Source organism: Nyctibius grandis, chromosome 1 (assembly GCF_013368605.1).
Source record: "Nyctibius grandis isolate bNycGra1 chromosome 1, bNycGra1.pri, whole genome shotgun sequence".
NCBI classification, from domain to species: Eukaryota; Metazoa; Chordata; class Aves; order Nyctibiiformes; family Nyctibiidae; genus Nyctibius; species Nyctibius grandis.
The window spans coordinates 128632635-128704723 of NC_090658.1; the positions used below are offsets into that span (position 1 = coordinate 128632635).

The following is a 72089-nucleotide window of genomic DNA, read 5'->3' on the forward strand; positions in this document are numbered from 1 at the left end:
GGAACTTTGCTGAATGCTGTTCATGCTGCTGCAACATGGACCCCTTTTATTTCTTTTGTCAGCCAAGCATCTTCCTGATGTTCACGCCTCTAGGACATGATCAGGTTCCTTTTAATTAGTCGTGTGATAAGGACTGATGATTAAAAGGGAGCAAGGTAAACCAGAATGGAGCTTCAGTAAAGAAGCAGGTCTGAACCAAGGTCATGCAGACGGGAGCAATACAAGTAGGGCTGAGAGAGGGAACCGTTCTCCTGAATTCCAGACCCGTCTCCACTACACTGATTAAGGGTCCTTCTTTTATATCCTACATGTTTTTAAGGATATTTCTGGTTTATGTTTTCACTGAAGTCTAATAGATTCATCATAAATTTAGAAACAACCCTAGTAATCAGAGATTAAAAAAAAAAAGATAGAAATGAGGTTGGTCATTCAGGGAACTGTGAAACTGCTCTTGTGATTTTAACATGTGATAAAACCCAGTTTAAGGCCCCTGAAACAAAAGTGGGCTGAAACTTTTAATTATCTAGACAGAGAAAAAAATGACCATGTTGAGCTTCAGTAATGAAGACCAATGTTGGCAAAACAGAGTAGTGATTCTGTGAGCCTTTTTTAAGGAGTACCGTCATTACCGTTTTAGGAAGGTATTCTGAAACTCCATACACAGATCTGATTATCAAAGTGCAGGTGCTTGAAAATTTTTGCAACATAGATTCTCTTCTGCTAGCCAAATCAAATCATTAGATTTCAAATCATTTCAAAACTGGGGTGGGAGAAAGATCAAAATTTGAATTTTCAACTTTCTCATTTTGATACTGGAGAACAAAATATTTAATTTCAGAGCTGTTAAAATGATTCATTTACACTTGCTCATTCCTATGCCTTTTAGGCAGGAAACATTGATTTTTATTGTGCTTGTGCCTTTATAATAATGAAAGCAATGATATACAATTACCTTAGGATTACAACTCTAAATTGTATGTTTGTATTAATATTAATACTATATTCTATCACTAGAATGAATATTGCATGGAAGGCAGTGAGGATGCAGTTAACCTAATCCAAACAAGAATTTTGCGCCTAATTTTTTAGATGTATCTGAACTATGTGCCATGAGTCCAACTGGCACAGAATAGTTTGTATCCATTATTATTAAAATCAATCTCTAAACCAGGAAAGTTGAGTATCCAGAAATGTTCCTTGGCACTGTTTTATTTATTAACCTAGAGGGAAGGGAAGGGAAGGGAAGGGAAGGGAAGGGAAGGGAAGGGAAGGGAAGGGAAGGGAAGGGAAGGGAAGGGAAGGGAAGGGAAGGGAAGGGAAGGGAAGGGAAGGGAAGGGAAGGGAAGGGAAGGGAAGGGAAGGGAAGGGAAGGGAAGGGAAGGGAAGGGAAGGGAAGGGAAGGGAAGGGAAGGGAAGGGAAGGGAAGGGAAGGGAAGGGAAGGGAGAGACTTTTAACTCCCTCCCATTGTTAATGATAATTTTAATTTAGGAGCCTGCTATTACTTGGGCTGAAGTCCCTGACGGCCACAGTGTAGTATAAGAACAAACTGAAGAGAGCATACAGGGAATGGTTTGACTCTGGATATATTATAAGCAATTTTGGGAGCTTGAAATATGTTTCCCCTATAGATATAGTTTCCTGACTTTGCTACATCTCCTTTCATGTACCCAGAATTTTTTTAACTCCCTAAAGCGGTGCCTGTGGTCATATTATCTGAGTGCCTACTTCCAGAAAGTAAGCTAAGAGAGTCAAGGAAGAAAAAAGAAAGGGAGGGAGTGTGGTACTGGGGAAAAATAATATGCTGAAATCAGATAACAGGTCAGGTCTTAATTTTTCTTCTCTTTCCTTAAAACTGATTAACTCTCGCCTGCCATGAAATTTAAATGCTCTACCTTGAGCACAGATAATTCACTCTACAGGTTATGTCCTGAAATGTGAAGCGTGTATTTCCTTGTATAAATATAACTTAAACCTTGTTTTTCAGCCAAAACATATACAAACAGTTTGTATCCACATAAACATAGCTGAATTAAACAAATATAAATGGAATCTCCTAACTTTCTGTCGTATTAAACATCCAATAAAATGGAAACCTCCCTTTAATGGCTGCAGTTTGCCTGTCCTTGATTACGTGACTATTTAAGTACAGTGCCTTTTGATTGGGAATGGGAATAATAAAGAAATAAAACCAATATGCTTTATTCAGGTGAATGAGCCAGTTCCAAATTTGTGTCAATATCCCAATGCAGAAAACTGAAAGATATTCTTATATGTTTAGTTTAAAATTTTTAAGGACACAAGTTCAACAACTTCTCTGTTTGTTTTTTTGTGGCTTCTAGGAGGAAACGGTTTTAGAAAGGATTAATTCATTTTCAAAAGGTGCATGTGGAGAGGAAGGATAACCATGCAGCTGTGAGAGCAGATCTTGGGACTCCCCAGAAGCCCCTTTCAGTTACAAAGGATAAGTCATCCAGTGGTAGATCATGCATAAAGTCTTCAGTTTAACTTTGCATCACCTAATTCCTCCTTTTCCTGTCAATCATGGAAAGCCATGGAGCTAGCACTCAGGATGCCTGTTCAAATAACAAACACAGTTTTGGATCCTAAAACAAGGAGATTCAAGCCAGCAACATAGAGCAATCCAAGCTCATATGAAGGGACAATAAGACATGAGCAAGGCTTTGCGCTCTCTGCCTTAAGGAGCCAAGAACTTATTTGAAGTTCACTACCCTTGTCTTAAGCTGAGCACCTACATCAGATCAAAATAAAGATTGAGAGAGTGGCACGAGAAAAAAGGCCTGAAACACTCTTAATTCTTAACCTGGGAGATCTGATTGTCATTCCTGCTCCAGAGTTTGGAGTGTGTAGAACAGCTCTGAAGAAGGGATGCCAAAGTTTCACCTAGGTGTTTGGTGAGGCATCCCATCACGTTGCCTCAAGGTCCAGGTTCTTGTTGACATCATGTACCCAGGTTTCTTGTGAAAAAATAGGTAGTAGAGAGGGATAAAACACCAAGACATGAGTAGGGTACATAATTAAACTTAAGTACCAGAGTTCTCCTCAGTATAATAATACAGACACCACTTGGAGGGGCTCCCTTTTCCAAATAGCCCACAGGCTGTGCGAAGCTTGGCCTGGGAGAACTAGATTAGGAAAAAATGGACATGAGCATGCAAGGTGCACTCACAGCCCAGAAAGCCAACCGTACCCTGGGCTGCATAAGTTGGGATTCCTGCTATCAAAGACTGGTGGCCAGGTGAGTACCACAGATAGATGAGTGACATCTGAGCTAATTTTTTATCATGATTAGACAAATCAGTGTGTTCAGTTCTGGGCCCCTCAGTACAAGAAAGGCATTGAGGTGCTGGAGCATGTCCAAAGAGCAACAAAACTGATGGTCTAGAAAACAAGTCTTATGAGGAACGGCTGAGGGAACTGGGGTTGTTTAGTCTGGAGAAAAGGAGGCTGAAGGGAGACCTTATTGCTCTCTACAACTACCTGAAAGGAGGTTGTACTGAGGTGGATGTCAGTCTCTTCTCCCGGTTAACAAGCAATAGGACAAGAGGAAACAGCCTCAAGTTGTGCCAGGGAAGGTTTAGACTGGATATCAGGGAAAGTTTCTTCACTGAAAGGGTCGTCGAGTATTGGAACAGGCTAATAGGTAGTTGGATCTATTTGGAGATGAGTCTTGGTATTATTCACAAAGAAAAGGTATAAAATGCCCAGCAAAACAGCGATTTTTGTAAATCCATGAATAAGCAGGTAGTAAATTTTAAGCTACATTTTGAGATACCTGCAATATTTCATGATTTTTTTTCCTCTGTGAATTAAATTACAAAGAAACTTTTTAATAAAAGATACTGGATTCTGAAATACACTTGAGAACATATGGAAGAAAAATGTCGGGGAAAAAAAAAAAAAAAAGCTATTTTGCAAGAAAAGGTAACAAACATGTCCAAAAAACACCCTGCATTTTTAGTTAGAAGTGTCACCATCCTGCCTTTACCTGAGAGCCTGCAGCGAGCAGCAGAGGGCGCTGGGATAAATGGATTCATTTTTAAATCGACGCAAAAATACGGATTTGCTGGGAGCTGGCTATGGAGGGGTATATACTTTATTATAGAGACCCACGCTGGATTTAAAAGGCAGAGCAGGATTGAAAGTCCATTTCTGTAAGAGGACCTTGACTAGGTGCAGGCAAAGTTAAAAAAAAAAAAAAAATCCCAGAAACGTCACATGAAACGAGAGGAGCAGAACTTGAATTAAGATTGATTTTTGTTTTGTGACTTCTCACCGAAGTGGCCATCACCGTGTTGCAGATCCCCTCCCTCCCAGGGCTATTAACAGACATCTCGCTGGGATGATTTGGATACTTGACCCAAGCTACACACTGCATTAAAAGTGGGCTGTAAAAGATTTATTCTGATTATAAGGTAGAGCTTCAAACACTGAGCGGTCTGTTAAGGGAAAAATCAGCGTAAATACGAACCTGCAGCTTTATCCTAACGGAGGAAACACTGATATCAGCATCATTTCTAGCCGAGGAGATGTTTGGCTGGCTGTGACTCCCAGCTATGGGTATAACCGGGGGGGGAAGGCAGGAGGTTTGGGCAGGGAGCTGCTGCGGGAAGGGACCCCCATGAGAGGGCGCCGCTGCCCCGCTCAACGCCGCTCCGCCGCGCCCGGCTCCGCGGGGCCGCTGCCCGGCCTTGCTCCGGCTGGAAGAAGCGGGGAGGGCTTCCTCCGGCATCACCAAGGCTAGGTGTAAAAGTAGCCTTTTTAGTTTTTTAAAAAAATAATTTAAAATATAAAATATTCCTTTGCATTTGCAGCTGCCAGGCTGAGGCTGCGGTGCCCCTGCGCACCTCACTGCCGGGGCTTTCGTTCGAAGAGATTGTGAAAGCGTGCTGCAAAACTGCCAAAAAACGGCTGGTTTCTCCCCTTTTTTTTTTAAGGTTTCAAAGTATAGCTTGTAATGGTCAGTTCTAAGTACGTGTCTCACATTTTGGACCCAGGGTTTATTGTATATTTCGGGTATAAATTGGTGCAAGTCTTCCTATACTTAAAGAAGCTGCGGGGGTGGGGGGGTGCAAAACAAGCGCAAAACCCGCGGAGAATCTTTGTTCCATTTAATTTTTAAAATGATCACCTGAGACAAGTTTGTCATGTTTTGCAAGTGCAAGCAAAATATAATAATAGTGGGACCTGAAAGTAAGCATTTACTATCTATACCATTCTGACAGCAGAGAGCCAGTGGTCGCCAAATCTATTTTAGCTTCTTTTTTTCCTCCCTTCCTCTCCCCCAGCACGTACAGCATATTTAATTCAGGGTGCTACGAAATTGTAAAGCATTAGCTGTCATGAAGCACATTCACTCTGCCCTGTGCCAGATTTCCAGGACATGACTCAAAAGACTTTAGCAAAAGTGATGGCAAACTGTCCCTTTATGAGCCTGGTATTTTTCTAAGAGGGCCATTCAGATGTGTAGGTGCATGAGGGCGTGTGTGGGGTGGCGGCATGGATATCTCCGCACATCTACATGCAAACAGCATATATCTTTTCTCCTTTTTCAGCATATATTTTACACTATTGCTTCCCTCGAAGTGGTCTGTCCAACCCACTCAAAGATGTGCCCTTTTCTGCTCCTCCTCTGTGCAGTGGTGGCTGTGCTGAGAGAATAAAAACAAACTCCTCTCTCCTTTAACAACTTCCAGCAAGACCGTTGTCCAGCTCCTGTTATAATAGCTGGCTGCTGTTTGTCTCTTGCCTTTTGAGGGTTGAGTTTTCAGAAGGAGACGTACACTTCGAAACGGGGAGGGAGGGGCTGCAGAAGCTGAGGGGAAAAGGGATGAATTCGTACTTTCTGCTTTAATTTGAGGCCAAAGCGAACAAAAAAAAAAAAAGAAAAGCCCACCCTCCTCATCAGCCAACCAAACACCACCAGAAGTGTCTCCTGATGAAGTTCTCTTCTTTTTCGACATTACATATATATAAAAGCGTCTTTACCTGTAGGACCTTTGAAAGTACAAAGGACACTATGCACTTTCCCATAGGATCCCATGTAGAATAACAAAGATTTGCAGGAACCCGATAGACAGAGCTTGAAATTTCCGGGGACAGGACCTTGAATTTAGAAACACCTTATTTCTCTCTCTCTCTCTGCCTGTGTGTGTGTCTCTTTTTTCCCTTCCCACACCCCCCACACCCCCCTACACCCCCCGCCCCGGTGCACCAGCCCACTGCAAAGCTCAATTGTTTCCTTTCAAAGGCAGAGATGGGCTCTGCTCGCCTGCGGAATAGGTCGCCTCTTTGCCGTACAACGTGTTAAAAAAAAAAAAAAAAAAAAAAAAAAAAAAAAAAAAAAAAAAAAAAGACGGACAATGCGAAGGAAGGTTTGCCTGGGGAAAAAAAAAATAAATAAAGGTTAAAAATGATCCAACTCCTCCTCTCCCCTTCCAAACCGAGAGCTACACCCTGGAAACGCACAAATCCAACTCTGTATTTTGTCGTTTTCAGAAAGTAGCTAATCGCTATTCAAATGTGTGCAGAGAAGGATTTGCTAACTCCTTTTTTTTTTTCTTTTATAACTTGTTTCCAAGTTATAAAATATACAGTCCAAGTCTGAAGTGTAAGGCTTTCAAATGGAAAACATTGATCTAAATTGACTCCTCTTAGATTTGCGTGAATGTGCTAGATGAGACGCTGGTTTGGTGTTTTACTGCATGCGAGAGTATAATTTCTGGCCATGTAAATAAAAGCATATTAAGTGTGGGGAAAAGCATAATATCTCGTTGTAAATGATGAATCGCCTAGTGCAGAGGCAAACTATTCTTTATATTAATATAAATAAGATCGAAAAAATATTCATTAATTTCTCCATTCTATCTATCTGTGCATCTATCCATCTACTAAAATAACGGATATATGCACTACATAATACATATATTTGAGCACTGCATATCCACATATATATGTGTAGATATATAGATATATACACAAATATGCATTTATATACACTCCTATATAAATTGATCAGGTTTGTGTGTATACATGCATATGTAACGTGTAGTATACACGTGCCTACATACACAGGAATATATATAATTTACATATATAATTGTGTCAATTTATATATGTCTGTACATGGAAAAAGTTATATGGTCAGAGATATATGTGTGTATATGTGCATGTATATGTACATCTGTGTGTGTGCAACTGCATATGCTTATATATCTTTATATGCCTGCTCATAAGTCTAAGTCTATGTGTGTGTGTATATGTATATATCTAGTCACATATATGTCTGTAGATATATGTAACTATGTAACAGATAATGTTCTTTACTATCCGATTGAGGTAGACTTCTGCAGCCTATTGTTTCAGACAACAGATATAAGTTGCGATGGAAGAGGAACGTCGGATTTGGTGTCTGTCCCCCATTTCCAATTATAGATGGATCATTACAGACAGAGAAGTACTGAGAATCCAGACATCTGCTCTTCACATGAATGCACTCACCTCCTAGAGAACAGCCTGCCATCATGCTCTGGAAACTGGTTGAAAATGTCAAGTATGAAGATATCTATGAGGTGAGTATATAATATGCATATGAGTAAGAGAGTATATGTATATTTAAATATACATCTAGTATATAGATATAGGCAGGACTATATAATACATATATAGCTCTACATATACATACAGGCAGATATAGAGACACATACACCAACACACACAAGTATAGAGGCAGGAAACCAAGAGTAAATGCTTAAATGCTTATTTATTTGCATATTTATATTCAGCATGCCAAGTCCTAAACTTTTTTTTTTTTCATGGAAAAGCTGTTTGATGCGATTTAAAACATCAAAGAAATTATCTGGGGGTTGAAATGAGGCAACTTAAAGGCAAGAGTTTGATTATTTAGACCTCGAATTAAATATAATTCGATTAAATACGGACAAATGTCGAGAGAAAAAAAGCTGAAAATAGAAGAGAAACACAATCTGGTATTCAGGGACTGGATACACATCTTTCTTTCTTTGATTTTTTATTTTGCAATTCCAAGCTAAGCTCAACCTGAGTTTGGATTTTTTTTTCTTTTTCTTGTTTTCACAATCAGATACGTTTTTTACGACTTTTTATACCAATAGGTAAGATGTGAATGCATACATATACTCGCATTAATTAAGCGGCACATACATTCTTGCATGTATGCGAGTACACACACCGGAATAGATACATTCAAAGGCAGCTCCGCATACTCCGCGGACACGAAAAGTTGGGTGCTTTATTCGGATCTCCTCGTTATTTTCGAGGTCAAAAAGCAGACCAAGACAAAAAAAAAAATCACAGCGTAAACACTGCGAAATCTTGCTGAATTTTGCACGGTTTCCCGAGCCGGATCTTTCCCAAACGGGCTCCGCGAATTCGTTTCTTGTAAGTTAACCGGCGTGCTGGATTTGCTCCGAAACGGGGAAATGATGTGTAAGGAAAGGCGCTCTGCAGCATTATATTTTAATTTTTTTTTTAATTCGAGGGAGGTATTTGCTCAGCGATCGCAAGGTTAAGGGGGGGGAGATTTTCAGAAGGGCGCAATCCGCCAGCTCCAGCGCGGGGGCTGCTCCGTGGGGAGACGGTCGGGCAGGGGCTGGGTACCGGGCTGGGGCTGGACACCGGGCAGGGGCTGGGTACCGGGCTGGGCACCGGGACGGGTCTGGGTACCGGGCAGGGGCTGGGTACCGGGCTGGGCACCGGGAAGGGGCTGAGTAGCGGGCTGGGCACCAGGATGGGGCTGAGTACCGGGCTGGGCACCGGGAAGGGGCTGGGTATCGGGCAGGGGCTGAGGACTGGGCTGGGCACCAGGCTGGGGCTGGGTACCGGGCAGGGGCCGGGCAAGGGCCGAGCAGGGGCTGGGTGTCGGGATGGACACCGGGCAGGGGCTGCGTACCGGGCAGGGACAGGGTACCAGGCTGGGTACCGGGCTGGTCACCGGGCAGAGGTTGGGCACCGGGCAGGGCCTGGGCAGGGACTGGGCACCGGGCCGGGTACCGGGCAGGGGCTGAGTAGCGGGCTGGTTACCAGCCAGGGACTGGCCACCGGGCTGGGTACCGGGCAGGGGCCGGGCAGGGGCTGGGTATCTGGCTGGGTACCGGGCCGGGTACCGTGCAGGGGCCGGGCAGGGGCAGGGGCCGGGTACTGGGCAGGGGCCGGGGCGGCCGGGAGCGCAGCCCGGGGAAGCGCCGTCGGGGCCGCGCCGGTCCCAGCCCCGTCGCGCCGCCCGCAGCCCTCCCCTCCGGGAGCGCGTTCGCACTTACAGTGGGAAAACTCCCGAGAAAAGCGGAGGAGAAAGAGGCAGAGGGAGGGCACAGCTCCAGCTTTTCGCTGCCGGAGAAAGGACGGGATGGAGGGAAGAGGGGAGGGAGTCCGGCGGCAGAACGGGAGAAATCTCTCCGCTCCCAAAAACTGCCGTCAGGCTAATTATCAACTGGCAAACCCCAGCATATGCAGAATGAGCACAGTCCGGCGTGTGTGTGTGTGTGCGTGTGTGTCCCCAGCGATCCCCAGCCCGCTGAGCCCTCGCTGCTTGTCCCTCCCCGTCCCCAGGCACAGCCCGGCCATTGTCTCTGCCCGCAGCAGCAGGCGACAAAACATCTCCCCTCCCTGGCCAGCGAGGTGGGGAACGTCAGGGATTTTGGTTTTGTTTTGTTTTTTCCACCTCCCTTCTGAAGGGGATTTTAAAGCCGCTGTGCATTTTACGGCCACTCGTGTTTCTAGATTGCCGTGGGAGGGGAGCAGAGCTGGGGAGCGGTTGGGTGGGATTTGGCTGCGGGCAGGGTATCCCCTAACTTGGGGGTGCGCTCCAAGTAATTTTGTAACGTGTAGCCTTAAAAAAAAAAAAAAAAGGAAAAAGAAAAAAATATTGTTGCTGATTTTTTTTAAGAGCTGAAACCCTCTAGATTGATCTTAAAAAAAAAAAAGTATTTCTCTCTCTTCTTTCCGATTTATAATTAACAACAAGGTGGTAGGGGCGTCTCAGCCACTTAAACCGAATCTGTTCTTAAAACAAAAGTGTGTGTGTGTGTGCCGGGGGTGGTGGGGGGGGAGCTGCTCTGGGAAGTGTGAGTCTATTTAGGAAGGAACGTAAGTTGAACTTTAACAGAAATGGCAGACAGTCCAGTTGAACGGGTTCCTGCAACATCAAAAAGGTTTTATATCGCCCCTGGCTTTGCCTCGAAACTATAAATTTACTATCCTTTAAAATTCACTGCATACGTTTCACATTTGGGTGAAAATCGGGAGTTATATGTAAATATATATTTTTTTTTTTCATATCAGGCGGGAGAACAGGATTCAGAAAAAAAAAAAGTGGAGCCCAACTTAACGCAGATTCAAGTATTTCTTTGCTTACTGTGAATAAATACGATCTGTTACATACACCAGAAGGGCTTAATCTCCCCTGTAAATAGATTCATATTATAGTGAATGCAGATTTCTTCTTCCATTTCCTTTTTTTTTTAAAAAGGAAAGGATTAGAAAAGCCTCTTTTTCCTCATTATTTGTCAAAAAAAAAAAGAAATCCAACAACCAAAAACTACAAGAACAAAAGCACCAAAGGCAATCGATTCCTCGTATTAAGAATGTATAATTAAATGTTAAAAAAAAAAAAAGGAAATATCTTTTTTTCTTCTTCTTCGCCTCTAGCATTTCTTCATCTCACTTCCTTGCTCCAGCTCAGCAGTGTCGACTTTCCTCATCTTCCTCCGCTCGAGTTCATTGAAGTTATGCCTCTTCCTTGCTAAACTTTTTTCCCCCCCTCTCCCTCTCCCCAAACTCTGCCTCTGCCAGCCCCCCTCGTCTGATTACATCTAGTAATTCTCCACTGAATGAACGTCATTTACAATAGTAGGGGAGCTCTCGAGCTGGCTGCCAGCTTCACGCTCCATTTGGTCCTGCATTCTCCCTTTAAAGTAGTCGTGTAATATTAATAGTCATGAATATCAATTATTATGAGGCGGTGTAGAGAAGGAAAGGGAGGAAGGGGTAGCGGAGCAGTCTGAGCCTAGCCTTGGGTTGAAGAGGATTGTATTTGGGAGCTCAAAGGGGGAAAAAAAAAAAAAAAGAAAAAAAAAAACAGCGAGGGAGGGGTAAATCATATATGTAGATAGAGGTTTCCAGGCTCGGTTTTGAGGGCATTGGTCTTTTTTTTTTTTTTTTGGTGTTTTTTTTGTTTTTTTGTTTTTTTTTTTGATGGATAGACTTCGAAATATCTCAAGCTGTTCTCCTGTGTCCAACACGTCCCTTTGCAGATCTCCTTGATATTTTTCCCTCCAATTATTAGCATTATCACCATTATTTTATTTTTAGCTATTACAAGACTTTTTTTATTTCCAGATGTTAGTCCACACCTATTCCGCCATGGTGAGTTTGGATCCATGTTGTACTAGAATTGCATGTTCTCTCTCTCTCTCGATCTGTTGTGTCTCTCTCTCCCTCTCTCTCTTTTTTTAAACGCCTTTGGCTTGGTAATTTAGCACAATAATTGGAGGAGGCTTGCAGCTGCTTCTCCCTTTTTGCATTGTGTGTTCTCGATTTGAGCTAGGGGAGTTTGGGGGGGAGAGGAGGGGAAAAAAATAAACTTTTTTTCCTTTCTTTTTTTTTTTTAAACCATGTGTGCCATTGCTTCTGGGGGTTTGAGCTCCACTTTGTGGAACAGATATTTTTCTTGTTTACTTTAGCCTCGCAGCTTCAGCGCGATGGAGTTGGACAAAACTCCTCTACCACCTTTTCTCTGAAGCCTCCCCACACTCCCCCACACACACACTTCCCCCCTACACACCCCAAAGACTTTTCATTACAATTAACCCCCACCCCATTCTCCGGAATATAATATCGGAAAAGGAGACAAAAGACACTGGAAGTTGCTGCAGAAAACATAGCGACTGGTTTTATTCAATACCGATGTTTCATTTTTACTTTATTTGTGGGTTTTTTTTAATATTTTTTAAGGGGTGGACTCTATGCGAAGAGTCCCCGTGATTTTTGTTTTTGGTTTGGTTTTTTTTTTTTCAACTCCTTTCTTGGACACCTTCTTACCTCGGAGTCCTCCGAGCAGGGCAACTTTCTTTTTGGTCTTTTCCACGTGAAGATGGGTTGGTGACTTTGAGTTTCAGGACTTCAGCAGAGGGAATAAACAGATGTTTGGAAACTTTAGGCAGGACAAGGGGTGGGTTGTTTGGAAGGATGGGTGGTTTAAGGGTTCTTATTTTTTGTTTGGGTTTTTTTTTACCTTTGGTTTTATTTTGGGGGGCTGCTGGAGGGGGAATCGCATTACTGGTCTGAAGTCACAGATCATCCACACATATGGAGCACCAGCCCTACATTTTTAATTATGACATTTAACATTTCTCGCTCACACGCTCCCCTTCCCCCTTCTTGATAGTTACTGGGAATAGAGACGATCTGTGTGTGAATTTCTAGTCCGCGGCGGGGGAGGGGGGCACATGTGAACCCTAGTTTACGACTGTTTACATTCTTATTTTATTTTATTTTGGGGTGGGCTTGTGCTCCTTTTACTTTTTTTTTCCTAAAAGGTTCTCTTTTTTTTTTTTTTTCCATGTTTTTATTTCATTCCTCTTGTAGGACCGGCATGATGGAGTGCCCAGCCACAGTTCCAGGCTGTCCCAGCTGGGATCCGTCTCCCAGGGACCCTACTCCAGCGCTCCTCCGCTCTCTCACACCCCATCCTCGGATTTCCAGCCGCCTTATTTCCCACCCCCCTACCAGCCTCTTCCTTACCACCAAAGCCAGGACCCTTACTCCCATGTCAATGACCCCTACTCCCTAAACCCCTTGCATCAACCCCAGCAGCACCCCTGGGGACAGAGGCAGAGGCAAGAGGTGGGATCAGAAACCGGGTCGCTGCTGCCACAGCCTCGGGCCGCCCTGCCCCAGCTCTCGGGACTGGACCCCAGGCGGGACTACCACTCAGTAAGGAGGCCAGATGTCCTTCTACACTCAGCTCACCATGGCCTTGACTCCGGCATGGGGGACAGCCTTTCTCTGCATGGCATCGGACACCCAGGGATGGAGGAGGTCCAGGTAAGGCACCGACTTTCTTTCTCCTGGGCAACGCAGATGCCTTCCAGGCTGGAGTCCCCATCCCTCGGCTAGAAATGAGCAGCGAGGGGTTTACAGCAATATCGATGTAGGTTACCATCCTTTTGTCGTACTGGGATTATAATTGTGACACTTCCCCTGCCTCGCCTTTTCCTTTTTTTTTTTTTAAAAAAAAGATAATTTATTTCATCGCTGCCACGCACAGGCTCTGCTTTGTAAACCCTCCCCTGCATGGCAAGCCAGCAGAGTAGGGGGGAAGGCAGACATGTTGCTCTAAATATTCCACGTGTTTCAAAAACTGGCAGAGTTTAAGCCTGGCTTTTCAAATTCCAGTTATTTCCCATGCAATCTCAGCTCCCCCCAACCAATTTCCTGCAGTTCAGGGATTTTGATGAAACTGTCAAATTACTACATTTTTCATCCGGGAGAGAGGAAAAATATAAACAAAACCCGAACCAAAAGCAATAACCGGTGATGAGGAACAAGCCCCCCCCCCCCCTTTTTTTTTAAGTATAGCTGGTAGGGCAGCGCTGCTTTTAAATAGTTTTATTCCCTCTTTCGTGTAACAAAGGAGTTTCACCGGGCTCAAAGCACACTATTTCCCAGCCTTCTTCCATCCCACGCGAAACTCATCATCACGTGTTATTACCTAAAACCAGAAAGGCCCTTAACAGCTTTGGTGCTGGGGTGCTTTGAACCTTGCTGGAGCAGGACGTGACCAACTGGTGGGGACCCCCCGGGACAGAGGCTGGAGCCTCCAGGGGCCAGGTCTTGAATTAGGCTTTAATAGTCGGGATTTGGGGGTTACCCTCCATTCTTTTTTTTTTTTTTCCTAAATTTATGTAACATATATATAATATAGATATATTTAGACTTGGGATAAATAAAGATGTGGACCACTGGATGAGATGCGGACTTCAAAGTTACAGAAAGGGAAAAAAGAAAGGAAAAAAGAGGTGGCTGAGAAGGAAAAGAATAGCCATGAAAAAGGATCCTGCTGAACATTACAAGAATCAGCGGCAGAGAAGCGGGGGGGCTGTATTGCATTGGCTGGAGGCTTGTCTTAGGGCTTCACGGGCAAACCTCCGAGCTTTACTGAGGCGAGTTGCTTCAGAAACACAAAGGGTTTTTTCTGGTTGGATTTGCTCCTGCCTCCGAGCTCAGTGGCCGTCGGGTCGCTGATTTCTGCTGGGTTTCAAGCTGGTTGTGAGACCTGGGGGCAGCCCCTGACCCCCACGGGCGCGATGCGCAGGTCTCGTCTCGCATTCCTGGCTCAGACAAACTGGCTGGCAGGTCAAGGCGAGTTTTACCTCTGTGAACGCAGAAAGGGGATCGCTCTCCCTCTTTCTCTCTGCAACCGATAGACGTTAACTACTGTTTGTGTTTTGATATTTACACTTTCCTCAAAGAAAACCCGGTAATTGTGAGAAAGAGAGGGAGAGAAGAGGGAAGGAAAGGGAGGGAAAGGAAAAGAGGTAAAAAAGAGAGACTAAAAATATAAAAGGGAGAAAGAGCGAAAGAGGAAAAAAAATAAGAAAGAGAGAAAAAGAGAAGGAAGAGGGGGAGAGGAGAAAAAAGAGAAAGGAAGAAAGAAAAGGAATACAAAAAGAGAGAGAGAAAGAAAGAGAGAATGAGAGAGAAAGAGAGAAAGAAAGAGAGAGAAAGAAAGAAAGAAAGAGAGAGAAAGAAAGAGAGAGAAAGAAAGAGAGAGAAAGAAGGTAAAAAAAAAAGAAAAATCCTGCTCAGCTCAAATAAAGCAGCTCTCCCTCCCTATTCCAGTAAAATATCCCTTCTGCGGGCAGATCACAGCACTCGCGGAAAGTGCCTCCCCCCGACGGCTCCCAGCGCAGCGCTGAGCCCTGCGGCCACCGGCCACCCGCTCGCCCGGGTGGGCCGGGGCCGGAGCCGGGGCCGGGATCGGTCTGGTTCGGGGCCGCCGCCGGGATGGGGATGGTCCAGGAGAGACGACGCTGTAGGGTTCTTGTTTTGGGGTGCTGAGGCCGCGGAAAATGAACCAGGCCCCTTATTTGTAAAAGTTTGGTCTCAGGCTGGGGGAGGAGGGGAAGAGGGAGATGAGGGTATGCCAAGGAGAAACACGTGAAGGGAGAAGTGTCCAACTACAAGTTAGCACAGGCAGGAGGGAAAGCAGCCCAGTACTCACTCCTACCGTTCAGCACTTTCTATTCTTGTCCCCCTGTTAGTGACAGATGAAGCCGGGCGGTTTTCCACCCTGATTTTTAGAATGGATTTATTCTAGATACAAGTAATCCATTCTAGCTGCAAGGATTCCTATTTAGGCGACATATACTTATTATCCACAAACGCTACAGAGAATTTCCAGGAAGGGTCCCAAATAGTGTTTTTTTTTTTTCTTTTTTTTTTAGTAGTTCAAAAAGTTGAACCATATCTAGGTATATAGTTGGATAAAGATGTGTCTCTTTGCTTTGGCTTATGCATGTGTGATGAAATATATGCCTTGAGAATGGGCCGGGCTGACAAGGGAGAATGAAACAGAGAAAAAGAGTGCGTGGCAGAAAGAAACAGTGGTGATTTTATAAACGGCAAATCCAGGCCATGTGTGAGCCGTTGTCCAGGGGTAGAATTAAGTGATTGTAACACGATAGCGCTCTGTTATTGTAAACAGGACATATTGTATTGCTATTGCTGCCCCTTTCGTAAAGGAATTCTCAATCTGCGATTTACAGCCCTCAGACGGGGAACAGAGAAGCCAAGACCTACTTATTGGAAACAAATTTGCATCATCTAATAGGGACTCTGAAAAACATCATTGCAACGCCACGGGGTTTTTTTGCCCCCACCGGCTAGGCAAAAGTAGAGTTTTACTAGTAAAAGGTAGAATAAAGAAAATATACGGGGGGAAATCCGGATTCTTTACAGGGAAACAAAAAGATCTTCAGTTTTTTTTCTCAGATATATCCATAGGCGTTGAATAAGGTATATATATATGGCATACAGGAAGCTCCGTGTTATCAGATTATTGGAGAAGGGGAGGGAGGGCAATCTTCCTCTCTAGATTTTCTAAGTATATCTGGAAACTCATCACCTTTCCCCTCCCTGCACACACACCTCCACTCCTCCTCCTCCTCCCTCACACCGCCGTCCCTGCTCCTACGTGCTAGCTAGAGACACGGAAAGTTAAGTTGCACCAAAACACCCAAGTCTCTTATAAAGTAACCCCTGGTATCACTTTTAACTAAAGAAGTCTAGTAATTAAAAGTCTGAGTTGTTTTTCCACGTTTCCGCATGCAGTCCTAATTAAATCTTTACGATCCTCTCTGTGACTATTAACTGCCAGCATGCTGAGCGAATATCCTGTACAAAAACCCAGCAGGAGGGCGTAATTAGATAGAAAATCAGACAGGAGTCTTCTCATTAACTACAACAACTAACCCACGTTGCTGATGGAGCGAGCGGAGTGCACGCACACACATAAAGCGGGTGCACAATCATAGACTCCAGAGATAAGGTGGGATAAGGAAGGGGGAAAAAAAAAAGAGGAAAGGGAAGATGGCGTTTCATATTTACCTCCAATTCTGCACCGCGATGCACTCCAGCAGGCTGCAGGATTTGCTCATCATCCCTCTTTGGGAGCTGCTGAGGGAAAGGAGGGAAGACTTTGTAATTTTATTTTGTGCCCTTTAGGTATGTAGCCTATTGATTATGAGAGAGAGACACAGCCATGCACAAACACCCAACAGAAGGAACCACTCTGGGTGGGTGTGCGCACTCGTTTGAGTGGGCATTCAAGGAAAATGAAAGGAAAGAACTCATAGAAAATATTGTTCCGTCACGTTTTGGGGAGATGTAATTTTCTCCTAAATCATATTCCATCTTGAACGTCTCCGCTGAGCAGAGAGAGAGCCGGAGATAAGGGCTGGATTCGGATAAACTCAGCCTCTCGGTGTAGCAAAGATAAAGTTAAAATAATAGGGAAGAAAATCATTGCTTTGCTGTAAAGGTGTTTTCCTTATCAGGGAAAAAACGTGACAACTCCCCAAATATGCAATAAGCCGGAAAATCCCAAACCCTATATAATAATAAGAAAAATAAAATAACAAACCCAAGAAACACACAGGTCCTCCCTTTCTCCGAAACCCAGTATTTACCCTAAAAAGGAACCTGTCCTAATTCTGCAATAAATTACCCTTATGACACCTCTTCTCTTTGGGACATGATTTTGCTGTGCCGACCGCAGATTCAGCGGTAATTTTTTGTTTTCTTGTTTGTTTGGCTTTTTTATATCCCACTTTCGTGTTGAGAAACGAAACCCAACATTTGCTCTTGTCCTCTGTGCCCGTCTTTGTTCTCTTCCCTGCTGAAGAAGTTAATGCCATAATAACAGGTGTGCTCCTAAGCGGGCTGGAAAAAAAGAAAAAAAAGGGGGGAAAAAGTCTTTGAAAAGGAGATCGGGAGACTTTCTCTAGACAATCAATTTAGTAGTTCGTACTTTTGATAATATATATTCCCTCTCCCCCCGTCCCTACTAATTCAGGACATGGCAGCAACCTCGGGAGCTGTAAATCTCTCTCTGCTCGTACCCTATACGATGTGGGCGTTGCTCTGCATTCCGAATTGCTCAGGCTTTAATTAAAAGTCCATAATGTAAACTATTATATATAAAAAGTAAATGGCCCTTGAATTATTAAGATGTAACAGGGTTAGACAAACAAACAAAACAAAAAAAAAGGGGGGGGGAGGGGGAGGGAGGGAGGAAATGGGAGGGAGAATTTAAGTTGTCCTTAATCGTGTTCATTTATGTCATGCAATAGATCTCGCAGATGTTGCCAAATTGCCAGATTTTCAAAGGAAGAAATATAAAGCTTTATCGAATGCAAAAAAAGTCTATGTGATATCTATGTTTTATAAGATAACAAAACCAGTATTGCATCCCATATGCTTCACACTTCTATTTTTATTAGAAGACTATATAATTTGTAAGAATTTCATTTCCTTGTCGATTTGGGGGAATAATAATAACAATAATAATAGTAAAAACAATCCCTCCTCCCCTAGTGAATTAATATAAATGGAAATAACAGCAACTCCAGTTTGGAATGACATGATTTATGTACGCGATTCTTTAATATCCAGTCAATTTGAATAGTGATGTTTTTATATCCACAGTCAGTTGAAGATGCCAATAACAGCGGTATGAACTTATTGGACCAGTCTGTCATTAAAAAAGGTATGGATTATTCCAACAAGCTAGACAAACTTTTACTGTGTAGCAATATCTTCATGATATATTTTTATTTTGGGGCAATTAATTTATCCGGGAAGCAGGCATACATGGCAGCAAGATGAACAGTTGATTGGATGGGCAGATACAGTGAAGGGAAAAGGAAAGAGATGTGAAAGGAAAAGTTGATACCCCCCCTCCCCTGTCCTTCAAAAGGTTTAATTACATAAATACTCTCAAATGGAGCACCCCATGCTCAAATGCGGCTTCCACGGGTCCCCTCGTCTTCCCCCCCCTCACCCCCCGATAGTCCTCGATGGGGACCCCTTGGCTTTTAACGGGGGAAGGGGGTTGACACCCTTTGGGGCTTAAATGCCTTTCCCAGGCGAATCAAACGTGAAGGAGAGAGAAAGAAATGCCTGTGGAAACGGAAAGGCAGCCCCGACCCCCTTCCCCCCCTTCCTCCTAGTATCCCCCCTTCCCCATGCCCATTTTTTAGATCTTTCTACATATGCGCACATGATTTAGTGTAACTGCAGAATCACCCCATACTGTTAAAGGGAATGTGATATTAACAAATGTTTGCAGTCTCTTGTACAGCTGTAAGCAAAATAATTAACTAATTAAACTAATTAAATGTAATTACAATAACTCATTTTGGGCGTATTGCAGCTGCTTAATTTTTTTACATTTCTCTGACAGTCACCCGAAGATGCTTGGCGATTAGTGTTGTGTTATGCTGATAGACATTAAACAGATCACACACTGCAAATGTAGGGAAAGCTATCTTTAATTATCTAAGGAGTTTCTATTTCTAGATTCAATTTTAAGTACCAGAGATGAGGCTTAGAAATGCTGTCCCTTATGCTTACTATCAACAGCACTTATCTCCAGGACCTTATTATTTGTCAAATGCGCACAAATAGTTTAATAGAGATGATCTTCTAGAACGTAAAGCAAAGTAACAGGGAGGGTGTTTATTTAAAATGTGTTCAAGGCAGCATGAGGTCCTTCCGTATATTTATTGTTTTTATATTTAAATTCTCACGTACAGTCTCTGCCTCTCACACACATACGATCAAGTTCTAGTTATTTGAGGGAGGACAGATGAAAACTTGAAGACCATTTGGCAGCATTATTTATGATCATCACTGGCTGAATAGTCGAAGGTGGTTTTGAGAAACAGAAAATTACCTTAAAAAAAAAAAAAGTTGTTTCTCCTGGTTTAGTTCAGTCTGAATGTTTAGTAGGTTTTGTGATCAGCATCTGTAACCTGGTGGCTTCTGGTTGTATTTTTCTCTTTTTTTTTTTTTTTCTTCACACTCTCCTCCCCTTTCCTCCCCTCCCCACCCCCGCTTGACACCTCATATATGATGTTCCCTCTTGGGTGTATTTGATTAATTGGTGCTTGATTTGTGGTCGAGAGATTTCTTTCTAACGTTGCTCCGTGCTCGCATTTTCCTTTTGCAATCTGTTTTTTCGCAGAACACACTTCTGTGGATCACCCTGTCCAAAATAGTCTTTTTTACCTCCCCCCCGTCTGTGTCTCTGCCTCCTTCAGATGACGAGGACAGCAGAGACATTTGCATGCTGAGTGGTACAGTTAGATAGCGAACAGCACTTAAAATGTGAATTTTAATAATTAGACGTATTAGGTATAGATTTAGGTGTGCTTATTGTGTATGAGCATGGCAACGGCCCCAGGTCGAGCAGCTGCCGCATAAAGAGACACAGTCCCATATAGGTGGGATTACATGTGCCTATTTGCAGCCGCCAGAAGAGATACTCTGAGTTTCTCCATGATGAACAGGATACATATGCACTTCGGAAATTAGGTTACTAAAAAAGATCCTGAGATTCGTCTGCAGCTGTTTTAAAGTCACTGTAGGGGTATTTTCTTCCTTAGAAGTAATGCTGAGCTCTGAGAAACTTTCCAGCATAAAGGAATATTGTGAGCTCAGTTTCTTTTTGCACAGCGAGTTTCCTGGGTGCGGAGGAAGAGAAATGGGTAATAAATAGTAGGTCACATTTGTGGCAGACAATATTTAATCAGGACGAGAGAAGGAGCAACACAGAGAGGGTTCAGTATCAATTTTGCCTTGTTCCCTGCAGTTTGTAGCTGTGAGGATGTATTTTGAAGTAAGAATAAGTTATTTAAACTCTGTAAGTCGTTATTGCAGGCGGATGGCATGAATAGACAGACAGGTATTGATTAATTTCTGGGCAGTGGAGCACTGCCTGTGACACATATTTGCTAGACCAGGGTTGGAGGGGGTCTGCTTCACCAAAACCTAGTTTAGTGTCTGAAATGCTTTAATTACAATGTATGTGGATTTGAAGTCTAAACTTAATTACATCACCCAGACTGTAAGTGTCTCTTTCTTTATGGTCTTTGAGGCCTGCAGAGGGAATTATGTATCTATGCAAAAGGATTGCCAAAAATATTAAGGAAATGATACAGGGATTCATACCCGGCTATCGATTTATCTCGCGTATCGATCCCGCACAATAGATTACATATACACAGCCTCTTGTTATGTTTGCTATCTGAGCTTACTTGACATTTCTGAAGTAATTTAGTTAAGAGGAAATGAGTTGTTCCCAGTAGAGAGAGCAAACGAGTGGAGTGAAGGTAGCCAGCGTGATAAATGGCTCTTTCATTTGGAGATCTCCAGAGCTCGTTTAAGGCTAATTTTCTGTATTAGCCCCCTTTGAGCTATTAATGCAATAGGCAGGGACCGTGGCCCCTCGTCTCTTAGCTGCCCCATTAGAGCGAGCATTAAGCTACCAAGCCTGAACTCTACTGTGGTGGTGGTGGTGGCGGTGAAATAATGAAAGGTGCTTTTTAAACTCTCCTAATCTAAACTGGCAGAGGGTGGTTAATACGATTTGAAGGGGGCTGGTCAATGAACAATCAATAAACTAATAATGAGAAGGATGCGGTACATTAACAGTCTAAAAATCCAACGAGACGTTAAAAAATCATCGTTAACTCCTAGTTCCATTAAGATTTGGGTGGTGGAAGTGGGAGGGAGGGAGCCAGATAAATCATCAACATGATAATAATCACCAAGAGCATTAATACCAGATTAAACTCGGCTTTAAGAACTTACCGGCTGCACGTTTTGAGGCCTTTCCCTTGATTTCTGCTGAAATTGAGGGAAGGTTTTCCGTGTGTCAGGAATAAAAGACCGTGTCCCCTTGTCAACTGTTCATCTGAAATTTGCTTGGCACTGTCTACGGCCAAAGAAGTTGTCGTCTTGCAAAATCTTGCGTGGCCCAAGACCCAGGTTAATTTTTTCTGACTCTGGGGCACAATCAGTGACCTTAAAATTATCCTGATGTGTTTATTTATTTTCAGCTGTTTCTGATGATCATCTGTACGCTCCCATCTGATCTAGCCCGAAAGGCCACTTAACCTTAATTCATTGTCTCCTTGCAAACACACTCTATTGTTCATACTCTTTTAAAGAAACATATGAAAGCAGGTGCCTTAACGTTTTTTTAAACTCTTAATAATACAGCATAAGATTCCTCCCCACCTTTTCTTGAAGTATCCGGATAAATGATTAACTGAAAACCACTCTGGCCTCAGCTTTTCAGGTGATAGATCTGGGAATCGGAGATGTTGCTTCACTGCCACTCAGTTTCGTGCTTTTTCCTGGATTACCCATTGAACCTTATGATCCCCTTTAATTAAAAGCAAAACAATTTCGAGGGAAGACATTTCACTTTGAAATTTAGCCCCGGCTTTCGGGAGAAAGGGACTGCGGTGGAGGAGAGGGAGGGGGCAAGAGGAGGAGAAGAGAGGGACAGGAGGGAAAGGGACATGAACACACACTTTCTGTATTTGTTCATTAAAATTAAAATAAGAACCAGGTCTTTTAGTGGCAATGGGTAAGACGTTGTCGCCAGACTTTCTAGGTTTGGCTACAAAGGCCAAATAATCATTAACAACAAAGTCCTGGTGTTATAACGGACAAAGAACTTTTTACTCATTTCAGGTTCAGTAGGCAGAGAAAAAGGTTTGAAGGCAATTTGATAGATGATTAGTAATAAGTTTGTCCGTGACGTTTGTTAGTAAGAAATATAAGAAATATTTATTCTGATTGACTGATTGATTGACTGATTGACTATCATATTATTCTCCAGGGTTATTGCAACGATATCCATAGCTTAGAGCCTCGTTATTCAGCTGTTTTCAGGACCTAATTCGCTTTATTTGTATACTTTTAGTGTTGCTGAAATGCCCTTTTATTTCCATTTCCTCTTGTCCGTGTCCATTCGTGCGCCTTTTCACGCGTTTGTGGGGAGCAACCCAACAGAGAACCACCACCACCACGAAAAAAAATACCAAAACCAACCCTAAGACTTAATGTATGCACAGAAAATTGTAAACATGTAAAGAACTGAAAGCTTCACGCTGAGTTTCGCCATGCTCCATTTCCCCACCATTTCCTGCTGTCGTTTTAAAGCGATCTCACTCATCTAGAGATCCCGTTTGCAGGAACAGTATGCTTATAATTACTAACAAATCAAGCGGCTACTGTTGCTCTCCCGGTTTATTGATAAGCTGAAGAGAAATGGAAGGGGGAGAAACGACAAAGAGGCTGGAAGTAACCACAGGAGGAGAAAGAGAGAAAGAAAGAGAAAGAAAAAAGAGTGAGAGAGAGAAAGGGATAGAAAAGGAGAAAAAGGTAGATTAAAAAAGATATAAAGGAGAGAGGCAGAGACACAAAGAAAGAGAAAGAAAGAGATGGCAGATATTTTGGAAGGGGAAATTGTGTATGTGTGAATGCTCGCATACACACAGCAAATAGTTTGAGAGTGAAAGAAAATCGAACAGCTTCTGCTGGGGATAACAAGAACTAAAGGGGGTAAAGTTAAAGCAGAATGGTGGGGACGCTGCACATATCCATGTGTGTTATTCTGTATTATTTCAGCAGTTGTGGCAATCTCTAATCAACTGGGAAAGTTGACATCGACTAAAAATGTACTCTGCATTACAGTTTATTTACATACACGCAGGGATTTAACACATACAGCTGCACACACGGACGTGTACGTCTCTTCACCCACTAAAATCTCCACGTTATATTATCTCTGGGAATGCCTGGGCTATATCTGAAAAGCTATAGCCATGATAAACATATAGATATGATATAGATAGAGATAATTCATTCCGTGGCAAACACTTTTTTTGAGGCAACATTAGGTAATTTACAGAAGATATAGAGTCTAGATAGAATACATCTCTCTGAAGCTATGAAATTGCAATAGATATGCTTACACCGCCTGGAAAGCCTCTAAAATGGGTTTAGAGTTATTAGACTTCAACTGATGGGTATGTTCATATGGTCCTTTTCGGGGAGGCACTGGTAGGAAGAAAAGCTGAGGAGCTCTCAGCACAGCAGGGAAGGGAGCCAGCCTGCTTCCCAAAAGCAATTTGCAAGGAAAAAAAAAATACTGAGCACGTGAAAAATCCATATTTCAAAGGTTAACTAATGTAATGAGTGCTCCAAAAGGCCAAAGCGAGTGGAGCGAGGTATATTTAAGCATTGCACGGGTCTCTCTCTCTTTAGTGAGTTTGGACTAAGATCAGATGTTCGTGGAATTGCTGCCTCTTGTTTAATTTCTCAGTTCACTGGACAGTGACCTGATAAACTAGTCACTAAATATAGCCACCGTAAAGGTGTACTCCAACCGCTGAGCCCGTGTGTTTGTCCGAGGGAAAAAGAGCCAGTCATGAAAATCTGTCTGGTGGCACTGCTTTAATCTAACTCTTTTTTTTTTTTTTTTTTTTAACTTTTTCTTGATGCTTCACTCCAATGACGTTGCAGAACATCGTGCATTAAATAAGTGATATATCTCTGTACAATAGGGTGAAGAGATATATACTTTTTTTTTTTCCTCTTTCAGTGCTACCTCTTATACCCCAAAAGAACCTTTTCCTATGGAATCAATGGCCAAAAAAATCCTATTAATAGCAACGAGAGCAGGACCGGGCCTCTAACTCTTTTATAACTCTTTCTGTGCCGTTCTCAAACTATTTGAAACCGCCTTTATGAGCTGCATAAAGTGCCTAACTAAAAATAATAGAGAAATAGGAATCCATTTCACTTTCCGATTCCCTGAAGTAAAGCCACTCAGAATAATTTGTTTATACTGGAGAGTATATACAAGGCATATGAAGCAATATGTATATCTAAAATCGACATGCCTTTTGGTTTTTAGCTGTTATAGAGCTTTTATTGTGGGGGTCTGGTCTGGCAGTAGGAAATGATCTGTAATAAAAACAGTGAAACACGGTTGTGTCTATTCCATACACTGAGGTTATAAAATTGGCAATTGCCCAGTAGTTAGCACTTGGTAATATATTAGGATACCCGATCTTATTGTTTAGCAGCTCCAGACGACTTAAATATCCCCTCAACCTTAATGGTTTGATTCTCCAGATATGTTGCAAATAAACAGGGTTTTTATGACTTAACTGACATGTATTATAACCACCTAAATAGCTGGCATATGTGCATAATAGAACCCTATTATTTGCCGAATTGGTTTTGCAATTGATTGAGTGGAAATGGGAGACTGTGAAGTAGTATCTGCTCGGCGAGGGTGTGTAATCAATTAGTCTTCTCCTCTGAAACATGCCCGGACTCTACCACCAGCAAAACCCTCAATTTCGGAGTATATTTTCTAGAAGGAAACGCGTGTTGCCGCGATTCTGAGAGGAAGCAGCAGTAGCAGCTGTCAGCTCTTATTAACTCCTGCATAAAACATACCTTAAGTACGGTTTGTTATCAATTACTTGCAGAAATGAAACAACTGGGAAAATGCAGCGAGGCTCCCTATAAATTAAAGTGATTGGTTGATTGATTAGGGCACCTGCTGTAAATCATAACAGTTACACACAATTATGCGGGGAGCTATTTAAGTTCATTTGTAAACAAAATTCATGTCGCGGGGGAATTGCTCTCATTTTTAGTTTAGCCGGGTTTTTTTGGTTGTTTATTTCTGAGCGTGTCTGGTTGCTATTATGGGAATTTGTTCATTATAACCCCCTTGGTTACTCTTAAAACAACCTCACTAGTTTATCAGAGAACAGAAATATTTTGTTTTATTGTGGACAGAATAACACGATTTTACTTTGTTTAGTTTCGCTTTATTGTTTTGTTTTGATTTTTTTTCCCCATAACTATCTTTAAATATGTGTTCAGTAACTAGATCAGCTTTATTTAGGGGCAGGAGAGTTCCCACTACTTCACAGAGAGCACAATATGATCAAGGTGGTGAATACCATGGTTAGACCAAGGTTTTTTTCCCGGTGTTCATTTTTCTGAAGGAAAAGACTCATTTTATTTCATAAACCAGACTTAATAAAAACACAAAGCAATAACAGAGCTGTCTTCTGGTTGCTGTATCCTCCAGCCTTGATACTTATTTAAGACAGCAACTCCCTTCGTCTAGTCAATTTATTCCTGGCTCAGCTTAGCAGTAATGGAAACATTAGGGGGAAAAAAAGTAAATTTTCCTTTTTTTTTTTTTTTCCCCTCCAGAAAGGCGCTGTCCGTTGTACAAAAGGCATCGGGGGGCTCTGGGTGAGACACAGGCTCAAACCCGAAAGTTGCCAGGTGCTTGCCAATATGTATTTTATTTCCCAACGCTCAAACCCTGCATAGAGGCTGTACTGCACCACCCTTCTCTCCATCCATCATTCATGGAGCAGTTTCCTAGAGGTTGGGGGAGCAGCACCCTTTAGGTTGCTGGAGGTAGCCAGAGATTCAAAATTCCCTTTCATTTGGCTGTTCTGTGCATGTTAGAGAGACTGTGGTTATCCTGTACTCCTTCGTGGCATGATGGTTTCTTTCTCCCCTCTTCCCCTTTTCTTTCTCCAGTTCCGGTTCCTCCAAAATCTGTTACTTCTTTGATGATGAATAAAGATGGCTTCCTGGGTGGAATTTCAGTCAATACCGGAGAGGTGTTTTGCTCTGTACCTGGCCGCTTGTCTTTGCTTAGTTCAACTTCAAAGTATAAAGTAACTGTGGGAGAAGTTCAAAGACGTCTTTCTCCTCCAGAGTGTCTGAATGCATCCCTCCTAGGAGGAGTACTTAGAAGGTAAGAGGCTGGGGCCAGCACATGAACATGCCCATGTGTGGGCATCCATGCATGTACCAGAAATATTTGGTCAACGGTAAAGATGATTGCAGATATGTATTGATCTTATTGTCATAGCATGTGTGCATAACGTTCAGGCTAAGGTGAAAATATGCTGTATTCAGACGTTGAGATGAACGTATGGACACTAGAGAAAGATTTGGCCTTGTACATTTTCTGTCAAAGCATCCCAAAACGAAGGAACTGAGACAACAAGTTTTTTCATTCTTGTACATGCACACACTTTCTATCTTTTCTCCTCCTCACACTTCTTTCTTAGCAAATGGACAAAATGAAATGCCACAGTGGGCATGTTGCAGTTAGATGGTATAAGATGGACTGGATGTATTTCAGGACCTGATGTATTTGTAGGAATTTCCTAGATAGATCCACGAGGCTTCCTCTATATGGCAATAATGATAAGGCAATTAACATGGTGTCACACAAGACATTATTAAAATTGGCAGGGGATTCATAGGCAACCTGTAGGTAGGTACCTGACTAAAGAAAAACCATCTACAGATAGCTTTGAAAGTCAGAAACTTAGTGCTTCATCTAGAGAAGGTTGCTAGAGGAATTACAGTTGGTCTTGAGGTCTTTGCTGTTTAATGTTTGTGCAAGTCACCCACTAATGTCCTGGTGGATTTTGATGAAGACCTCAAAATAGTTGGCATTATTGATACTGAGGAAAAAGAGGAGCGAGGGATAACTTGGAGGCCTGCTTGCCACTCATATCAAGCATCATGTCATACCACGTCACATCAAGCATCATGAATTTAGGTACCAGCAACAAGAATTCAAGCTCCGAAGCCATTAGCTGGAAAGACTATTAGGGAGAAAGGCCTTTATCTTCATGACAGTGACTGAAGGACTGTGAATTGTCAGTATGACTTGTCTGTAAGAAAGGTGAGCTAAGGCTCTAACTCCAGTCAGAACAGGGAAGGAGTATGAGGTATGAGGCAAGAGGTACCAGTTTACTCAAGCCAAAGGAAAGCAGAGAGGTGATAAGACTTCATTTTCTACATATGAGGTATACTCCAGACTGGAAGATAAAGCATAACTTCGAGACAGAAACAAACTCAATTAATTTGGCCCTGAATAAGTTTCAGATCATGTTTAAAAGTTGCTAATCTTAGAGAAGGAAATATCTTGCCCATTCCTGTAGCAGCAACTGGGCAACGTGGACTCTAAGATGTTTTAAAATGAAATAGTTGTTTGTGTTTTTTTTCTTTAATCCGTGCAAAAAAAATCTGTGATGATGTCAGGGGCTCCAGATCCGTGTCTGGAGAGGAAGGGGAAAGTCCTGCTACATGCAGTCAGTCACTCAAAAATACACGTGAGAATTAGGGCCTCCTAAAATAGATGCTGTTCCACGTGAATGTCTGTAATCAATGTTTAGCTATGATCTTTGCCAGTGAGAGCAGCAGAGATTTTTACTTACAGATGCTAACCTGCCTGCTCCTTCTGTACAACTATAAATGGAGCAGGGAGAACATCTGAGAGATACACTGCAGAAAATATAATTATCAAGGTAAAGAAACATCATTATTGAACTTCAGTGGATTTCTGGAGATGGCCCAAGCCATAATCATTGTCTGCTGCTGACTTCAGTTCCTATCTTGAATCTAAATTTTAGACAAGCTTTTGGTTCAGAGCAAATGAAATATAGAAAGCTTCTCTCTTGCAATTCTGCCATTTAGCCCTATTTACTTTAATATAAAATAGTGGGAAGCCAGACTGGCTTCTCTGTCATTTCTGGTTTCCTTTCGCTAAGTGTGACTTCTAGTTCTTAAACAAAATTGAAGTAAGAACTAAGAGCTATTTGGGATAGACTCCGATCTTAGGTGCCAAACCCCTCCCTATTTCCGCAGGTGGTGAGGTTTCATCCCTGGGGGTTTACATATGTATAGGCGTCCGAACAATAGCTCTGTATTTCCCACCTATAACTCACTCATCCTTTTATTGTCCTTATCAGTAACCTCCGACAAATATTCAGATCTTCCTTCAGGCAATCTGTTCCCTCTATATAACGCACCCTGCCTTCAGGTGAAGCTCTTCCTCTCAGCATCGCCTCTCCGCACAAGAAAGCACTCACACACACGCAAAAAATGGTTTAATAAATATTTTCTTCCTTTTCTATTTATCCACAGGCACACACATTCTCCCTTCGAGCCTTTCAGATTTATTTTTTTCCCCCTCCTCGTTCTTCTTCCCGTTCTGTCTCTTTCGTGGAATAACCGAGGATTTAATTCTCCTCCTCTACCTTTCTGCCCGTCTCCTCACTCCATCTTAATACGACTTAGTGTCATACAGTAGGAACGCATTTGCTCTCTAGATCAGAATCCTGTCCATTAATTATTGCTATCTTTCATTATTTGATTTCCCTGGATAAAATAGGGAGAAAAGGGGGTTCATCCCCACTCCCACCCCCGGGAGAAATTAAGCAAATCTCAGCAGAAATCAACACACCCAAAGTCCTTAACGTCGAGTGAAAACCCTCCCAGGCTCCACTGACTGCACAGACTAAACGTTTCTTCCAGGAACACTGCGGGGTTAATCACGATGTTAATTTCTTTGCAATTCTAGAGCCAAATCGAAAAACGGGGGGAGATCTTTGCGAGAAAGGCTAGAAAAAATCGGTTTGAATTTACCAGCCGGCAGGCGTAAGGCCGCAAATGTCACTTTACTCACCTCCCTGGTGGAAGGTAAGCCGAGGGTCGCAGCTCCCTTCACACCCCTGCCTGCTCTGAACTCGTGTCTGACATTTTATGAACCAAAAAAAAAAAAACCCAAACCCTCAAACTTTCGGGATCAGGTGGGAAAACCTTGCAGAGGTGAAATGCAGGGCGGGTTAGGACGAAGACCGACACGGTTAAGGATCCTATCCCCAAAAATGAAGTCACTGGCCGAAGGGTCATTGATTCCTCGGGGTGGCAAGAATGTGTGTGTGTATATGTGTGTGTATATGTTTGTGTGTGTACATGTGTGTGCAGGGCAGTCCCATTCCTCATTGCTATTAATTTCCAGCCTGTGCTCTCCGACTCCACGTCTACACCATCCTCCCGCTAATTCGCTCCTCCCGAGTTTATTTACGGCCACTACAGAACGCTTTAATGAGGAAAAATAATACAGAATTTTTATTATTTTTTAAAGAAATCAGAGGAATTGAAGAGTTGCAGAGCGCAGTTTACCTTAAGGTGGCTAGAGGCGAATAAAGAGACAAGCTATTCCTGAGAAAGGAGAGGGAAGGGGAGACTGAAGTTTCACCTCATTTGAAGTCAACTAATGTCATTTTGGTGGTCGGCGCGTTTCTTTGATTTATTGTTACTGTATTGAAAAGCAAAATTTAGAGCCACTAATATGTTTAGGATATGTTCGTGTTTATGCTAAGAAAAGTTGGACCTTCTCCAAAAAACATAACCGGACTAGCATGGATGCAATTATGAATTATATGTATCTGCATTACACACACACACCGAGAGGCGTATAAATAATCCACTTATCTCTTCTGCATATACGCGTGCGTAAACATTTGTGCTAGATATTAACTTTTCAACTCTTTTGATTGAGTTACGTGAGCGATAAGACCTTACCGCATGCCGAGCTGAAGGCAGGCTCGCAAAAAGACGGGGCTGATAGAAAGGAGCTCCTCCAGGTCCCCGCATGTAGGTTATACTCAGTGTGCAAAGCACGGCGGAGGTTACGGATATAGGGTCGCGCTATAGGAGATGTGAGGCGTTTCGGGTGTGACAACTGCCCTTCAACACCGGGGTTAGTGCGGCTTCACCCCCCGCTGCCAGTGTGAAAACCCGTGCATCCTACTCACAGCAAAATCAGCCCCTCCCCGAAGCTGGTTTGAGGTTCAAAGTTGTATAGTGATGCTAAAAGTCTATGTCAAGTGTGTAGTAAGGTGTACATTACCCTCCTCTCCCTTGATTTCCTTACAAATCAAGTTTACCTTGAAAGAGCTCCCTCCTTTTGGAAGAAACTGCACTTAACTGGAGATTTATTTTCTTTTCTGCCACCAGCCAGGCTTTAGCGTTGCTGCTATTGTATCGCCGAGAGCAGAAAGGCTCCGGCCAGCCCCGGCCAGGCTTACCCGAGCGATGCCCGGGGGGACCCTGCCCGGCGCGGGGTGACGGCGGCGGGGACTCCCCGGGGCTCCGCCGGGTGCCTTCCCTTTCATTAAATGGTTTGGTGATTAGCGAGAAGCCTTGGAAAGCAGAAGATGACGTTGAAAAGCAACTCCTGATAGTTAAAAATAATGTGGTCCTGGAGTTATTAGACATATCTGTTTTGCGTGTTGGAAATCTTCCCCCTGGTCCCTCAGGCGGTGCTTTAAAGGGTTTAATGCTTTATTCTAGAGGGTCTGAGCTATAATCTGGTGGAATCCCCCCAGAGTCTGAGGGGGTTTTTTCCCCCTCTTCTTTTCCTCCTTTCTGCAGCTACTGTCTTCTTCTTGCGGCATAAAGTACATCAGTAGGAGTTGGATGACACGAACCTCTGGAGGCAAGAAACCAAGCAGGAAAAGTGACAATTAGAATTAGAGTTAGGATAATTATTATTTTTTTACAGAAAAGGTTGGCGTTAGTTGCTATCCTCCCACCGGGCAGAGAGGAGTTCCTGTTGCATGATGGTCAGTTAAGAAAGCAGATAACTGCATGTCGTCCGATGGAAATCATTCATCTCCATCATCTTACAGATGTGGCGATCATTGTGATAACGACCCAAGTGCTCTTTGTGTGCGTATAAACAAGTGTCTATATAACGTCCCACAAAGAACAGGCATTAATATTAACACTCTGTTCACACGTGTAAAATTTTGGACAGTGTTCTGGTGCACTGAAACAAGGATGGGTTTTCTGCTGTAAGGGAAGTTTAGATCCTTTTGTTTCTTCGGGATTTAAGTTTCATCTTGTTTTCTTTTTTTTTGGCCCAGTTCATTTGAAAGTGTATGTGTGTGTGTATGTATGTATGTATGTTACGTGTGTGTGTACATATGTGTGTACGTGTGTGTGTGTGTGTGTACTTTTCCCACGGTTCTGCACAATCAGCTGCATGGGCACACACCATCGCAGGTGCATCCTAGCAAAGATAAATTTCATCAGCTGAAAATCTATCCCATCAACTTACTTCTGCTCCCAAAATAGGGCTTGTGGATGGAAAACATATACCTGGAGCCTGTCTTTAAGGTGTAAGGGATGTTACAAGGTTTCTAAACACGGCCCGAAGGAGCTGGTCTCTCCCAGAGGGAGCGGTGGGCAGCAGCCCAGCGTGGGGCCGGCGGTGCCCGGAGGTGTTAATGCCCCTCTCCTTCCCTCCAGGTGAGGCCGTTCATTTAGCTCGGGATTTTGGGTACATCTGCGAAACGGAGTTCCCAGCCAAAGCTGTTTCTGAGTACCTGAACAGACAGCACACGGACCCCAGCGACCTCCACTCCAGGAAAAACATGCTGCTTGCTACAAAGTGAGTGCGAAGTTAACCACCCCCCTTCTGCCTTCCCCCGAGAAAATCCTCCCCTTCCTTAAACCCTTCCTCTGAGCTCATTTTGAGAGCACTACGGAATTTCCAGTCCCTAAATGACACCTGCCCCGCGGGGAGGAAGGATGCTCTTATCGCCCTACGGGCAGGGTAGACCCTATAGCCTCTGCGTCCCTCTGCAGTGGGGTTTCTGCCAACACGCGCTGTCCCTACAGAGGATGAAGGCGACTGTCCCCTAGCTACTGTAGATAGTTTCCAAGCCACCCCCAGTTTCAAAATTTTTATGGAAAGGGGACCAAAAATCTCTATTTTTCTTCCACAGCGTGTCTGTCTGTCCCTCCTGTTGCTCACACACACCCGTTTGTCTGCTACCAAATTGCAATGTCTTTTCCATACGGTTTAATAAAAAGAAAAAAAGAAAAAAGAAAGGGTGAAAAAAAGAAAATAACAAGAAAAAACCCACTGCCATGTGCTGCTAGTGATCCTCGGTTTGGTCTTCCCAACCCATCTCTCTCCCTTGGGACTTTCTTGGTGGATGTGCTCTACAGGATGATTTACACTTGGTTGTGCCTCCCAGGCTAATAACTGGGTGCTTCATAGTTTGCTCGGGTCCTCGGCGGTGGGTGCTGTGTGTCTCCACACATCTCCATCTATCTGGCAAAAAAAGGGAAAAAAAAAAAACACGAAAGAAAAAAAAATACCAGTCCAAACAGCTCTCATTTATTTCATGTTCTGGGACGTGGCTTGCCTCCGATGACAGTGTAATTTAAAGAAATATATGGAGGGTTGAAAAATCATTTGCTCAAATTTGTCCAGATGTTTTTTAGACGTGATTGGAATTTGATTGCCCTTTTCCGCAGGGTCAGAAGATATTAATGTCCCAGAACTTTAATTGCTCGCAGACCCTGCTTTGCTCTTTGAAGATGTAAAATGTTGGACTCATTAGTGTTTGTTCTCCAAATTCAAAGTTTCCTCTCTTGCACTTTCTTAATGGATAATACACATAGAAGTAGACCTTTATCTTTCCCCACCCTCTGAAACCTTTAACCCACTGGGAATTTCAGGGAATTTCAGAGGATGAGAGCTGAATGTCTTTTTTAACAGGTTCTTTTTTCCTTTCTTTCTTTTAATTTTGTTTTTTTTTTTTTAAAATAAAACCTGTGGCCTTTTTTTTTTTGTGCAGTCCCTGGGTAGGCATCTGTCTCAAAGAAACTATTCCTTTGGGAACCCCACCAGCCCCCAGGGTGTCTACCTTGTGTGGGCACCTGTTGACTTGAAGGTCTTTTGGACCAGAGCAATGCAAAAGAAAGTGTGTGTGTGAAGGAATTAATTATAAACATGAAATCTGAATTTTCAAAGGTGTGGGCAAACAAACAAGAGCCAGATGTCAACTCTGATGTGTTAATTGGGATGCCACCCCTGAAAATAAAACAGGAAATGCTACCTTTGCTCCTCATGCAATGAATAAGCCAGCATGGAGTCACAAAGTCCTGATCTTTCTCGACAAGGTGGCCCAGCCCGAGCAGTCTCAGAGGAGGTTCCATTTTGCCCCTTCCCTCCAACACGTCCCCGTGCCACCCGGTAGTTCTCCGTGCGTGGTTGTGCTTTCCTCCAGGAACAGCACTGGTGGGAGCTGCTTTGAGCCAGGGTCAGGCCTCCAGGAAGATGGGTGGTTGGTAGATCCATGGCGCATCTCCCTTTCGGCCTAGTTATTTCTAGAGCCACCAAGCAGGGCTGGGTTTTCACAGTGCTTCAGAAGTATCCTTGTGGCTGCTGGAGAGATTTCCATCTCCAGACCTGGTGTTATCCTGCAATTGCAGAAACCTCTTTCCTGAAGAACACCATCCTGAGTGGGGAGCTGCTTGCTGGCTCACCATGTCTGGTCCCCAAGTACTGAAAGGAAGGTGGCAAAAAGATCTTACGCTGGGTCTTGGGGTCAGCTTTGGCCTGAACCTACCCCTTCCTTCAACCTTGGTTGTCTTGGAGAAGTGTGGGATGAGCCTAACCGTTGTTTTTTTCTCTCTTTTCCTCTCTTTGCCTTTCTTTCTTCTATGCAGGCAACTTTGTAAAGAATTTACAGATCTCTTGGCACAGGACAGGACGCCCATTGGAAACAGCCGGCCCACCCCTATTTTGGAACCGGGCATTCAGAGCTGCTTGACTCACTTCAGCCTCATCACTCATGGCTTTGGGGCCCCCGCTATCTGCGCTGCCCTCACGGCCCTTCAAAACTACCTGACTGAAGCTCTCAAAGGCATGGACAAGATGTTCTTGAACAACAACACTGCTAACAGGCACACATCTGGCGAAGGACCAGGTAGTAAAACTGGAGACAAGGAAGAGAAACACAGAAAATGAGAGAGAGGGAGAGGAAAAAAAAAAGAAAGAAAGAAAAAAGTTAAATAAATAAAAGGAGAAAAGAGAGAGAGATAATCTTTTAAAACAAAACTGGCTTAATTTTAGCTTTAAAAATATTGGATTGGGCTTTGGAAGAATTCTATTAGGTAGGACAAAAAAATAATAATAATAAAAATAATAATAATAAAAGAAAGACAATAATTTAAGATCAGAGGAGCACAATGGCGCAAGACCAGTGGTTCAGAGTCTCTTGCCAGGAACATGTGAAGACAACCACCAGGATTTTTTTCCCACTTCTGTTCTTTCACATTTTTTAAATAATGATTGGGGGGGAGGGGAATATAATAATAATTAATAATAATAATAAAAGAAAGAAATGAATAACTTATTGGAAGAAATTGGAGAAACATTTTTGGTGTCAGTGCTTTGATTTCTTGAGCTGCACGGTCTGTCTTGCTGTTATTTTTATTTTATTCTTTTTTTTTTCTTTTTGAACAACATCCCGTCTCCACCCTAGCTAAAATGATCTTCCAGAGCATTCCTTTCTGAGCAACCCCATCACCTCATTCCCCCCAACTCTTTCCATCTCATCTCACCACCCTGGTTCTGTCTAGACTAGGAAAGGAGAGGAGGTGAGCACACAGACCTCTCGCGAAGTCATCAACACCAGCCAGTTCGAGTCGTGCTCATGGCAACGTATTACGTTAATGCCATTAGATGGGAAGTTTCAAGCTGTCGTAGCTCAGTGGAATTAGCTAACTCTATTTTAAAGAACTTTTGTGGTTTTCCTGGTCTAGACAGACTCTCTGTTTAGATTACCAGAGTTTACAGGTGTGTATGGGCGTGTGTGTGCCTATGTGTGTGCATACGCGTATGTGCACACGTAACTTGATAGGGGTGCGTGTGTATCCTGTGTATGTTTGTGTATATATATATATGCATATATACATATATATATAAAAATATGTGTGTATAGCCACACATATTCATGCATGCAAACATACTTTTGTAATTTAATACTTGCCTTTGATGGTAAAATGCCTTGTCTATAATGGGTTGCAAAATTCGAAAGTAAGGTCTGGTAAAATGTCAGCGTTATCTGATTTCTTAATTTTCTGAGACCTCCTCTTTTTCTCTAGGGAGGTTTATATTCCTAACTATGCCAATGTTTCAATCCTTAATTTCCTTGAGTAGTGTGTGTGAGAGAGATCTTCCCCCATTTTTTAAGAACTGTTAACGACAACAAAAAATGAGTGATATGAGTATGTAATTCTTTCTCAGGAGTATGCACTATTTTATTTTCTTCTGTTTCCTAAAGCTTTGCCCGCTTGGCTTATGAGCTTCTTCAAAGAGGACTAGAGATCCCTACACAATATATCAGGTACAGAGAAAAAAAATCCACAATTCTAATATTCTGATACTTTTATTTTATTTTTTTTTTTGCTTTTTCAAATCAAAGCCAGTTGTTTCCGAATTCTGTAGGTGCACTTCTTTAAAGAAGCTCAAAGGGAATAATTTGAATGAGATAAAAATATAAGTTGAAATCGAGGTGTAATATTGCAAAAAAAATACGAGCTGTGTTGAATGTTACCGCACTTGCTTGGCACTTGGGTTTTGTACCCAGGGAGGCAAGAGTTGCCACGTGAGTTGGCTCCTCGTGATGGGAGTGGGGAGGGCTTGCCAGGGAATATCCTGATTTCTGAGCTCAGTTTGAGGAAATTTATTTCTCTTGGAAAGCTTTTTAAAAAAAAAGTCTCGTGACTCTTGCTTTAGAAGTAGTTGGTGTGGTCGGGGGGGAGAAAACTTCTTAACTCCAATGTTTTTTTCTTGGTGGTTTGGTGTGTGACAGGATGTCTTATGCATATGATTTGGGGGGGTGGAGGGGGAGCCTGATTTCTTTCCTTTTTTTTAACACACATTTCTTTGTCTTCTATGGTCTAAACAACGCTGAAGTGTAAGGATATTAATTTCTGTTTGGTTTCTGCCGTATTGGGTAATTGCGTGTGTTTCTCGGTGGGGTAGGATTCATGCACTAACACATCTTTTTCTTATGTCAGAACAGTTATGGGGTGTGGGTAAATGTTCTGGAGTCACTGGCAAAACTCCAGTGGGGTCAGGCCCCCCCTGGGATCCCTGTTAAAGCTGCAGCACTCAATCCCACCAACCCAAGCAGGCACACCGGAACTCAGAACAAGGAAAGAGAGACAAAAGAGAAGCCTTAGCTTTGTTTTAGTTTCTAGATACAGCCCAAAGTGGATGGTGAGGGAGAAATAATTCAGCAATACTCTCCACATCCCTCAACAAAATTTTCTTAAAACAAAAAAGCAAATGAGCCTCTTGATTGTCACCCTTTGTGTCCTTGGCTACTTGAGAAATGGCTACAGCTGAGGGCCTGCTCTGCTTTTCAAACTGAGCAGCAAGTGAAGGTCTTGGCTTTTGTCCCCTACCTGTGAGATGGACCCGTGTGTGGCAACAGAAACCCAGGAATCATCCAGCTCCAAGGAGCACTGACCCCTCAGGAGCTGCTCCTCATTCATGTATGTTTGATTCTTCCAGGGCAGAGTGCTATGGGGATTCTCATGTGAGAAAAGGGAGAAACTGAGGCAGACAGCCTTCTCCATGGGCTGCTGGGATGAGCTGGAGGTAGTCATTGACCCTGGCAGGTCCCTGGCAGTGCGTTTGGAAATTGGCATGTCCCTGTAGATGTCACCAGAGGAGATGTGGATCCCTGGGTGATGTAGGTCTCATGGATCACCCACCAGTAGGTTGGGGACCACCAGACTGAAGAGTAGCCCCCAGGCAGCCCCTGGTCCTTGACAGCCCATCCTTTGCCAACCACCCCCAATTTCATCAGGCTCCTGGGGAAGTACAATCCAAGCTCCAGTGCAGGGCATGCTCCAGCAGTGATGCACGGGAAAAGGCAGAGGTGCGTGTGCGTGTATCTGGGGAGGAATGAATGGCATCACCTGAAAGCACATGTTCCCTTCTCTGCCTGATGAGAATATTCTGTTTGTTGAAGCTGAGCACAGTGCTGAATGTTGCTTTACCTGCCCTCCGCAAAGAGTCTTTTTGAGGAGCCCATGGGTCCAGCCCTCCAGCATCACCCAGCCCAGTGGGGCTCCTAGGTGATGGGGAGACCCCAAGTTAGAGCTCAGTCTTCCACCTCCCCAGCTGCACACGTAGAGATGTGGGGACCTGCTCCCTGCTACCCCAGAGCTTCAAGCTGAAGGCTTTGGGGGGATGTTAGGGATAGTCTTTCCTTGTCTTTGGGGAGATGTTGGGGATGCTTCTTTTAACTGTAGAAGACAGTAGAGACTATCCCACCATCACTGTGAGCTAATGAGGAGAGAAAACCACTTGTAACTTCTTGGGGAAAGACCTGCACATGCACACGAATGTGTGAGGGTCTGATCCTGCTGCTGAAATCTCCCCTAAGCACAAGTTTGGTCACCTGGACCAGGACCTAAACCTTGAGAAGGTTGAGGGAAGAGTTTCATTTGACTCCTGGCAACTTTGGATCTGCCTCTCATGCCTTCTACCTGGAAAAAACAGACTGCAAATGCCAGGCTATGGTTTGCTCAGGCAAAATAAAGCCAAATGTAAAATTCCCATTGATTTCAGTGGGATGGCCCCCATTTGCTCCCCAAAGTACGGAGACAAAATCCACAAGGTTTCTGATTTAGATGCAAACAGGGAGTAAAACATGGCATAGGAGTATCCATCTCTGTTCTTCCCCCCAGCCTAGTGCTGGTCCCAGAGGGAAATAGCCATTGCTTGATGGCCCCTATCAGTGCCGAGGACTGAGGTCCCCCCAAAACTAAACTCATCCTCCCTCTGGAAGGCATTTTCCTGCTCCCCTGCACTTTCCCAGCCCGACTACTTGTGTTGGCGGGGCACCTCAGACGTTTATCTGATAATTGAGTTATTAAAAGATTTGGTTTCCTCGGGATCATAAATCAATAAACAGGAGGATTAACACGGCAGCTTTGCTTTGTAACTCAAGGGAAAAGTTTGAGGAGAGACCGTGAAAAGTTTGTTTTCAAAGCAAACAGGTGGGTTGCTGTAAATTTTATTTCATTCTTAGTCTCACTTTTTTTTTTTTTAATAACAAATCTCTATTTCCCATTGGAAAGATCTTTGTTTTTGTATGCTCCCTGACTCTTTTTTTTTTTCCCCCGGTTGTTATTCACACAAGGTGTGAAGGAAACAAGAAGTCAATTTTATGGGAATCCTTTTACAACCCGATGATTTCTTTAAAATCGGGTCGTGTCTTGTCCCACCTAATAGAAATTCTCTGTGAGAAGCTGTTTCAAGTCCCTTTGCATCCCAGACCAACCTCCCGCAAAATCCCCAAATTTGCATTTGGGGCTGGGAGGGAGAGGGGGGAGGATGGTTTTAAGACCTTTAACTGTGCCCAAAGGGCTTATTCCCTTCCCCTGCTCATCTCTTTCTGACCGGTTTATCACGCAGACCTGTTCGGCTCTGTTTTTAATACGTTTCTCGAAGAACTTGGTGCTCGTTTCAGCTGCCCTAAGCATTGCCAGATCGATCCGGCCAAACTCCCCCTCCCCTCCGGCTTCCCTGTGTGAGAGAGACCGTAGGCTTTTTACAAATAGTATATTTTCTTATACAAAGGGAAAAAGTCAAAGAAAATATCCCCAAACACACTGGCAAACGCCTGAACATTTCGAGAGAGACGCAACATTGTGAGCCAGCGAGAAATAAAGGAAAAAAAAACCCCAAACATATGCAAAGCTCTGAAAAAGCGAATGAGAAACTGGGAAGATGAAAGGAAAAAAAAAAAAATCTCCTTTTATGCCCCAAACGATCCCTTTCACCTCCTCTTCTTGAAAAATCTGACCATGCAGTGAGAAATATCAGTTTATCGACTCTTCCTGAGAAGAAATGCGGAGAGGCATTCAGTATTGAGTTTGTATATATTTATTTATGCTTAATTTAACGGGAATGTGTAAATATGGCGAGCAAGTAGTTTTTGGGTTATTTATCTGTGAATCTATACCTCTGTGAATGGGTGGGGGAATTTAAAAGCAAAAAGTAAAAAAAAAAGAAAAAAAAGAAACAAAAAAGAAAAAAACAAAACCAACAAAAAAAAAATCCCGCTTGACTAGATAGTATCCTATCTGAATCTTTTTTCTGTTCTTTATAGACAAGCTGTTATGGTAATGGGTAGAAATTGGTTTCTTGTCCAGTGATGACCTGATTTACATAAATAATAAGAATAAAAAAAAAAGAGATTGTTGTGTTTTGTTGTATTTTCCTCTTCAGTTTTTTTGAATGTTGGTGCTGCTTCGATTCTGCAGACAGATTTACTTATAACGCCAAGAAATCTTTATTTTCCCAATCTAGGCTTTGGGGAAATTCAGGACGTGTCTCTACATTAAAAAAAAAAAAAAAAAAGACAATAAATATTGCTTCTCAGAATTGTTGGTATTTTATTTCTGTCTGACTCAAAAGTGTCCATATTTTTACCACTCTTACCTCTTCATTCTAAGCAGACCTATAATAAACCTCATGTCATGTTAACGTGAGCTTTCGTTTCATTTTGCTTTTACCAGTTGAATTAGGAGTAAATCTTTTCCTTTTCAACGTATTAGCCATTAAAAGACAATATTTTGTAAGCCTTCGATATCAGGAAACGATTTATTTTTCCCCCACTGTTGTGTTGCTGTTTCACTTATATATACGTGGATGTGAGTGTGTATATGTGTATATGTATATATATACTCTTATATACAGATCGGGAGTGATGTTCGTATTCACAACGCGGGATTATTTTCTACCTTTAGGTCTACACTTGCAGCACCAGTAATTAGCAAAAAAAAAAGGAAATATTCAAACCAAAACGACTTCTTCCTCCACCCCCCCGCCCCCCGCCCTCCTTTCATTCCCAAATCGGCTTTATTTAGGTTGGTAATCGACACTCATGAAGAAGAGCTGAGGGGAGATCCGGATCCCCGGGGCTAACCCGGAGCCACTCCGGAATGACTCGAGGTTTACCCTGCGGCTGGGTGAAGGAAGAGGGGGGGGCAGATTAGGGCCTCAGGATTTTTTTTTTTCCTTCAAAATTATTATAGAAAGCACCATTTTTTTTGCCTGTAAATCAGAGGCTGGAAAGGACTGTCAATTTAACCCTCCGCACAAGTCACCCTGAAAACAAACACACACGTGTGCTCAAACAGGGAGCCCTGAGGGTGGAAACCGGTTTAAAGCATCGCATTTACTGCGGTGAACTGTTTTAGTTAAATACCCTCTCTGACGAGTCGGCTGGGTTGGGTTTTATCTGTTGGTTTTTGGAGAGAGCGGTAGTTTAAGAGGGCAGACGGAGAGATCCGGGAGCGGTAACAGGCGGCGAATCGGTGTTTGCAGCTTCACGTTTCTCTCGGAGGGGGGTGAGGGAATAACAAAAAATAAATCCATCCCCACCTCCATCTCCCAAACTACCTCCTTTCTCCCTCTCCTTCCAGCTTGGACTACAGGAGCCGACTCAGCTGATCGTCCAAGGTGTTCAAAATAAATAATAATAATAATTAAAAAAACCCACCAACATTGCAAACGACGACCCCAAAGTCTGTTTCATGGGGAAGCTTTAGAGGCTCGGCTGCCTCGGCTTCAGCCAGGCTTGGACTCAGCCGTGACCTACTTTCTCTCCGTGGTGTGATGACAAAAGCGCCCGGAGCAAGTTTGGGGGGCCCGGGATGGAGGGAGCGGGTGGGGGGACGGGGGGACCGAGGCAGCAGCGCCCGGGGTCCGAGCAGGGGGAAAACGAGGTGGGGGGAGCAGCGGAGCCGCGGGCAAAACAGAAAAGGGAATCCCACCCACCCTCCTTTCTTTTTATTTTGTTTTTTTACCGGGGCTTTACAGGGCGAGGAGTGGGGACCCCCCAAACCTGCCCGCCCCCCAGCCCCTATGACCCAGCTGCAGGCAGGTGTGGGGTGAAGGACGCCCGCGGGCCGGGAGTGCTGGGCAGAGCAGTGACACTGGAGCTGATTTCCAAAAGCCAGGCTGCATGCCATGCTTTTTTAGTTTGTTTTGTTTTCTTTTGTTTTAATCGCACCGGCGGTATTATTTTTAGTAGAGCATATGTTTTGCATGAAACCTTCCAAAACAGCTCTCGCAGTTCCCAGCGGAGTCTGGGAGGGTTGTTTGGGGGACTCGGGGAGGAGAGGGGGGGATCAGGAAGTTTCTCTGTTGTCCAAGAACTGTGTAACAGTTATGTAAAAAGGGGATTTAAAAAAAAATGCACCAGGGAAAGCTCTTTAGTAACTCAGCAGAAGCATCCGCTTGTGGAAACCGAGGGGTCCCTTTAAAATGGGACCCGACGAGACGAGGAAGGGCTCACGCCGAGTTTCCCAGGTTCCCGGCGACAGTCTCAAGGTTGCAAATTCGAAGCACATATGTGTATATATTTATAACAAAGTACAGCTAGGTGCTCCGGGAGGCTGCCGGGGTGCCCTGCCTCCCCCGGGGCCGGGTTCTCCTCCCGCTCCCCCCAGCCGGTGCCGGCGGTCATCGGGGTGGGCTCGTACAGCAGCGGGGCTGGAAACGCGGTGTCGGGAAAGAAGAAATAGTCCTGCTGATCTCCTTTGCTCCACTGCATTTTCCCAAAGGTCTTCAACAAGCCCAGATCAGACTGATTCTTTCTTTCTTTCTTTCTTTCTTTCTTTCTTTCTTTCTTTCTTTCTCTCTTTCTCTCTTTCTCTCTTTCTCTCTTTCTCTCTTTCTCTCTTTCTCTCTTTCTCTTTCTCTCTTTCTCTCTTTCTCTCTTTCTCTCTTTCTCTCTCTTTCTCTCTCTCTTTCTCTCTCTCTTTCTCTCTTTCTCTCTTTCTCCTTCCTTCCTTCTTTGCTTCTTTTTTTCTTTCTCTTTCTCTCTTTCTCTCTCTTCTTCCTTCCTTCCTTCCTTCCCTTTTTCTTCCTTCCTTCCTTCCTTCTTTTTTCTTTCTCTTTCTCTTTCTCTCTTTCTCTCTTTCCCTCTTTCTCTCTCTCCTTCCTTCCTTCCCTCTTCCTTCCCCCTTCCTTCCTTCCTGCCTTCCTTCTTTCCTTCCTTCCTTCCTTCTTTCCTTCTTTCTCTTTTTCTTTCTCTTTCTCTCCTTCTTTCCTTCCTTCTTTCCTTTCTTCCTTCCTTCCTTCCTTCCTTCCTTCTTTCCTTTTTTCTTCCTTCTTTCCTTTTCTTTCTTTCTTTCTTTCTTTCTTTCTTTCTTTCTTTCTTTCTTTCTCTCTCTCTCTCTTTTTCTCTCTCTCGCCCCCCCTCCCCCCGCCCTTGTCGTCCCCCGCCCCAGTCTTTCTCTTCTAGCTTCTCCCTCAGCTAAGGCGGAAAATAAATAAATAGCAGCAGTAACCTAGTTCATCAAAACTTCCCCTCCCCACCGGTCTGATGTTATAATCTGCTTTCCCAGTCATGACCAGTGGGGACCTTCTCTCCACCTCTTCTGCCTTGCCCCAGTCTCTTTTTTAAACCCTAGGTAGTTCTAGTTTCCATTACAGAACTTCACCTTGATTTATATAGTAATAAACATCATTTTTGTCTTTCATCCCTTTGGGGTGAACTCCTTTCTTTTCTTTCTTCCTTTTGCTTTTTTTTTTTCCCTTTTCCCTCCCCACCTGCATGGTATGGCCCGCATTTATACAAGACCTCATAAATAACATCTGGTGTCCCTATGATGGAACTAGTCATGTCTTAAATAATCCCCACTACCAATATATTCACTGAATTCCTTTGTTTTTTCTGTCTCTCTCGTAAACAGGCATCCATACATCTTTTTTCCCTGTAGCTGGACGTGTGTCGGTGTGTGTACACAGCTGTACCAGGACATTGTGTTACATGTCGTGTCACAACTGCGTGTAGTTCCGCTTCGTCGTGCAGGGTCGGGCCCATTCGCACACCACTACTGACTTTAATGAATTAAGGGGGAGAAAAAAAAAAACTTCCTCGTTTTTGCCTTTGGAACTAAATCCTTGCAATAGACTCCAGCCGGTGCAAAGGGCCGGTCCTCCCCAGCGCTCCCCTCGCAGCTCTCCGCACATCCCCCGGACCCCGGGGTCGCACAGCCGGCCCCTGGGCCTGATCCTGCGCCCCGGGGCAGTGGAGGAAGGGCTGCCCTGATTTCCCTTCCAGCAAGTCGTCCCTCTGCCTGTGAACGCTTTCTGAGGCGGAGAGGGAGAAGGAAATCTCTGGGGATTTACGAGTTAAGAGTGTCTCTACTGGCTTTCCTTAATATGAAGCTGGAAAAAACAGAATCTCACGCAATTACGAAATCACCGCAATTACTTTGGAGCTTCCTCTAAACAACACTAAAATTAAAGGAGTGTAAGGGAGTATGTGTGTGTTTGTGTATGCATTTCCCACCCGAATATTCAGAGACGATAATCCTTTTAACACACTTCCCCCCTCCCTGCCCCGGAGCTGCCCCGAATGGGGCAAATGAAAAAATACTCACAACCAAAAAAAAAAAAAAAAAAAAAGAAAAAATAAAGGTTTAACACTTGGCAAGGTGGGGAGGTGCTGTGCCGGTGGTTATTAGTGCTATTAAATAAACAGCGGCGTGCGCGGAATAGCCGTCATCTGACAACGTGCGAGGAGGATGCTCTCCCCAGGTCGAGAGGAACATTTCCTTTAAAGCAGAAACGTTTGATTCTTTCCAGGGGATAAATTAGTGCGTGTTGAGATTTACAAAGAGCATTGGGTGCAATTGCAATTGTATCCGTAGTTTTACTCGCTTAAAACGCCAAGGTGAATGAAATGCGTGTGGGCATTTATCTTCCTTGTAAAAATCCATCAAAGTACTAGGGGGGGATCTTTTGCCTCATGAAACCAGCGCTAACAATAGTTTATTCCGCTCTTGGTGCACAGAGCATCACCTGACAGTCTTCGCTCTTGAAAAACTCCCAGTGACTTAACTGAAAGTTGCTGTTGCCTGCAAAGCATAAAAAACCCAAAAAAAGCCCCCCAAAACCCACACCAAACCAAAAACCTGCAGGAGCAGTTCTTCCCAAAAGCTGTGAGCAACGATCCGGACGAGAGTCAGCCCCAGTCTCCCCTATACTCTGTTTTACTTCAGTGCAGAGTAGATCTTGTTTTGGCTAGGAAAAAAGGGAGCCTGTTTCCAGCTCTGTATAGAAAATCACAGTACAGTCACTGGTGACAATGGGAAGGGGTGGTGGTGGAAGAACTGCAAATGGGGATAGAAAGCATTTTTGGATAAATGGTTTTCACGGAACCGGGATGGATTTTAAAATCTATTTAAAATTGGAATAAAGCGAGCAGGAAGGAATGAGGAGAAATATTTTAAAACGAAAAGTTTTGGGGTTTTATATTAACTTTTGGCGGTGAATGTGGGAAATTGCTTTATTTGACGAGTAAAATAAACATGGGCTTTAACCTGCCCCAGAAAGCCGCCTGTTCATCTGCTGCTCCTCCTTACACTCACAAAACAAACACTGTGCAGGCAGATGAGTGAAGAAGACTTGAGAAAGTGAAGGTGACCATCGTTTAAACCCCTCCAGTCTTGCTTTCCTGGGACCTTGCCATAGCAGCCGGAGCCTGGAGGCTTTTCCTGCGCCCGGCAGCTGCCGGGGGAGGACGGGGGCGATGGCCGAGGCGTAGCAGGGACCTCCTTCTTCCTTACGCTTCAAAGGTTTCTTTAAACTTTAACTTAAGAGTGACATGAGACGAACGAAAGTAACTCAGCCTCGACCTGTAAACTCGCATTTTGGAAACAGCGTTTTTCCATTCCCCCCCCTCCCCTTTTTTTTCCCCCCACCCCCTCCCTACTCTGGCTTGTCTTGGGAAGTTGGGGCTTGTTTAGAAAGTTTCAAAAGAATAATAATAAAAAGAAAGGGAGAGATGGTTACAGAGTTTCCCTTCCGGATAAAAGGTGATAATTATAGCGGTTTTCTCGCCGATGTGGAGCGATGCCTCCACCCCAAAACACGCGCACTGGGCTGGAGGGTTGTGCTGTTCTGGAGGATGGGTGCGAAAAGTCAGGAAGGGCTTTTCCCTCTCCTCTACCTGTAGAAATCGTACGTGTGTGTGTGTGTGTACATCTATGTACTTGTGTTCCTGACCTGCGGGAAATATTTTACAGTTACTTATCTCTCCCGGTGCAGAAAATGAAGGCTACGGGGTTGTTTTCTCCCTGCCGCGTTGCTTTCTCCATCTCTCCCTGTCTATATGCGGTTGCCCCATCCCGTGCAGGCAGCCTTTCAACAGCCCCTTTTATTTACCAAAAAACACCTGATACACGGCTCCGGGAGGCTCTTTCTGCAGTCTGGGCTACAAGCCCTGCCGGGAGGGATGGCCCCCGCTCAGAAACACGCTCGGACAAGGCTAATGCAAGGCGAGAATTGACAGCTGATGCGGGGGGTGAGGGGGAGAAAAGTTGGATTATCCCCAGTGGTAGCCAGGGTCAAGGTAATTCCCTGCTAAAGTTGGGAGAGAGAAAGACCTAGGAGGGAGCTCATCCTTCCCCCAACCTCATACCGAGCTCTTTCAGCTCTGCAACCCTCTCCCCCTTCTAGTGGGGTCTGCGCGGCCCCAAACCGGCCCCTTCACCCCTCCGTGCGCGGTGATAAGGAGATTGCCCTGCCCGCTTTGCTTCCCCGACCTCCCCCCTTCCCCTCGCCCCCTTCCCAACATCCTGTCAAGCAATAGGCTGTAAAATAGTTATCCAGCCCAGCACACAGGCAAGTGCCGTTTGAGAGTAATTTCTGCCCCGAGCGTTTGGCCGGGGGCAAAGCAAGCGTGCTCTCTAACTGATCAACCTGGATATTTCATTATTCATTAATTTACTGTTTAACCAAATCCCACTCATTATCAGAGGCAACGCTTGGCAGAGCCCAGCGAACAGTAGCAGTTGGTGTCAGGCGTGGAGAATTGGCCCATTTGATCCTGGGCTGTTTTATTATTCAACACCACTGACTGAGAAAAAGGCCCATGAATAATAAAGAGCCAAAGCGTGTTTGAACTGAGAAGCATGACACAGCCTTACAAAACAGCAGTTAGGAAATTAAAGGCGAGGTGGCCCAGGCTTTGCATTTTTTATTCTCACTGTGGGCACAGGCATTGGGATCCCACATTTCTGCTGCTCCTGTGTTTATTGTTGTTATTATTACTGTTTTCCCACAAGCCGTTCGAGAGGTGTAAACCCAAAATCTTAATTGGGATCTTTTTACTGCAAAGTGTCTCTCTGCTCTATCCTGATTATCATTTGGTTTTAATAATGACATAGATTGTGCTGCTTGCTTTTTCTCCCTTCCTTTACTCCCTAGGAAATGAGCCTGATACAAACATTACATATGGATTATTTTGGGTGTAAATCCACAAAAGCGCTCACAAGAGAATGTTAACTGAGCACCGGGATGCCAATGGTGCCACAGGAACTCTGCTGAGATCCTGAAGGACCTTCAGGGCTGGGACTAGTCCATCAAGATCAAGTCTCCAGAAAACTACTACTCTGAAGGCATTTTTCATATTTTGACACCACCTTCATCTCTAGGCACTGACCGATCACCAGCCGAAAAGAACACACCTCCTAGACAGCGACAGCATTCACAAATTTTTTCATGTTAGTATCAAATGATACAATAATAAACCTTATTGTCCTCATCATGCTTTTCACTCTTCTGAATCCAGATCTTTGCTTTTTGGCCCTAATCCTTCCCTTATGGCAGAAACTCCCAGGTGTTATCTCAGTTACATCAGGATCAAATTGCATTTTCCAAAATGTTTCCATTTTTGTAGGATGCATAAGACTGTCCTACGGAGTGGTGACTTTTATCATGTCTTTTAAAAAAAGGTTTCCTTCTCTAAGGCGGTTAAAATACGGGGTCCTGAAAAAGAATGAGGAGCAAGCAGTCAACAGTAGCTTTGAAAAATGTTGACCAAAAGGTCTCTGATTATAAAAGCCATCCAAGAACAGTGGAGCAAAATAACTTATCTGCAGCCACAATAATCACCTGAGTGAACCTGGAGTATTCACAGCAGCCTAGCCCTAATCTCACCTTCTTCAAATAGGAGAATTTTGCAAGACTTTTGGTCAAAACTTTATTTCTGTGTTGCCCTTTTGATCTTTGTTGATGATGACAACTGCTGTGGTGAAATAACTTCCGATTTCCTTATAATGCATTATAATTTCTGTTAGAAATAACATCTGTAATGTCATCAGGTTGTGGCAAAGATCTGGCTTTTAATCTTTCTGTGGGCACAGGGCAGGATGCATTTTGCCCTTCCTACTTTTCTAACCAACTTCTGTCTAATTCATCAAGAACTATGATAAGAGAAGTCATGGCTTTTTAGTCCTCCCTGCGTGAAACACTGGGCACAAGACATGGTGGTAGGCACAGAATGGTGGTGCCACCCCCACAACACTGAGACTTGTTCCCTACCCTTTGCCATTTGTATCTGTTCAGACTCAGACACTGCTTAAGACATTTGGATGACGAAAAGAAGTTGTTCCTCCTGTTTGAGTCCCTTCCTGTCTTCTCTGTCATCTTCTCTCCTGCCTCTCTGAGATACACAGAAGTGGGATTTCTGACGGGTGGTAGCCGTGAAGAGAATGATAATTATAAGACCAAGTGCAGATTATCTGCACATATTAGTTCTGGTCAGGATCAACAAAGACCTCCTAAATGATTTAGAGTTACTTGATTTGGATCAATTGTTTATTTAATAAAAAAGTGGCCAATTCAACCCCACACCACATGTCTTGCTTTATTTGTGGCCTGGCTCCCTGCAAAGGCATCTTTGAACAGACCATGTGTATCCTATTGCGGCGGCAGGCACTTATCCATAGGCTCTGTCTCCTCCTGCAGGGTGTTTTTTAGGTTTGGGTGGTTTTGATTTTTTTCCCCCCTTTTCTCTTTCCCCCCACCACCTGCCATTACTTCTAGAAGAAATGGTATGAACTTCATCGCGATTTTTATGTCTTGATTAAAAAAAACCCAAGTCTAAGTCTTTGTCAGGAATATGCGATCGGAAATTTAGCTTCTTAGTCAGAGCTTTGCCTTGTCTTTCTAAATCAAAACCTGCTTTAGAAATTACTTCAGATTATCAGGGCTTCCTCTTAAGTCTGGTTTAGACGGACTGTGGGTTTTAAGTACTGTGAAAAATAATAAGGTGTCTGTCCATGTGGATGCACATGGGTTGGTACAGATGATGCTTGCTCTGTTTATGCCTCTAAAGTGTCTATGCACAATTTTTTTTCTATCCTCTTTTCTTTCTGATCTTTTATTAATATTCATGACGCTGGTTAGTGTTCCCAGAATTGCATCTATCAGTTGAAAACAGTCCTATAGCAGCCCAGATTTCTTAGCATTTATGTGGGCTTCACACACCTCTGAGATGGGTCTTGTTGTCAGGAAGACCTGATGGGTCTAAGGGCAAGGTCCATGGTCACTGGAACAACATTTTTGCTGACTTTAGAAGAAGAATTTCACGTGCACATCACAGAATCACAGAATCACAGAATGTTAGGGATTGGAAGGGACCTCGAAAGATCATCTAGTCCAATACCCCTGCCGGAGCAGGATTACCTAGACCATATCACACAGGAACGTGTCCAGGCGGGTTTTGAATGTCTCCAGAGAAGTAGACTCCACAACCTCTCTGGGCAGCCTGTTCCAGTGTTCAGTCACCCTCACCATAAAGAAGTTTTTCCTCATATTTATGTGGAACCTCCTGTGTTCCAGCTTGCACCCATTGCCCCTTGTCCTGTCAATGGATGTCACTGAGAAGATCCTGGCTCCATCCTCATGACACTTGCCCTTTACATATTTATAAACATTAATGAGGTCACCCCTCAGTCTCCTCTTCTCTAAGCTAAAGAGACCCAGCTCCCTCAGCCTCTCCTCACAAGGGAGATGTTCCACCCCCTTAATCATCTTTGTGGCTCTGCGCTGGACTCTCTCTAGCAGTTCCCTGTCCTTCTTGAACTGAGGGGCCCAGAACTGGACACAATATTCCAGATGCGGCCTCACCAGGGCAGAGTAGAGGAGGAGGAGAACCTCTCTCGACCTGCTAACCACACCCCTTCTAATACACCCCAGGATGCCATTGGCCTTCTTGGCCACAAGGGCACACTGCTGGCTCATGGTCATCCTGCTGTCCACTAGGACCCCCAGGTCCCTTTCCCCTACGCTGGTCTCCAACAGCTCTGTCCCCAACTTGTACTGGTACATTGGGTTGTTCTTGCCCAGATGCAGGACTCCACACTTGCCCTTGTTATATTTCATTAAATTTCTCCCCGCCCAACTCTCCAGCCTGTCCAGGTCCCTCTGAATGGCTGCGCAGCCTTCCCGTGTGTCAGCCACTCCTCCCAGTTTGGTGTCATCAGCGAACTTGCTGACAGGGCACTCTATTCCCTCATCCAAGTCATTAATAAATATATTGAATAGAACTGGTCCCAGTACCGACCCTTGAGGGACTCCGCTAGACACAGATCTCCAACTGGACTCTGTCCCATTGACCACCACTCTCTGGCTTCTTTCCTTCAGCCAGTTCACAATCCACCTCACTACCCGATCATCCAGACCACACTTCCCCAGTTTAGCTGCGAGGATGCTGTGGGAGACCGTGTCAAACGCTTTACTGAAATCAAGATAGACCACATCCACAGCTTTACCATCATCTATCCACCGGGTTACGTCCTCATAAAAGGCTATCAAGTTGGTTGAGCAAGACTTCCCGTTGGTGAAGCCATGCTGAGTGCCCCTAATGATCCCCCTATCCTTGATGTGCCTAGAGACAGCACCAAGAACAAGTTGCTCCATCACCTTTCCAGGGATAGAGGTGAGGCTGACCGGTCTATAGTTACCCATTACATCACCATTACCAAACTGCAAAAGATGGCCATGAAGTCATGCAGAAGAGACTATACATACAGATCAGCTCAGAGGACTGCAGACTGCTCGGGCAGCGAGTCGCTTCAGTGGTGAGTGGTTGGCCATGTGTTAGGGAACGTCAGTAATTTGCTTTCATAACATTTCCATAGATGCAACAGGGAATTGAGGAGGTGACCTTCACATTCCTCCATAAGAAACTCTGCCACTTTCTCCAGCTGAAAGATAGATACAGCCCTAATCTCTTTAGGGTAGGAACTGTCTTTTGTTTTAAGTGCTCAGCATCTTGTGAAATGGCACCTTGATTTTCATTCCCTCTAGGTACTAAAATAAAAACTACCACAGCATACATTCTCCAGGAGTTATAAAATAAGGATTCAAGGTGATTTTCTTGGAAAGCATCATTCCATAGAAACAGCAGATCTTTCTGTTCCTTGGTAAGAAGTGGGTGCTCTTTATGTGGCCAAAAGAAAATCTAAAAACCACTCTGCTGTCAGGACGAAAGAACAAATCTGGTGTTTCCATGCGTGCATGAATGTGACGAGCAGACGTGCGTCCCAGTGAAGGCTGTTGAGCATAAGTGGATGCGAATGCCAGTGAAGGATTATACCGTAGGTGCAGAATTGCAGGTTTAATCACATGTGATCATAATTGAGTGTGGGGGGAGGTGGGCAGAACTGGTGGTGTAACTGAATGGGGAGTGTGAGGGTGTGATTGTAATTAAGTGTGGGTGTAGCACTCTGAACATAACTGAATGTGAGTGCCAGGAGTTGGGTATATAACCAAATGTGAAAGTGTCTGAGTGAATACATGTTAGTGGAGGGAAGAGGGCATGATTGAAGTTGAAGGTGAGTGTGACTGAGGGTGCATCGGATGGAGCTGGTGTGTGATCGGAGGACCCTCAGAAAGCGGAGTGGCAACTCTAGGACCACAAGAGACCGTCTGCAAGCCCATGTTTCTGGAGCGAGGGGTGTGAGAGGTGAGCATGGGGGGTGTAATCAAAATGAAGCCTGGGTTTTCAAAACTGCAGTGCTAGCTGGGACAGCCCTTCCGCTGGTGTGCTCAAAGTCACAAGCAATCTCATTGACTTTACTGTAGCTGAACATGCATGAATAAGTGCCAGGAACAAGGACTACAAAATTAGTGGATGTAATTAATGAACCCAGTAGTGAACAGTGCTGGGCTAGTCTACAAAACATTGACTACTTGCTCAAATAAAATACTATATATATTTTTTGCTGTGTTCATGCTCCAAGTGTATTAATTTTTTTTACGTATAGTTTAGCCTGCAAGTTTACTGCAGGAAAGTTTGTACAAACAAGGAATTTCCAATGACTCTTAGAGGCTATTTGTGGCAGAGGTATTTTCAAATACTTTTTTCACATATAACACGTGTTTCTAAGAACTAAATTAATCCAATCGAGGCAAAGAGCTAACACGTCATAAACTATGTGTCTAATTAGCCCAGCTTGATTTTCGTATATCAAACATATACAATGAACAGCTCATACACTTGAGACCAAGATGCCTCAAAGAAATTATTTGGAATGTGAATTCAAATAATGACTAAATTGTAACCTTGAAGACCATGTGTGAATCTAAAAAGAAGTAGAATTAATTCAATCCTTCTCTCCCCCTTCAAACTAGTTGTGCAGCTCTAGTTGTTTGTGTGCCAGAATGATTTAAAATGATGCTACCAGCAACACTCTCATTGCCATTTACCAATATACGCAAGTTTCCTATTATTTTCACCTTCCTTTTAACAGCTTCTCTTTGAGACAAGCACATACTTCTCTTCACATGCCTTAGGGCTTCTTGACACTTCAGAATTTACCAGAATAGCTATTCCAGAATTCTGGAATAAAATTGGCTACATGGGGGCTTTAATTAAACAACTACTTGGGAACCATTATCCAGAAATAGTAAATTTCCAGGAGGAGAAAACCTTTAGAGAAACAATGTGGGTCAGTGAGTAGAGACATGGCAAGGGAGCAAGGAAAAAATGCAGTCTTTTCTCAGCTCTGCTGGAACAGCTGCTTTATCCCTCATTTTTTATATACATAAATGGGGATAGAGAGCCATATTCTTGTTTTTAACTAGAGGACTGAAGTTAATCTTACTAGATTTTACTTGTCTATAAGGTAGGCACCTGTTTAAGTTGCAGAGGTTCCCTCTATACGGGTAGAGAGAGCTTCTTCCAGTGGCTGGTGTGTGCTATCCTGAGATGAGTATCTAGACAGGCTGGATAAACACCATCTATGCGTATTTGTTTCTCAGTGAACTTGATAGGAGCCCAGAGGACTCAAGGAAGATGGTATGAGTTGCCTTTTATGCTTAGTGATGCATTTAATGAACTAAGAGGCCACACCTGATACAGTTGCTAAATTAGGCACAGATAAGTGGTAAAAAGATGACCGTTGCTACTTATTTTATGCTGAGAAACACTTTGAGGTCTTCAGATATAAAGAGTTGCATTTCCCCAGCAGCCTCATTGCTACTGTAGACTTTGCTCCTTCCTTGTTCTGTGCTTCTTTGCATAAGTGGATTTGACTTGTAGCGTGTTTGACCTGCGAGGATCCAACTGTTGTGGTCTAATAGGTAAGACATGAGTTCAACTTTCACAGTATCTTTAGAGTCACAGATGTGCTCACCACATCCATGTTGCTCTGACCCCTTCTCAGGTGCTTGGTGTTGCTTTGCTTTCATTCATAGGCTTTGATAGAAGGAACACATAATGTCTACTAATAGCAGAGGATCTTTGAATGTAGTCTCCACATTTAACACTTGCAGCTCTTACTTCAGATACGCTTTGAATAAAAATAGTCATGAACTGGATGTGACATCCCTTGTTATTCACCCACCCTGCTCAGATCAGAGCACACTTGTGGTGTTCAGGGGCACCCCACTTTTGAGCCTCAGGCGCTTGTTAGCTCAGCTCAGGACAGTGGCGATGCAATGCAAGAATCGTTCTCTGATTTGTTATTAACTTCCTTATCTGTTGTAGAGGTGAGCTCTTCGATCGTGCTCCCAGCTTTGAGATATGAGAGTTTGAGGACATGGATTCTAGTCTGACCTGTGGGTGCTAAGTCATTGAGCGTCAAGCCCGTGGTGTCTGATTCAACACCCATCCGTCACCTCTAAAGCTTTCAGTGACATCAGTGGCCCAAGATTGGGGCCTTCAAGTGTAAATTTTAAGGAATGAATCACTGCACACTTATATAAAGGTTCCTGCTGGAAATGACTTGATTAAAAATAACGCACTTAGGAGAGGTGTTTCAGCTCCAGCCAGACCTCATTAACAGAATGACTCTTGATGTTCTCCTTGGCAAGCCTGGCGTTAGGTCTGCTTCAAACTTGTTTATGAGGTTGTTTGAGGTTTGTGCAGCACACAAGATCTACAGTTGGAAAAGTGTCACTGCACGAGGTTGTAATCCTCGCTGTGGTCAATGTGTTGAGAGTTTTATATTTCCTGACCGCAGGATCTTTCCATAAAATGAAGGGGGGAGGGATATTATTGTGATTAACCAGCTGGTTTATTAAAACTTCTGGAAGCCATGGTGAAGCTTTAATGAGATTATTGTGTCTATAAAGAGCAAAGTTTCTTCTGCTCTTTCTTATTACAGGGAAAATAGAGGAACTGGCCAGGCCTTTCTCAGGCCATGTGAAAGGTTATTAGAGACCATAACTCTGGGTGTGAATGGTGGCAGTGAGACAGATAGAGGCCTTCCTGATGCACTCACCAGCTGAAAATTTGTGAGGTGTTTTTTCCCCTATGGTCTCCGGAGGTGTAAACTGCAGCAGGAGCTTTTGGCAGCTGCACTAGAAACAGGGACAGGATTCCCTCCTTCCCTCAAATCTCCCTGGTTAACCTGCAGGCTGAAACACAAGCAAGTTTTCCACAGGCTGGCCATGACCCATGGTTTGAAACCATATGTTGCATTTATAGATCCTGCTTTGGCAGAGTCCTTAAACACCTACGCAACATGTGTGACTTCAGCCTGACCACTCAGGTTGTGTCCCCAGTCAGAGCCATGCCAGGCTCCCTTTTTATCCTGTAAGATCAATGGAGCAGCAGTTTTCACATGATAACAACAACATTCTGTATTTTTATAGAACAATACATATCTGGCTTCCTTTCCAACATTAACAGTGCACAAGGAAGTGGGTAAGTGTGGCCTGGATCTAACGAAAAGCAGAGGTAAGGTGAGCTGTGAGAATTCCTTAGTCTTTCCATCTTGATTCCTCCATTTCTTCTGCTAACTTGAAAGAAATGTGAAAAAATTACAGGCTGTCCTAGTAATTTCCTAATCTCACTGTTTGTTAATTGTATTATTCTATATCTTAATTTCTTCATTTTCTTTGCTCTTCCTTCTTTTTCTTTCCCCTCCACTTTATTTTTTCTTTGCATTCATAGTCTATTTAAAAAAATGCATGATGTCATTTAGCCAACAGCCATTTTGCCTAGAGATATGGAAAAGACATTGGAAAAAAAAGAAGAAAAGTATGTCAGGTTGTGTCCATTCTGGTGATCCTTTCTGAATGTCAAAAAAAAAAAACCAAGACCAAAACAGCAGGAAACTCAAATGCTATTTCTAACATAAGGAATTGTAAGTCCATCCTCTACAGCAGACAGCTTGGAGCTATCAGGCCCCAGTTACTTGGCACCAGGCCCAAACGGCACAATCCAGTCATATCAGTATCCGTATGGGGCAGATTATTCTTCATTTGGGCGACTTTGATGCAAAAGCAGGCAATATCACACCTTCTGGTGTCAGGCCGGCAGTAGACAATGCCTCCAGTACCCACCTCTTTGTAATCGTATCAGTAATTGTATTTTTTTTAACAGATCAGGAGGGAAATTCTGCCCCTTTACTCCACTCTAATGAGACCCCCCCTGCAGTGCTGCGTCCAGCTCTGGGGCCCCCAACATAAGAAGGACATGGAGCTGTTGGAGCGAGTCCAGAGGAGGGCCACGAAGATGATCAGAGGGCTGGAGCACCTCTTCTATGGAGACAGGCTGAGAGAGTTGGGGCTGTTCAGCCTGGAGAAGAGAAGGCTCCGGGGAGACCTTCTAGCAGCCTCCAGTACCTGAAGGGGGGCTACAGGAAAGTGGGAGAGGGGCTTTTTACAAGGGCAAGGAGTGACAGGATGAGGGGGAATGGTTTTAAACTGAAGGAGTGGAGATTTAGATTAGATGTTAGGAAGAAATTCTTTCCTGTGAGGGTGGTGAGACTCTGGCCCAGGTTGTCCAGAGAAGCTGTGGCTGCCCCCTCCCTGGCAGTGTTCAAGACCAGGTTGAATGGGGCTTGGAGCAACCTGGTCTGGTGGAAGGTGTCCCTGCCTGTGGCAGGTGGGTTGGAACTAGATGCTCTTTAAGGTTCCTTCCAACCCAAACCATTCTGTGATTCTGTGATTCTATGAAAGTTGTGAGCCTCTTCAGTAGATACCCTCTGTACATCCTAGGGTTCTAAAGGTCCTAGGAGCCATGCAAATGTTTTTAAAGCCCTGATTAAGCATTTCTAAAAGAAACTAGTGTGTGGTCTGTTTTATAGTGAGTGCAATAAAAATTACTGGACCCAATTTATCCTTAACAAATGCAGGGCCAGAGGTGAATCCTACTTTTTAGTTGTTACTGTAGAAAATATTTACATTTTTTTTTCCTTTTTAGGCATCAGCTCAACAATTTCTGTTTATTTGTAGCATAAATGAAGGAGAAAGGATGTTGTTAAATGAATAAGCCATTTAAATACAGACGTTATAAAAACACAGAGTTGGCTATTAAAGTACTCAGAAAAGTAGTTATGAAGCCTGATTCAGCTTTCATGTCAATCAGTAGCAAAATTCTAATTGATTTCAGTAGGAACAGGGCCTGGCCTTAATTTCTTCAGTCCTGTCCACTGGAAAGTAATTGATTCATATTGCTGCCTTCTTAAAGCAACACAGCATGTTCCTTAAATTTTCATAGAGGAAGACTCTTGTAATTTTGGATAAGTCAGAATCAGTGTGTCATAGGATCTCTTTCAAGGACGTGATTTTATTATCCTCATGCGTAAATAACTTTCCTTGTAGAATAAATATGGAAAAAGAGGATTTTTTTGGAAGTAGAGAGTGAAGTTCTCATTATAACCACATAGGGCCAGTGAATTAGTCAGCAGAAACCCCTTCACTGTAGGTAGGGCTTAAAACAGCCACTGGTGGACTTTCTTTAGTTAGGGAGGGCTAACGGGCAGGAGTCTTTTATGCTCCCTGCTTTGACATATTTGCAGTCATCAAATTTGTACTGGATATGATCTTCAACATCCTCAACTCATTGCAGGAATGAACCTACTTAGTTGTACGCTGTTCAGTATCTGAGAAACTACCATTTCCCCATCTCTTATCCAACCACATCCAGTGATCCAGCTCATTTCAAGCACTCTGGGACTGGGACATAAGTGTTTTGACTGTCAAGCAGTGGTGACATGGTACTTCTTCTACATTAGGGATCTCGTATAGTAACAGTTGATAATTTGTATTGTTCATTCGGGTTGGCCTTGAGGTGACACTGAAGGTTACATTTGTTCATCCTTCTGATACTGAATCTCCATGCAAAGCTAGATCCCATGTGCTTGCATGCACATGGTGTAGGAACACATAAGTGGTCTATAAGGAGTCTACACTGGATCCATTAGCGAGGCACAGAGGATAGGAAATACCCCATGCTTATGGTAGCTCCACTTGTAACCTGCTGTAGACACAGCCATGCTTTGAGAGATGTCTTCCTCATTCCTGAGCCTGAGAAATGATGAGTGGACCTTTTATAGTGGGTGAGATACTCCTTTACACTTTTGTTTGGCCAAAAGGCCAATAACCACTTGTCCGAAGGGAACTCTGACCTCATATCCAGCCACAGGGCCTGATGTTAAAGTGAGGAAAAACATACTCAATTTTCACTTCCAAAAATGCTGTAAAAGTTCTTTATTTAGAGAGATACTGCAGGACTTGTCTGGTTCATAAACAGTAAACACATCATGAAGGTGGAAGAGCTCTTTAGTTTTGCCACCTGCCCCATCCTTTCCTTACCATGGCCTCACATGTTCATCTGTAAAAGACTTGAGCAGCCTGTATTCTTACCAGTTCTACAAACCTAAGTAGCATGTGTGCAGATGAGAAAATAAGTGGGTTAGAAACCTTCAAGAACAAGACATGAGGTAGCAATGACCTTAAATCACAGAGGTTGATCTGCTGGTGAGGGAATAGGGAGTCTGAGATGTTTTAAGAGGAAGTTTCTCAGCAGGAGCTGCAGATGGCCCAAAGGTAATCCTCTTTATCTCATTGTATTCTGGACGCACATGACATTGGGGATGCCTGCTATTGCAGACGCTGTGTTTCAGGTGATGTTAAAGGAAAGGGTTTTTTTCTCCACAGCCTTCAGGCTTCCAGGGAAGTTCTGCATGTGGACACGAATCCCTTGACAAAGATAATTATGTTGTCTCTAAATTTTCAGTGCATTTTTGGTGGGTGAATAAAGTCTGTGTCTCAGATTGCCTATAATATTGCATTGTTCTATTAAATCACTGTGGCAGCGTTGTCCCACAACAGAAAACATCTTCACGAGGAAAAGGTATTTCAATCGATGTGTATAGGGTGTGCGTACCCTCCAGGCAAAGAAATCATTGGTCACTCTGTGGGACTGCCTGTTTTGGTTCAGGACTCCGTATCTACATACAATACATGTTAAAGTCCATCAGCCCCATCCCTTCCTCCCTGTCTTACAGCACAAAATTATTCTACAGGTTTCTCTTTCGCTAATTGGCAGCAGCTCTGTAATTATGAGATAACCGCTCCAAATGAAATATTTGGGATTGTGTTTGAAATATTGTCTCTTCCTGCCTGCCTGGGGGATTTATGCAAATGCAGAAAAAATTGTACCCTAAGTCAACAGATTCTGTGGTCTTATCCACCTCTTCCAGGACTTTATGAGCAGGAAGGAAGGTTAGGGCAGTTTTTCATTTCCTATGTGAATGTCAGAGCTTGGAACAATAATAGGGTCTGGAATTGCTCTTCATAAAAAGTATGTTGAAGTTATCAATAGAATGGAAGGGAAATGCACCAGGTGAGATAGGAGATATAAAAATAATTTTCCTGTTACAAAGTAGTTTTATTCCTTTAAATGTCATGAAGGGCTAATCTGTTTAGTATCCAAGCAAGTTATTTATCTGGTAATTTATTTTCCTGAAAAAAAATCCATCTGATATTATTAGGATATAAGCAGACTGTATATGTATTTTTTGCTCTTTTTTTTCTTTTTTTCTTTTTTTTTTTTCTTTTTTTCTTTTTTTTTTTTTTCCTTCTTCTGGTTTCAAATGCTGAAAAAAGCTGATTATTTCAGCTGTGCAGCTGAATCACAAGGCTGACAGTCAGAACCACAAGGTATAGATTAGGACATTTATAAGACTCAACAGACAAGAGGTTAATTTTAAGTTGAATTTTAAAAGCCTCAGCTGACTAAGTTTGGAAGAAAAGATGAGACAGGTTCAAAAGTTAACATGACTTAAGTATCCCAGGACAAGATAACTACAGCACCTGAGAGACTGTGGTTTTAAAATAACCTTAAACATATAAAATTAATAATAATTTGGTAAGGCTTTTAAGTTCCAGAAGTTTCCCATGGTCAATAGTTAACACACACAGTATGCCATGCCTAGAATTCAGATGCAGAAACTTGGAGACTTTGCCAGATTTCCCAGTTTTCTGTTCATAAGAAGCCAACTCATGCTATATTACACATGCAGATACAATTAGTTCATAAGTATACGCATATACATACACATATACATGTGTTTAAACAGGGAAGAGGAGAATGACAATGAATTATTGTTGAAGAAAAAGAGATTCACTAGCAAATCAAAACTTGCTTCTGGGAAGCATAAATATGAAAAAGCAGTGTTTGTTACTGCAACAACACTCACGAGATTTCTAAAGAGATACTGAATATCTGGGGGGTAGATTAGTCTCATGTAATGTTAAATGTCTAGACAGTAGGCACCTAATCCAAGCTAGTTGTCTAAGTTGTTGATCATCTCATCTCATGGACTGTTGTCCATGGAAGCAAACAGAATCGTCCAGAGAGCAGCTCATCTCACTTATACTGGGATGGATTAGGCCATTTCTAGAAGTTTGCAACTTTCTTCATTGACTGTAAAAGGAACCGATTAAATAGAGTAGACAGATGTCTAACTTTTTGATAGCTAAAGTTAGGTGAGGTGAATTCACTCTTCCTGTGCTTTGCAGGTTAGCACCTCCAATTCAAATAATTGCTTTAGTGTTTGAGATGCATTAGGTTAGATTGCTAATCTGAATATTGGAAAGCCAAAGGCTTTGAACTATTCAAGCTTTTGTACACCTCCAGTCTTTAAGCATTAATTATATTGCTACAGTATTCTACATCTGTCCTTTCTCTGCCACCATTAGCTAAGTTCATGGGGTGTGAGGCCACTTTCCCACCACTTGGATAATACCTAAATCCTATGCCTATATTTAGGCACTGCCTACAGTCCAGTGCCAGATGAAACCAAGTATGCAGGTACATAAAGTATCATTCAGAGATAAAGAGAGGTGGGTTTTAGTTAGAGGCTAAGGCGCTTAAATGTTGTTTTCAGCACGCAGGTACCTATGGGCTCTCCAAGTATTAGATGTCCTACTATGGGAAGTAGTCAACGCTGTCAGTGGAGCATAGAGAGAGTGCCAGCTCATACTTACATTTAATTTTAACCTGATACCCCAGAAGCTCGAGTTGAGAGGCCAAGCGTAGGTTATTTTGTCCCACACAGGACCCTGAAAAATCCTGTGCACCCGAAGTTGTAGCCAAGTTTGTGTAGCTCCTATCACCTACCCACTGTCCCTCTCTCATTTATCTCTAAATCATACTCGGAGCTGTGTGTGTCTCTGCAGAGCTAACTACCTGCCTGACTGGTGGTGTCAGGTCCCCAAAAGCCAGATTTGCCCAGACCATTCCTAACTCTGCCAGAGTGAGTTCAGCTAAAACATCACAGCCCTGAAGAGGACATTGATCACCCTACCCAGAAGGTGTCTTCCACAAAAAGAGCCATTCTATAGACTGAGATTTGGTGTGAAGGAGGAAAAGGAAGGAAACAGGGGCTTATCCTCTGTTCCTACCACTGGGCATAGGCTGTTCTGCAGGGAGGAATGCAAAACTTAGGGAACCAGGGGAACAAGAAGGAAAAATGCTAGCTTGTGTGCTGGGATGGAAGACTCCTGCTCCTGTCACCATGTAAGCACTGTGCACTGAAAAGTCGTAGGATAAAAGATGTACGTAGTCCCCGGAGAGCTCTTTATCAGTCCTGATGGTGCCTTCTGACTTGTCAGGTAGCCTAAATGTCATCATTTGGATCACTCTGCTGAGTACCTGCTGCTTTCTGTGATGCCGGTTTTGGGTGTTTGTAGTAAATGATCTGGATAAGGTTCTAAGATCTGGATCTAAGTGCAGAGCAGCACAGGCTTCATGAAGCCTTTATGGACCTGGAGATAAGTGCTTCGTCATTTTTAAAAACAGAATAATGAAAGCACTTCAGAAAAATGTACCTCAACTTTATTTATTCGTATTTAGAAGTAACTAAACTGAAATCAGCAAAATGATACTGGTATAGCATCAACACAAGCAAGGTCAGAAATAGTCACAAAATCTGTTTTTTAAGCTCCGCTAAGCCCTTATGATAATTCCCATGCAAATCATCCAGGATGCCTTGCTTCTAATGGGCTTTCTCTGAAGCTGTAACATTTTGCAGTCTCTTTCTCCCAGGCCTTGGATTTTCTGGCCGTGCACACGTGCTCGCTGTTAATAAAAGCAGATGGCTACAGGGGATCCTGAGTCTTAAATTTAATAATGGGGAAGAGTTAAAGTAAACCGTGACTGTGCATCGGTGCGAAGGGCTTTGCAATGGACGTGCCAAGGGTGAGCTGCAGCTGAGCAGTCCTCTTCCCTAGACACAGCCCTGTGCATTACCTGATCATTACCACATGCAATGGTAGAGAAGGGGAAACAGCTTTTCTTTCTCACCCCTTTCTCTTCCTCCCCTCAACCTCTCCCTCATTGCACCTGTGAAGTCTCAGTCTGCTTTTTTCCCCCCTCCTTTTTTCTTTCTTCCTTTTTCAACTCTCCACCTACTGATGCAAAGGGAATTTCCAAAGCATCCAGGATCCCAGGAGCACCATGCTAGGAATAAATAGCACAAAGACTAGTCATTCCATGGCAAATACCACTCAGTAGGAAGCAGGAAAACTGAAGCAGTAAGTATGCCAGTAATTCTAATCAATATGTCCCCTTTGCATGTCAGGCTACAAATACAGAACAAAGTTGGTTAAAATGCACGTCCTGGGACGTTTTAACATCTGGAACGTTTTATGTATTCATGAAGATTGTGAGTCAGATTCAAAAAGCTGTTTGAACAAGTGTGTTGATACACATAAGGTTTACTGTATATGTAGAAAACAAGCATCATTGTTAACATGTTTTTTTGTATCCCTGCCAACCTCCTGCCAACTGAGGATAGAGTGTAAGTCATTGGCATGCATTCCTAAAGTTCTCATTGGAATGGAAACTTCCCATTGCTGGTTCAAAGGTTAGCTGGGTGTTTGATTGAAGTCAAAGAGCCTTAGAAAACAGGGATTTATTTTTTTTCATTGAAATGACCATTTACGTTGTTTTTTGTTGTTACTGGAGATGTTTATTTGGGCTTGAAACAAGTAGTCTGGTCGACTTGGTACTAAAAGAGTCTGATTTAATTTGGGTAAGACTTGCATTATAGCAGTAGCTGACTGTTTATGAAGGGCTTAAGCTCACTTCATGTTGGTTGTCTATAGATTAGACACCTAGTCCTGGTTAGTCAGCTAGCAACCTGTTTTAGGACTGAATGAATCACTGTCTGGAGGTTCCTATCTCTTTTGCACTGAACCCACACATGGAAGCTGGATGACTGGTTTGGTCCAGGTGCCTAATGCAGACTTAAGTGTGATTAGTGCCACTATTAATAGATGTTAGTGATATGAGCGTCGTGTGTGCTTCAGAAATATAAGCACATCAAATCTATTGAGAAATCTCCAGTTCTTTAAGAAATGAAATTTAAGTTTGTCTCCAAATTCATTTTGGCTTTAATAAATGGGAGTGAAGTATCTATTTATTTTAAAACCATGTGTGTTGTAGAGTGTGAAGCTGCTCTTCATTTCATGAACCCTTCTATCAGCAGCTACGGTGAGATGCAACCTCAGATATCCACAGGTAACTGGTCAAACGGGTTGGGATGAAAAATTGTAGCCTGAGCCCTGTGGTGCACTATGTAAGTATCTTCTTGGGGGTAAAGCAGGAGGCAAAAATGTTTAATTTTTCCACCCACTTGTTCTCTAACCATAAAGGACTCTGTGCCTCAGGGAACCCATCAGGTAGTTTTCTATCCAAGAGAAAAAGTTTGAGCTATAATTAATTAATTAATCACTGTAAAACACTCTGAGATTTTGTAAGAGTTAGAGGCAAAAATGTTAATACTCAGGTATATGGCAACAATAAAGACAGTGCACATGTAAAAAGAAATAATATTTTATGAATGTATTTACAGTATCCTCATTTAATATCCATTTGGTTTGATTGCCCTTAAAAAACCTCTTCAGTCAAAATGTTACTTTCTGTTAGCTCCTTGTAGACCCATAAAATGTAAAATGTAATGCATTCATTCTTAAAATTGTTATTTTTTTCTTAAAAAAAAAGTAGTTTTTAATGAACAAAAATCTTACTGTAAGTATTCTGCCAGAAGATGCTTGCATCCAGCTTTCTGGTTAGAGTTAAAAATGTTAAATTATGCCTCAGTGCTTTTTTAAGGTGGAATTTAGATGTCTACAAGTTAGTAGTCTAAATCTAAGGAGATTGTTCTGGGTTCCCTTTGTATGTAGTGGAGAAGACAGACAATTCCTGAGATAAATAGACCTAAAATAAGATTTAACATAGCTGAGATGAACAACTCTCTGGGAGTGCCTATTTTTCTCTTAGGGAGCTTGCAGTTATTACTGCAGATGATCACTATACCTTTAAGCATGTTAGTATGACTTAAGTCATCAAGACTTTAAACACACTCAGGTAAGACGAATCCCATCTATGGTTTCCATTTTTTTAAATGAGACAATACAGTGGATTTCTCTATTTGACCATGTTTGATTTACAATAGTTATGTATGACTTCTCATGACAGAAGCTGGACAATCTTCAGTGTAGTTACCTTCACAGCTAGATGTTGCTGAGGGCAGTAAGACAATTAAATTCCATGGAAATTATAGTGTATTAAGAATACAGGCCCAGCGTCCTATTTAAGATCACAAAGAAAGGCAATGATACAGGAGTGGGATGGATCTTGGTCCCTTCTCAACTCCACTCACATCATAATTGCTGCCCCTCTCTTTCTTTACTGTCTGAGGAGCTTTTCAAAGCTACTGAAAATCAATTAAATAATGCTGAAATCCAGTGGGATAGCCAAGTGCTGCTGTCAAGGTTTATATGCTGGATGAACAATGGGATTTTCAGAGGGCTTCAAAAGCCCATTGCCTTTCCTTGAAAACTACATCTCCCACTCTCTTGAGGGTCCTTGATTTTTTTTCCAATACCTGGTTATGGGTGTAGGCCCACATTTTAAAAATGACTAATGAAAGGGTCATGATTTTCAAAGAAATGTTGAGCACCAGTACTTTAAATTATAGGTCTCATTTAGCCTATCTTCAGTTGGACAGGTAAAATCAAGGTACAATGACGACTTGAGTTACTGACTCGTGCTGGTCATGATTCCTTTGAGATGCTCCAGGATATTTCAAATGACTATGGAGCTATTGGATATGACACAAGAGATATTATAAACAGAGCTTTTTTGGAGTGGAGGCAGCAGACACCTGTTTGTTGAAGTCTTGGACTTGAACTGTGCAAAAAAGTTCTGATATTTCTATGAGAAGATAATCTCTTCAGAGATTTCTTCAACATCTGCTTCTCATCCCATCACAAATGCTGCCTGTCTTTGGGATGCTTTGGCATTTCCACTTCCAGTCCCAGCTTGCAACCAGCAGTAAAAGAACATTAGAGGAACTTGATGAAGTCTGGTTTGAGTTTAGGTGTAAAGATGACTGAGGCTCATCTGCTTTCTATCTTCTATGAATTGCTGGCTAGTCCTTTTCAGTCAAGATGTTCAAGTGAAGATTATGTACATTTTTAAGGAGATTGTGTAGGGGCCTAGAATAGGGGCTAGGTTAAAAGAACCACGAGATCCTCCTGCCTGTGTCTCCTCTATAAATCTCTCGTTATCAAAATAATGCCTCATTTGTGGTCTTGGATGGCTCTGCCTTGAATGAGTCATATTTCTTTTGATACAGATGATTCATATCACTTCTTGAACAGCCCAGGCTTGATCTGCAGAAAAGCTTAACAGCAGAAAAGCTGTAGCAAACAGGCTCTGCACATGCTCTGAGTTTCTGATAATCAGCCTTTATTTAATTAAGCTTCATATCTTTCTTGTGAGGTAATTATTATTATTATACAAGTTGTACCATATTATAAAAAAGAAAGAAAAAACAGATATATTAAGAGATTGATGAAAGAGATGGGAGGTATTATTGTAAAGATCCAGATTCAGAAGCATCTGTCTTGCTATTACTTGAAAACACACAATGCCCTTTTCTAACGCAAGTCGTAGATATATGTTCAACACAGTCAAAAAATGTCTTTATTCAGCTCCTGTTGCACACCGTGTTCTGATTCAAGGACCACACAGCGTCATGTCCCTGGCTTTAGGGATGAAACAGTTTGTATACGCCTTTTCCAAGAGATAGTAATCAGGAAGCAAAAATATGTGTCTTGGTGAGGTTTTGCAACTAGATACGATGAATTATGCATGTGTTTTTCTGAACCTCTGGTCCCTCTGCTATCAAACTCTTTGCATGGCCGTGGTTTAGGCTGTACACTTCAAACAATAACCATTCTCTTCCTCTGCGAGCAAACAGGATTATCTGGCATTTATACTGGGGAGAAAGGGATGTGTTTCAATTTAGACCTCATGGTTTCTGTGCTCTTACGGCACAGAGCTAAGATACAGTATGAATTCTGCACGTGGAGAAGTTATCATGCTGCAGTCTAGCTGGACTCACCTTCAAGAGATGTAAATGTACTTCAGGTGAAAGAAGCTGTGAAGGAATCCTAGATGAGGGAATACGTAGTTAAGCAGCGATTTGAGTGTGCTAATGTGACCCTCTTTGCTGAGGCAGAACCACAAGGCAACATGAACTTCACAGCTGAACCTGACAATTAAAAATGTGTATTGTCTTGATCTTTTTGTGCTTCACTGTTGACCAGAAGTCAAACACTGAAAACAATTTTACCTTAAAAAAATACAAAAATACCTAATTACGTGTTAATCATGTCCCTTGTGTAAAAATAGTCAAAATTATATGCACCTGTAAAAGACCTACACCTCTCAACAGTAGAGAATTATGTATTTTTGTTTTCTTCTCTAAGTGTCTTTTTATATCCTTGGAACAAAGCCAAATTAGGCTGAGAAACCTAACAGCATTGGACTTAATGATTGCTCTGATGTACCAGCAGATATGATCCAATATCAGATTTCATCCTATTTACTCCAGATTAATTATGAGGACACCTTCAAAGATAAAAGTAGAAAATACATTAGCTTTAAATAAGAACAAGATACAAAAGTGATGTTGTCATAACATCATAGAAAGAGAAAACAGCTTATTGAACATCATGCTGCCCTGTCTATTCAGACATGCAGATGGTTGCATCTGCAGTTATTTTCCTGAAAGAACTCAGAAAAAAATGCCTAATCCTCCTGTGCCAGTATTTCCATATATGCATAAGGGTCACTTGGAAATAAATGAGTGATGAGATGATACAAAAATCAGACATTGTCAAATATAACGACACTAACCAAGTAAATCAAAACAACATTCATTAAAACAACACCATAACAACCCTCCATCTCACACAGAGCTTCTGTTCTGAAATGTTATATTTAATGCAGTGCCCTATTAGTTTTCCTATTGCTGTTGACTTTAGGTGAGAGATATTCAGACACCATGATCTTAGGTAGCAAGCTAAAACTAGAAAGGCAGACAGGTCTTGTAATTACTGTATACATATGTTATCAAGAGGTTGGTGCTTGATTTCTAGATCACTGAAGTTAATTTTCCTATAAAGCTGTGACCACCTGCTGGATCATGTGCACTAAGGTGGCTTTTATAGTCCAGTTCCTTGCTTACCAACAGGAACATCACAAATGCAGTCATTAGACTTGTTCACATTGTGGAATATATTGTCATTCTGATTCCAATGAAAAGATGCAAAGTCCTTTTTCTTCTAGCTTCACAGAAACATCTCAGAAGGAGCTGGCAGACTGGAAGTTTGCAGAGATGTTGTATCTGTTCGCATGGATAAGCAGAGATTCATTTACAGGTCAGCATCCTTTTGCAAAACATGCAATTCATATTGAAAAAAAACCCAAACAAAACAAATTTCTGAGGGCCTTGAAACAAAACTTCATCTTTTTGGCAAGAAAAACAAGCCCTAATATCAAGCTATAAGTTAAATATCTAGAGAGACACAACTGTAATTAATTAAATCATAATGACGCAATCAATATATTCACACTTTCTGATTTGACAAGGATGATTACTGGATCACCATTTATCTCCCAGGTTTCCCAATAGTCAATGCCTCTAATGAAAAGTCTCCTTTGACTCTTTCCCATTTGATGTTTTAGCTTGTTTGAATTATTAGCTCTAATTTTGTCAAGCTGGAATGTTACAGACTGGGCTGCTAGGATACTGCAAGATTCATGGGTTTTGGATATTGTACCACAGCAAAACAGCTGGAGGGGAGGGGAGAACCGGTATGGTGAGTAATGGCAAATGCATCCATCACAACAAAGAAACTTCTATCAGCCCCACTGGCAAAACAGTGAGTTACAGAACTATCAAGGATATCAGGCTGAGGATTTTGAATGATGGCTAAATATACTTTCCCCTTAGAGGAGTGATCTTGCTTTGGACTTATTATATTTGTTGCTATCAATGATGACAATGAACAGCTGTGCTCGGTGGTAGCTGCTTGTAATTTCTTTGCCAAACATATCCACTCGCAGGACAAATAGATGCATTTTGAAATTAGTAATAAAAAAAAGACTAAAAAAACAAGCAAGATGTACAGATATGTGGTATTGTCCAGCCGTCTTTGAAAGAGTTGTTAGTTACTTTTTGATTGACCTAGTAGCATCACTGAGTCTTACATTTTGTTATAAAGATTTTTAGCAGTGAGGTACAATATTCCCATGGGGTGAAAGAGCTACCACTGCACAGAATTTCCTTCTAGTGTAAAGGCAAGCCATGAGCTCTGTCAGCTTATAGTTTGTCACAGAATAAATACAGTTCTTCAAAACCATATCAGTGCATATACAAAAAGTACCAGGAAAGAAATTGTGGCATAATTGAAGTTAATAGCAAAAGGCTTATTGACTTCAAAAAGGACAAGAGTTTAATCACTTAACACAGCTCTGAGGTTCTCTCCAATTTTGGTATGCCTTTGCCAAAGAGTTTTTGCAATAGAGTACAGGGTTGCAGCACCTGAAGTCTGTAAATTTGGTGTTTCAAAAACTTATTTTCCTTAGGGTTGAATTTGGATTTGAAATTTTGAGCTGGCTTTGATTCACAACTCTTCATCTTGGTTTAATCATTTTGTCGTCATCATTACATTGCTTGATAGGTCTGGGTACGGCTATCATAAACGGTCATGTTAGTCACATAACTTTCAAATGCATATGTAAAGTCAGACTGGATAACTGTAAGGATTTCTTAGTCTTAAACATCTCTTTAATTCACACCTATCCTCCTCTTTTTCTTCCTATCCCAGTTTCTTAACTGAGAACAATGAAGACTGCAAAATGAGGGAAAGACATAAACATGAAGGAAACATGATGGAAACAATCAAAATAGCAGTCAGTACCTCTCAGAACTTGGAAAAAACATTTAAGTAAGATGTACACCAAAAAGGGTGCACAGAGACTATGTTATGCTTGAACGCTGGTTTCAGGGGAGTAGTTAAAACATACCATCCAAAGTGGAGCAGTAATTATGAGAAGTGAACTAATAACGGATAAGTATATAAAAACAGACTGCAAAGAGACAGTCAAAACAAATTAGAGAATGAGGCCACTTAAAGCATCAAGGCTAAACTCAAAGATAGACATGGCTCAGGCCAGTAGGAACTGATGTAACTTTGTGAGGGACAATTGACCTTTTGTTAGCACGACTCAAGACCCCTGAAATCTCTTCCCTCTTGGCTTTTGCAGTGAGAAGAGTTGTCTCCAATGCTAAGTCTTGAATGACCTGAGTCAAGCTTATATTTAAGATACATTGAGACCAACAGTATCTTGCGGGTTTAAAGCAGCCACAGTCTGTGTCTAACCTGAGAAGCCACTGCTACAGGGGAAGGATGGCTGTCCTCTAAGCAGGAACAAAGTTGATGTGTAGTATTATTTAGATTTCATGCACTTTTCGTTCTGGACTTTGCTCTTTGATCTCTACTAATTTTAGAGGCCGTGATCTGTACAAGATGAACGGGTACATGTTTAGATGTTGTTTTCCCTGGGAATAAGCAAGGGGAGAGAAAGAGAGATGGACGTATACAAATGGCCTCTTGTGGGTCTCTAACCTGACTCCAACAATATTTAAATTTAAGATAAAGATGGGTTGATTCAGGTTGTTAGTAACTCTGAAGGATCAGGCTCTACTCACAATGTAGTAAAAAGAGAGAATTTTTTACGATGATGAATTGCTTACTCCAGCAAAGCCTTCATTTCAAGTTCACTCTCACCAACCACATCAGGAGCTGTAGTCTGATGATTGCAGCTAGTATATTGTCAGAAACCATTCAACTCTGTCTTAAACTCAGTTACTACAATATCAATAGCGCCTGACTTAGGGACCTGTGGGGGTGAGCTCTTTGCCCTCATCTTCTTGAGGTGGTGGAGGCAGTGGTGAGGTCAGGATTTCTAGCATGGGATTCCCTTTCTGATTAGCATACCTAAATTTAGGTGTTTATGTGTAGATGGCTACTCAGATTATTAGATATGACACAGGACATATAAGAGACTTGAACTCTTTTGATGGAATAGCCTACGCTATCACAAGTGACACTAGACACTTATGGTTGAGTACCTAACTCAAACTCTTAGTTAATACAGTCAATGGAGCTTGGAGAGCAATTCATCTCCTCTTCAGATAGACATCTATGCAACATCTGTTCCGGGAAATAAAACAATGTCAGGGCCCAGGGCTGTAGCATGGTTTTGGCTGAGGTCAAGATGATACTCTCACAAAAACTTCTAGGCTCAGGTAAACTAGTGAATATCAAAGAATTTTCCCAACAGGGAGTTTGGATCTGCCCGTCTCATTTTGGAGGCTAGTAGAGCTTAAATCATGCAGGTGTCCAAACTGTGCCAGTTGGCAAAATGATTCTGGCATGACTCTGCTGACTGTATTGGTTGTATCTGTACTGACAATGGAAGAACCTCCCGCCTGTTTAGACACCTGTATGTAGTCATCAAATTTGATTGTCTTGATTTAGAACTGAATCCCACCTCTGGAGCAGGATGGGGGCGCAGCTGGGGCCATTCTCCAGCCCAGGGCATCAGGCACCTCCGTGGAGATGGGGACATGAACCCATGTGTTGCAGTAGGGGTCAGGATCAGACCCAGTGAAGGTAACTAGGATTAGGCACAGGCAACCAGGGCGAAGGTCAGGTCCTCATGTGCTTCAATTCCTTTCAAGGGGAAACCAGCACCTTTTCTTGATCTGTTCAGTCTGGCAGATGTTTGAATAAGAGGTTCGTTTGTTAGAGCTGTGATCTCACTGTTGCTCTTAAATGATCAAACTGGTCTACTGGATTGTAGTATGACGACCCTCCACCTGCACCCACACATCTGGACAAGGGGATTGAGTGCACCCTCAGTACGTTCACAGACGACACCAAGTTGGGCAGGAGTGTTGATGTGCTGGAGGGCAGGAAAGCTCTGCAGAGGGATCTGGACAGGCTGGATTGATGGGCCGAGGTCAACTGTATGAGATTCAACAAGGCCAAGTGTTGGGTCCTGCACTTGGGGCACAACAACACCATGCATCGCTACAGGCTTGGGGAAGAGTGGCTGGAAAGCTGCCTGGCAGAAAAGGACCTGGGGGTGTTGATCGATAGCTGGCTGGATATGAGACAGCAGTGTGTCCAGGTGGCCAAGAAGACCAACAGCATCCTGGCTTGTATCAGAAATAGTGTGGCCAACAGGAATACGGCAGTGATCAGCCCCCTGTACTCAGCACTGGTGAGGCCGCACCTCGAATCCTATGTTCATTTTTGGGCCCCTCACTACAAGAAAGACATTGAGGTGCTGGAGAGAGTCCAAAGAAGGACAACAAAGCTGGTGAAGGGTCTGGAGCACAAGTCTGATGAGGAGCAGCTGAGGGAACTGGGGTTGTTTAGTCTGGAGAAAAGAGGGCTCAGGGGAGACCTTATTGCTGTCTACAAGTACCTGAAAGAAGGTTGTAGTGAGGCAGGTGTTGGTCTCTTCTCCCAAGTAACAAATGATAGGATCAGGGAAAACAGCCTCAAGTTGTGCCAGGGGAGGTTTAGATGGGATATTAGGAAAAAGTTCTTCACTGAAAGGGTTGTCAAGCATTGGAACAGGCTGCCCAGGGAAGTAATTGAGTCACCATCCCTGGAGGTATTTAAAAGACGTGTAGATGTGTAGAGGTGGTGCTTGGGACATGCTTTAGTGGTGGGCTTGGCAGTGCTGGGTTAAAGGTTGGACTTCATCTTAACGGTCCTTTCCAACCAAAACAATTCTATGATTCTATGATTCTGTGATCACAGAATCACAGAATCAATCGGGTTGGAAGAGACCTCAGGGATCATCGAGTCCAACCATTGCCCTGACACCACCATGGCAACTAGACCATGGCACTTAATGCCATGTCCAGTCTTTTCTCAAACACCTCCAGAGATGGTGACTGCACCACCTCCCTGGGCAGCCCCTTCCAAAGTCTAATGACCCTTTCTGAAAAGAAATTCTTCCTAATGTCCAACCTGAACCTCCCCTGGCAAAGCTTGAGGCTATGTCCTCCTGTCCTATCGCTAGTCGCCCGGGAGAAGAGGCCAACTCCCACTCCGCTACAACCTCCCTTCAGGTAGTTGTAGACTGCAATAAGGTCACCTCGGAGCCTCCTCTTCTCCAGGCTAAACAACCCCAGCTCCCTCAGCTGTTCCTCGTAGGTCAGACCCTCCAGATCCTTCACCAGCTTGGTCACCCTCCTCTGGACTCGCTCCAACACCTCAACATCTTTCTTGAAGTGCGGGGCCCAGAACTGGACACAGGATTCAAGGTGCAGCCTCACCAGTGCCGAGTACAAAAGGACGATCACTTCCCTAGACCGGCTGGCTACACTATTCCTAATAGAGGCCAGGATGCCATTGGCCTTCTTGGCCACCTGGGCACACTGCTGGCTCATGTTTAGAGAGCTGTCAATCAGCACCCCCAGGTCTCTTTCCGCTTTCTAACCACTCTCCCCCAGCCTTCCTCCTCTCTTTCATACAGTTTTTTTTTTTGCATTGTTTGGTTTTGGTTTTTTTTGCATTGAGCAGTGATCTAAATGATTTACTTGAACTTTAATCTTCTCCCTCTCCTTTTCCGCTTTAGCAAGATCATTTTGGGAATCCAGCTCACAGTGAGGTTCCATAGTCCCAAGTGACAACAGCAAGGGGAGGGGCAGAGCAGCAGGGCCGTGGGTGAGGCTGCCAACTTTTGTGGCCGTATGCACTTAGGGTGCCTTAAAGCAATGGTGA

The 72089-nt window shown here is 43.0% G+C and overlaps 1 protein-coding gene across 2 annotated transcripts; it reads left to right on the forward strand.

Annotated features, from left to right (window-relative positions):
* Positions 1-7509: 7509 nt before the first annotated feature.
* On the forward strand, positions 7510-34313 carry TFAP2B (transcription factor AP-2 beta). Of its 2 annotated transcripts, XM_068402518.1 has the most exons (8): positions 7510-7590; positions 11393-11419; positions 12641-13099; positions 18263-18323; positions 26216-26435; positions 29061-29179; positions 31799-31940; positions 34013-34313. In XM_068402518.1, exons 1-8 carry the CDS (start codon positions 7510-7512, stop codon positions 34311-34313), a joined length of 1410 nt encoding a protein of 469 aa, XP_068258619.1. The 2 variants fall into 2 exon arrangements, with proteins under 2 accessions (XP_068258619.1, XP_068258627.1); XM_068402526.1 differs by lacking the exon at positions 11393-11419.
* Positions 34314-72089: the final 37776 nt, after the last annotated feature.

Excerpts from the sequence above, each read along its gene's own strand:
- TFAP2B (XM_068402518.1), top strand. The coding sequence starts at position 7,510 with ATGCACTCACCTCCTAGAGAACAGCCTGCCATCATGCTCTGGAAACTG. Across the intron at positions 7,591-11,392 it reads AGTATGAAGATATCTATGAG|ATGTTAGTCCACACCTATTC; the intron begins GTGAGTATATAA and ends TTTTATTTCCAG. Across the intron at positions 11,420-12,640 it reads TCCACACCTATTCCGCCATG|GACCGGCATGATGGAGTGCC; the intron begins GTGAGTTTGGAT and ends TTCCTCTTGTAG.